The sequence below is a fragment of the Lygodium microphyllum genome, chromosome 6 (assembly GCF_053477565.2).
Source record: "Lygodium microphyllum isolate KBCC chromosome 6, Lygodium_microphyllum_v1.1.10, whole genome shotgun sequence".
Classification (NCBI taxonomy): domain Eukaryota; kingdom Viridiplantae; phylum Streptophyta; class Polypodiopsida; order Schizaeales; family Lygodiaceae; genus Lygodium; species Lygodium microphyllum.
The window spans coordinates 43,296,713-43,368,801 of NC_141140.1; the positions used below are offsets into that span (position 1 = coordinate 43,296,713).

Here is a 72,089-nt window from a genome sequence, read left to right on the forward strand (position 1 = left end):
TGCGGAATATAGTCTCGAAGAACTCTATGCATAGCATTCATCATATGAGCAACTGAGTTTGTAGCACCTTGAGGCAAGGTACACATCCTCACAAGACCAATAGGTGTCCGCATAGTAGTAATATCCCTGCTTTCCAAGGCAAGCTGAAACTGATCATAACCTGAATACAAGTCACCTAGAGAATAGATGGCTCGTCCTGCAAAAGCCTCAGCAAATTCATCCACAACTAGACCTGTTCCCACATTCTTGATTGTCACTTTGTTCACGGGCTGCATATCCTGAATAAATCTCAAAGTACCATTCTTCTTTGGTACAGTAAACCACCTGTTAGAATAAGGTGCAGAAGAGGGTTCCAAAATCCCCATTTTAATCTTCTCATTCAGCAACTCTATCAGTTTTGGCAAGTGTGCTTTAGGTACAGGTATAGGACGTATATTCCATGGTACATGAGGAACAGTGAAGATGACCATAGGTGCAACCAATTCGGGTCTAATGCAGTCAATTTCATGTGGAAAGAAAGCAAATGCCTTACCATGACGTCCGAGCATCTCTCTAAAACATTCTTTTTCCACTGGAAGCAAAAAATCATCATTTCCAATCTTCAATTCTGCAAGAGTTTCAACTGTAAACTTATGTCCAATATTTGCAGGATCCCTCAACATAGGCTGCTTCATAGCTTTTTCAATCTGTTCATCACTATCAGAAAGAAGCGGGCCTGCAACCGGCTTAACCTTCTTATCAACTGTTTTATATTTTGTGTCAACCTTGGCATCATTCAAGCACTCTTTCCTTTGCTGCAATTTCTGCAAATTTTCAGCATCTTTCAACTCTGTTGGCTGAAAAATTTCAGCCTTTAGCTCTATGGACTGCATGGGTGCAGTCTGAAACTCTGTATGCAGAAATTTTTCTGCATTCAACTCTGTTGGCTGAATGAATTCAGCCCTCGGCTCTATGGACTGCATAGATGCATCCTGAAACTCTGTATGCAGAAATTTTTCTGCATTCAACTCTGTTGGCTGAAAAATTTCAGCCTTTAGCTCTATGGACTGCATGGGTGCAGCCTGAAACTCTGTATGCAGAAATTTTTCTGCATTCAACTCTGTTAGCTGAATAAATTCAGCCCTCGGCTCTATGGACTGCATAAATGCATCCTGAAACTCTGTATGCAAAAAAAATTTCTGCATTCAACTCTGTTGGCTGAATGGATTCAGCCCTCTGCAATTCTGTTAGCTGATCAAGATCAGCCATAAATTCAGTTTGCTGAGTTTTCTCAGCCTCTAACTCTGTTTGCAGCATAAAACCAGAAATTTCCTGAAACATATCCAAGGTTTGCACAGGTATGATCTTTGAACCCTTGCATACTTCAGTTTTCAGCATTGCTCTCATCTCAAACAATGTATCTGCATAAGACATCCCTTCATACAATCCATCCACATGCTCTTCTGCTTGCAAAATACCTGCATTCTTCAACTCTTTCTCCTTACGACCAATGTACTGCCTGGCAGCTCTAGGCAAATCTGAAATTTTCTGATAACTTACTGAACTATCTGAAGTAAACCCAACAAAGTTATTGGAGAAAGACTGGCTGCCAGGAGGCGAGATCTCCTCTTTTCTCCGCTCCGTACCACTGGCGTCTCGCAAGACAGCGGTACCTAATGAAAATCCAACTCCTTCGCAGGTAGTGGTGCCTCACGCAAGGAGTCCCTGTTCCTCGGATGATTTACCCCAATAGTCATAAACTGAACAGCTCGCATACCATCTTTACTGCGTATCCGCGCATAAGCTGATCCGTCATCCATCACTTTTGTTTCCATTCTTGCTTCTGTAATGAAAGACTGTCCAAGAATAATCGGATAAGAGCATGAATCCTGAACAAAGCAATGATAATCCTCTTCAACATTACCAATAGAAATTCTGATACTCGGACAAGCAGCATACATATCACCAGAAGTATTATTGGCGGCTCTCATGCGCCAGCCATGCTCTGCATCCATAGGCCACTTGCCACTCTCATAAACACCTCGAGCAATAAGATTAATTTCAGAACCATGATCAACTAAAGCAATCAAGGGAATTTGTTTCTCTCCAATCCTTACCACTGTCTCAGTGGTTGCTCTAGCCCAATGACTTCGTGAAAAATGGCTGCGAGGAATGAGAATAGGGGTTTCATCATCTTCATACTGCATAGGCTGCACTATTTTCTCCAATTGCGGATTAACAAAAGCATTCTCAACCATCACTGCATCATCATGCTCTTCCCCAAGAGCTCCATGCCACAATCCCTGTAAAGCAGGTCCTTCCATCGCATGCCGTTTCCTCCGCAAAAGATCCTGCATCTGATCCTGTATTTCTCTTCTAGCAATCCCAAGAGCCTCTCCAACAGTAAAAGTGACTTCACTATTCAAAATTCTTTCATGAAAAATCTTACTCATATCCATTTGCATATCAAGATCTGACAAGAGCTTGAATCCTGGCTCTTTTCTTGGTTGCCTCTTTTCTTTCTGCTTGTCTTCCATTGGTTGATCGGAACCTGTTTGAGTTGGAGAATTTGACATAGGTGGAGCTGTAACAGGTGGTGAAACAAAGTCACCCCCTCTAGTCTTTTTGGAGGAGCTAGGACCCTCCTCATTTCTTATTCTCTTTTCCTCAACCATGGCATCTAAACCCTGCATTTTAGCCATATAAGCAAAAATAGAATACCTGTCAACAGGAGAATCCCATCCTGTTTCTCCTCGGATGCTAGAGCCCACACAAGTCATAGTAGAAGTTTGAAATTTTCCTCTTCTCGCAATCTCCAAGGCAGAAGACCACAAAGCAGAGTCTCCATCAGATTTCTGCTCAAGCTGGACTCCAAAAGCTGAAGCATCTCCTCTAACACTCACATAAGCTGATCGCGCAGCCATATCATCAACAAGCTTCTTCATACCTCCCTTACCAAAGTTCGTGTCAAGAGGAGCGCCAGTCTCTGTCAGCCATATCTTCCCATCTTGTCCCCAGAACACTACATTCTTCTTACGTGCTTCCTGAAAAGCATCACAATCTCTGCAGTGTTGGTGCTCTGTACTATCACACCAAATACATCGTCGCCCTTTTCTTTGACCAGCTGGAAAAGCAGTCACTGGAGCAGGTGCTACAGCAGGTACTGTCATAAGCTGCTCCTTTAACTTACCAACTTCAGCTTTGACTGCTTCAATCGTCAAATCCGCCAAGCCTTTAATAACATCATCTACAGATAAGGGCACTGGAGCAGCAGGAACTGGTGGATTCACAACAGGAGGAGTAGGCTTAGGCAAAGAAATTGCAGCAGGGGTAGAAGAAGAAGTCTCCAAAGATTTTTCAGGAACTGATCCTGTATTTCGATGCAATCTGACTCTCCTGCGTTGCTTCTTGACAAGAGCATTCACACCATCAATGACATGTCTCCACTCAGTCTTTAAACCTGAATCAGTAGCTTGATCTTCCAAAAGATCATCCAACTTTTCCTGCAAATCAGCATCTGCAGCTTGCAAAAATAACTCCACTTTTTGCATCTCCAAAGCTTGTTGTTCAGTCCCATCCAACTGATCATATCGGCTTTCAAACTCTCGCAGAAGAGCAGTAATAGAAAGTCCCTTATTAGGCATAGAAACCCATGCTAAAAAATTCCTGCGATTCATAAGACCTGTATCCTCTAGGAAATATTCATCTTTTAATGCCTTTTTAAATTCAGCCCAACCTGCATGTGCCTCTTGAATTTCTGCAATTCGACCTTCAAGAGCGCGCACCACGATCCGCAAGAAGTAGCGACTCCAAACATCTTGAGAAACCCCAAAAAACTTCATCTTTTCTTCATACAAATGCAGGTAAGTTGACACTTGCTGGCCATTAAACTGCTTCATCTCCTGTTGGACAGCTTTCAAGGCATCCATAGCATCACTGTCCCGTTTTGCATGAGCTTGTTGCTGCATATACATGGTAAATGACTGAAACAGGTTCTTCATGACATTATCATCTGTCATCTCTTCTTGTGAGTCTCCCATCTTGCTGATGACGTAGCACTTTCACGTCGGGTTCACCAGAAATGTCAAAGAGATCGTGCGAGAGCTGCAGAACACGGGGTTCAAGATATAGCAAGGAAAGAGGCTAACAAGAAGATCTCAAATTTTTGATGTCAAAGATCATATATTGCTTGTCAAATGAGTTACAAGAAATTCATGTTCAGGATAAACCGAAGTATCTCATAAACTGTTTACATTCAGGTTTTTGAAGACAGTTATGTCTTTAGCATATAGGCATGTATTCAGAATTCAGCAAGTCTGTGTGGAGGAAGGATTCAGTTGTCTTTGTAATGTCAAAACTTAGAATCATCAGAACAAACAGCTATGAATATGTCATCTTTCTCATCCTGTTTTATCATTGGCATAAGACCAATTTTTCTTGTTTGAAGGAAACATCCACTGATGAATACACCATTCAATCAACCTTGTTGAGCCCTGTTTTCTTATCTAGCTCATACTCCACTTTGCTTCCCCGTCACTTGACATCCTCAAAGTCAACATAGACTGCTGGAACTGTTATCTAATCATGCATCTTTTTATCATCTGTAGACTGAATGAACACATCTGAATCAGCACCCAGAAAAGGTGATTCAGAGTAGCTTCCAAGAATATCTGTACTGTTTATCAGTTCAGCTGTGATATTTAACAAACTAAAACTATGAGGAAATGTCTCAAGAAGTCCCAGTGATTATTTGCCTCCGGGTGAATCTACATCTGTGTCGATCTGAAATCCCTTCAAGCTACTTCCTCTACTTGTCCGTCTTCACACGATGGTATTGTTTCCACTCAGAGCTGAAGCTAGACAAGGTTGTATATCGAATTTCCGGTGTTGATAGAACCTTAAGGAGGGGTTCAGGTGTAACAATAGCTATGAAGTTGAAGATATTGGTGATGGCTCAGAACTCCATCCTGTGGATATTAGCTCTGCATATGTCACTGGCTCTTCACTGCCTCCAAAAGACATGGGAATTCCCCACCTCCCAGTATGTCGATGGCTCTTCATGGTTAACTGAAGCTTAATTCAGCCATTATGGAGGTTTATCGACGAATCAAATCACATTAGATACCTTGCCAAATATGATAAGCCAGCAGTTCTTAGAGTTGCTATGCTCAGAGACCTCTGTGAGGGTGTAGAACTTGGGGTATCAGCCATGGCAACCAGTGACGACAGAGACTCACACACACAGACTTTCTCTCTCTCCAACATAATCAAGTGATCCGTATGCGAGCTTCTTGTTTGTGATTTCTTTCACCCTTGCGACAATATCTTCTGTGCTGCCTAAGACTGAGCCAGCAGCAGTAGGCTCGTTAATGATCCACATGACATTCAGACCAGAGGTGACTCCAGCGTCCTTTGTAGCTTGCCTCTGTGAGACATTGAAGTAGGCAAGCACTGTAACGACAGCATTGTTGACGGTGCTTCCCAGGTAAGCCCAGGTGTGTGTATAAAGTGCAGCTTTATGGACCCCACTGTGATTACAGCTGAGTCATTGTTGTTCATCTTGATGCTTTCAGCATCACATTTGTTGGCATAAACTGGTACTTTAAACATTGATCTGACACATACCATGACAGGTTATTGTCCAAGAGACATCAATCATTGACCTGAAACATACCATGACAGGTTATTGTCCAAGAGACATCAATCATTGACCTGAAACATGCCATGAGAGGTCAGGATACTATTGTCCTATCCTCAAACAGAACATCAAGCAGTAAGCCGACACATGCTATTGAGAGGTCAGGGTCTTATCTATGCAGTCGTGTTTGATACCGTATGCCTCCCCTGGGATAGTGGTCTGAACTGCTCCTGAGGAATTTAAATTTGATCTGTAAACCCCCAAAATACTGCATCCAGGTTTCAGTTTTTCATACATCAGTGAGATCAATAAGTTCTTGAACGACTCTAGGTTCAGCCAAAGTGATGATATCACCGAGCTCGTCAAGTTGTTTTGAGGCAATCTTGCGGAGTATTCTTCGCATAATTTTTCCACTTCTTGTCTTTAGAAGAGATGGTGCCCAGTGAATCTTGTCAGGTGCTGCAAATCCTCCTATCTGTGTGCGCACTGCATGCTTGAGACTTGAACGGAGTTGCTCACTGTATCGAATGCCCTCTCTTAAAGTCACGAAGGCATAGATGGCCTGTCCTTTGACCTCATGTTCAACCCCCACAACTGCTGCTTCAGAGTAGTCTGGATGAGATACAAGAGCTGATTCAACTTCCGCAGTCCCAATACAATGTCCACTCACATTAATGACATCATCCACTCGGCCATCAAACTCAGTGCTTCGCTTTTGCTGTGAGTGGTGCCTCTGATCATCGCCACCTCTGACAGAACCAGCAGCTCCATTCGTAAATATCCATCCTTTCAACTGCTAGGACTCGGCACCCTGTTTTCACTTCAATCCCATCTCTCTGAAACTTCTTTTCTGCAAAACTACTGATTCGCTTTCACACGAAGCCATTCATCCGTTGCTAAGACTCGCCTATCATTCTGTCCAATTTGCTGCATGAACTCAGCTATCACTCGTCTAGTACCTATTCCTGTTGACCAGACAACCATACCATACGGCACTTCAATTTTCTTGCCGTTGTGGAAGATGAAGTCTACCAAGCGATAGGAGTCTCCCCGATTTAGAGCTCTCTTCTTCCCCTTTAGCATTGCTCCCTCTCCTTTCGCCACACAGCCCGCCATTCTTCCTTTTTCAAAAATATCCCCCTCCTTTTTCCCAGAATAGGCAAAAAGCCCAACAAATTCAGTTATTCCTATTAGCAAGGTGATACACGTACTTCTCATCATTCATGTCATGGTCATTTGGGGATGTAAGATTTGCTTAAGTTCCAAAAATCCTTAGACAAACTACATAATTTCACCATCATCTCCATCTTCAATATCAACTTCGATGTTCCCATGTTTTTGCGGGTCTCCATCACCAAAGCACATCTTGTTTGTTTTGGGGATTTGAAGTTTGTCTAGCGCTTTACTTAGAATTCATCATTGAAATTGACAGCTTAATAATATTGTTTGACATCAGTTTTGCATATTTTTATTGAATCACGCGCAATAAGATAACACAGATGCACAACAAAAATGGAGGTGTTCACGACTCGGATGCGCAGCAACACGACAACGCGCCCTTTTTCGATTTTACGAGTCTCCACGCGCCCCAGTCGTGTCCGCGTAACCCGTACCGTCTTCCTCGCGCCATTCCAATCCCGTCACAGCAAATTTTTTTTACCCCACCCCGCGCATGTGCGCGGGACGGGGATACGCCCCCTTTTAGACCCTGCCCACCACCCCCTGCCCACCCCAACCTGCCCGCCCACCTTTTATTTTAAAAGACAAAAAATAAATAAAAATAAAAATAAAAAAATTAAAAAAAAAAACGGACACCCCCTCCCGCCAACCGTCTCTTCTTTCTCTCTCTCTCTCTCTCTCTCTCTGTGCGTTCTTTCTCTCTCTCTCTTCTTGCCTTCCCCCCACGCCTTCTCCTCCCTGCGCCCCCCCGCAGCGACCTCCTTCTCTCCCTGCAGCCTCCTCCACAGCGCCTTCTCCTCCCTGCGCCCCCCACCGTGACCTTCTCCTCTCTCCTCCTTCTCCTCTCCCCACGCCTGCTCCTCTCTCCACTTCTTCTCCCTCTCCCTCCTTCTCTCCTCCCTCCCGACGACCTCCTCCACTCCCTCTCCTCCTTCTCCTCCCCTCACTCCTCCTCCTCCCCCCCAGTCTGCCGTCTTCACCCTCCTTCTTCTCGCCCGCCGTCGCCTTCCAGCACCCCCGTCGCCGCCAGTACCCCCGTCGCCGCCGTCCTTCCACCCCCCTCCTTCACAGCGCCGCCGCGACCTCCCCTTCTACCAACACCTTCACCTCCTCCTTCCCTCCCCGACCGCGTTCGCCGCCGCTGCCGCCCCGCTGGACCCAGGTCGCCCGCGCCTCGCTGAATCGCCGCTGCCGCCGCGTGGACCACCGCGTTCGCCGCAGCCGCCGACACGCCATCTCCACCTCTTTTCTCCTCCCCCACCACCACCTACACGTCCTCCTCCTCCTCCTTTCCACTAACTTAAGGTTAGTGTTACTAACCTTCTTTAATTTAATTAACTTAGATTACTAACACTAATCCTAATTAGCCTGCACTAACCCTGATTTAGTTAGTTTCACCCTACCCCAATTAACTAACCTAACCCTAGGTTAGTTTAACCCTACCTAGGTTAGTTTAACCCTACCTAGGTTAGTTTAACCCTCCCTAGGTCACACTAACCTTCACTTAGTTAGTTAACCCATCCCCTAGTTAGTCTAACCCCCCCTTAGGTTAGTCCCCACAGACCTAACTTAGCCTACCCCAGACTAACCTAGACTAACCTAATCAACCCAGACTAACCTAATTGCCTTAGTCCACCCTAGACTAACCCAGACTACCCTAAGCAACTTCGACTTACCAGACTAGCCTTAGGTCGACTAACCTGACTTACTCCTACTAACCTGCCTTAATTGACTTATGTCTCATTGACTAATGTGATTAATGTGACTTACTTAATCACTACATTAATTTTTCCATAAAAAAATTTCAGAAAAATTTCTAAAAAAATCCTTTTGCCTTTTGCCGATTTTTGGAAATTTTTCTGCTAGGAATTGCCTTCCCTATAATTTCTGAAAAATCCATATTTCCTAAAATTACCCCTAAATTGCCAAAAAATATAGAAAAATCATTTTAAAAATTGTAAAAAATTCTAAAAACATTCTAAAAAATTTCCCTCACCTCCCTTGCTCATTTTCCATTTATTCAAACATAAATAATCACAACTAAAAAAAATAAAATAAATAAAAATAAAAACACCAACATAAACCAAATTAACACATCTGCTAAGGTGTTCTCATTGTTGTTTCATCAGTGCTTTTTGCTTTTCCTTTACTGGAATTCTTCCGTGCGCATTCCTGCATTACATACACACCCCTTCCAGGTATTTATTTTATGTGCTTTATTTCTTTTTATTTTTCCCCTTAATCACAAATTAATTGTTAAAATAAACCCTTTAATTCACCCACAGTTTCCACGCGCATTCGCGCTAAAACACACATTTTTTTTAATTAAAATCAACCAGTCGTTCACTTAGCACGCGCTACGTGCACTACAGAGGCACTTTAAATTTTAAATTAAAATAAACCAGCCGTCACATAAGCACGGGCTGGCAAAAAAGCGCTCCATATCACCTTAATTTATAATCAATGAATTGCATTTAGAGACCCAGTCGAGAATCGAAGTCCGGGAATCGAATAACTGCACCGTTTAACCTAATAATTGGTAATTAAATTTATAATAAGGAACCGCCGTTTTCTTATTAAGGTTTATCACCTAATAAAAATTCACCCATTTTTAATAATTTATTAAAATCAACCCTTCATTAAATTAATTCCCCCCTCACTGCACTTAATTCCCTTTTTAATGAACCGTTTCGTGGGATGGGTATGCGCAGTCCTTAGTGTTATTTTCCATGGTCCAGTCTTGGTTCTATCATAGATGTCATATTGATATGTGTTGGATATGGTATGGTTTTGGTTTCATGTCTTAGTTACGGTTACGGGTACGGTATACAGTTTTTTTTTCTTTTATGGCCTGATACGGGGTTCAGGGTGTTTGTCTGATGCATCACATGAAGCTTTCGGTCGCATTTGTCTCAAGGTCATGTCAAATTTTTTCTAGGATGTGGTTTGCTTGGGGTTAGTAGGTCGTGTTACGTTTTGATTGGTAATTCTCTTATCCTTGGTTTTTTGTCTATTGCTTTGCAGGCATTCTTCTTGATTGTCTGTGTTTGTGGTGTGTGTGTAACCATCTGAATGGTGCCTTCTCATGCTCCTCCCCCTATCCAGTACGTCCCATTAGTTAGTAGGGATTACTCGTCCCTACTTACTTTTGAGCCCCTCACGAAGGCAGGACTTGCTGCTTTTGTGGCCACTCCTTTTCCATTACTTCCAGAGGATCCGTCCGTATGTGATGAGTTCCTGGCCTCTTACAGCAAGAAGACAGGAGTAGTCCAAGGCATGTCTATGACATTGACGTCTCGAGGCTTAGGGAAGGCTCTGTCCTTACCCTTCAAAGGAGAACCTTTTGTGACCACTCGTCAGCTCTTCTCTAATGAAGAGATTCTCAAGCTGTTGCAGAAGCAGACAAGGGAAGTCCTTGATGTTAAGAAAGTGATAAACTCTTCAGGAGTTTTGTTTTCTATGATTACTGATCCCGTATGGAAGACGACGTGTCAGTTCCTTCAGGACAGGTTCATGCCTGCAAAAACGCCATCCCATTATTTGTCCAAAGAGCTTTTCACAGCTTCCAGGATGGTGCTAAAAGGAGTTTCCATTGATTGGAGCACATACCTCCTTACTAAAATGGATCAGCATTTTGTTAAAGTCACGAGGGGTAATGTTACCAATGTTACCTATGGATCATATTTGTCTGCCTTCTTGACCTATTCGGGTTTACAGAAGACTGTGCCTCCACCTCCTCCATCAGATCCAGTACCTCCTCCTCCACCTTCAGAAGAGTCAGCACCTATTGACATAGAGGATGATGATTCTCCGCCTCCCTTGGTCATACAGCGCAAATGCTTGAAGGGGTAGCGGACAAAGCCCCTGCTGTACTTCCCTCAGTGCCTATCCCTGCTACTTCTGGCAGTGAACTCCCTGGGTATCTCACTTGCAATAATCTGTTCAGAGCACATAGAGAAGGATCCTTGGAGATCTCAGTTCCCTCCCTGAACAGTCTCGTCTCAGGAGATGCCATTCCTTTCCTCTGCAAGGATATTCAAAGTTCCATTGAGTTGTCAGTGACAGCCTGTGTTCAACAGCTGTACGCATCTTTCTATGAGGAGCTCATGCAGTCCAAAGACCAGTTGCATAAGGCAACATCTGAGTTAGCTTCTGCTAAGGATACCCTAGCAGATCTATTTAAGCAAATGGAACAGCAAACCCAACTGGTTGCCACTCAAAGTGATGAGATTTCTTCATTGAAGACCCAGTTATTCGAGGCTCAGTCACAAGTTACTAGCCTTTCAGTAGAGAAGGAGAGGATGTCCAGTGAAGCGAAAGAATTCCAAGTTCTTTTAGATGACAAGCTTTCAGCTTTACAGATGGCTAATGACACAGTGGCCAACCAAGCCTCCCAAATCCAGCAGTTGCAAGATCAGCTTGCAAAGTCCCGCTCTGTTCCTCCCAGCCCTCCTGTTCCATTAATTCCTTCTCTTTCACAGCAGGACTTGGCTGCACTACAGAGACAGGCTACTTTGTGCCCTCTATTCCAAGACAAAGTGGAAAGATTGCAGTCCAGAATGGACTTGTTATGGTCTACCTTTGAACAGTTTCAGGACTATGTCTTACCAGACCATTCTTTCTTTGTCCACTACCACTTGCAGAAGTTGGTCTTCTATATGAAGCTTTCCACGATGGATTTACCTTTTCCAGAGGATGGCTGGAGTGGGGCTTGGTCTGCTGAGTTGTTGACAGAGGTAGTTAGAATGCTCTTTGAGGATTCTGTCACGCCAGACACCATGCTGATGTCATACATGTATCTCCGAGGAGATTTGTTAATTCCAGATGAGGTAGATATGGCATGGTATGTGGGGGATGTGGTCTTACAGGCTGTTCTATATGTCAATCATTTGGAGTTGCGCATAGCTGATATGTTTCAGAGTTATTCCTCCAACGTGGCTGATTGTCAGGATAATTCGTGGCATTCAATGATTGATTCGGTGGTCCTCAATCAAAGACAAAACACAGCTCCTACCTTTAACCAGAGTACTAACCAACTGAGGATGGATCTCTTAACCTATCTTTCCAAACATAATCCATTTGATGCTACCTTCTTTGATGCCTATCATAGACGATCTCTCTTAGGACCTTCTGTTCCTACCCTCCTCTATTACCAACAAATGGCTCACCGCTATGAGATATATTTTTCCCTTTGTCAAACTAATTCCACAATTATTTTACCACTTCTTTTCCAACCTTCCAATTTCCCTCAAATTCCCATTTTCACTTACTGTTCCTTTATTGAGGATAGGGTATTTTCCCCTTCTCCACCCTGTCCTTCACCCCTCATTAATGTACCCTCCACATTTCCTATTTATCAATTAACACCTTTCCTTAGTGATTCCTTACAAATTTCTGCCACTCCTTCTTTAACCTTTTCTTCCTTTTATGATTTTTCCTATCCTTCCCTACATCCACTTTCCCTTATTCCATTACCCTCTCCTAACACTTCCATATCTCAACCACCTCAGTTGGTTAGTGACTGTGACGGTTTTGATACTCAGATTTCCAGAAGAAGGGGATGGAGTTCGGATGATTGCCTTACAGGACCGCAGATTAATTGGCCAGTAATTCCAGGGGAATGGACAGCTTCCAGTCAAGCTTATCAAAACTATGTTCATTTTTCCCAACAATATTCACAGTCTGCAGATCCCTCAGTGAGATTAACTGCTCACTTTGCTTGGTACCTGGCGTATATGCATAGGCACTCTCATACTGATTCAAAGCCTATTCCAAAGTTGTGCATGAATGTCAATGTTAGCATTGATTCCCAACAGCTGGAGATACTGTATTTTCATGCCCTCTGTTTGCCTAGCAGATACCTGGTCCTATTGGAAAGGATGTGCTGTCTCCAATTTTTTCAAAATCCTCCTAAAAACTTTGTAGATGAATCCTTATCTATGGATCGATTCCGACAACATCAATCTTTTAAGAGGGATCATCTTCATTGATACCTTTCCAATGTATGGTGGAAGCTTTTAATGAAAAACTCTTCTTTTTGAAGAAGTCATTCAGATGGTTGTGTTGTGTATTAGTGTTTGTGTTGTGAGTTCATTTATGTCAAACGAACGTGGTGGTTTCCTATTGGATCTTGTGTACGAGCTATGTTTTGGAGATTTGTAGAGATGGGGTCGTGGTTGGAGAATTGAAGCAGATGCTGAAGAAGAAGAAGCAAACTCTTATATCCTTTACAAATTTGTTGTGATTTTTAGTTTGATCAGAGGTGTTAATTTCAAAAGAGTTTTCCTTTCTTTGTATTTTTTATATCAGAAACAGGTTATAAGTTGGGGTCGTGGTGGATGGATTATTTTTGAAAAGATATTGAAGATCAAAGTTGAGCTTTTCCCTGAACTTGTATTCCCTTTTTCCTGGGTCGCGAGGACGCTTCCTTATTAAGTGTGGGGATATGTTGAGTGTTGAAATGACTTGTTTTTTGGATGATTTTTGTTGTTTTTGAGAGCTGAATGGTTGATTTTATGGGATGATTGGTTGATTTGGAAGTGGTTTGAGAGTGTTTTGGATGATATTGATTGTGTTTTGGAAGTTCATGATGTTTGTTGATGGTTCTGTGATGTTCTGATAGGTTCTGAATGGTTCTGTATACCTTCTGTTTTGTTCTGTTTTGGTCTGTTTTGATCTGATTGTCTTCTGTAAGGAGGGATGGAGTATTAATTGATGAAGAATGAGATATTGTGAAAGCTTAGTGAATGTTTTGTGAGAGTTTGGAATGGTTTGAGAGTGAGTTATGAGGTTTTGATAACCTTTTGTAACCTTCTGTAGGTCTTCTGTAGAGCTTCTGCTTCTGTTCTGTCTCTGTTCTGTTCTGTACTGTAGCTGTTCTGGTACTGTTCTGTAGACTGTTCTGTATGCTTCTGTAAGTGTTCTGTGGGATGTATGTGTGACTTTTGGGAAAGTTTTCTAGCCTTGAAAAGAGGTGAATACAAGTGCAAAAGAGCTGAAAGAAGTGGAAGAAGTAGCTGCTGAAGACTCAAGAGAAGACTAGAGTGAAGTGACAGTAGTGAGCTGTGAAGAGACACTGTAGTGGCTCTGGTGACCCTTCATATCAGACATACCTTTTGGGAGGGGTATCCACGACCTAAGAGTGATTATTGAGAGTAATTTTTGAGAGATTGTAGTGAGGATATGGTGTATTATTGATGGAGTGAGAGAGAGAGAGTCAGAGATAGCCAATTCTACTGAAACAGAGTGATTGTATATGAGAGATTGAGAGAGAAGACTATGAAGATATTGAAGATGAATACTATGTGATGTATTTCCATTCAAAGATGGTGTATTCCTTTGATTTCTTTGTTCTATTGATGGATTTTGTGAAGATATTGAAGAATATGGTTGATTCTATTAAAAACCGTGGGAGATCTACATGATGCTGCATGAAGATTTGTTGTGCCTGGTGTTCTTTTCTTCATTGTGATCATATGAAACATGATAAACAAGCTTGTTGATGTTACAAGATAGATTTTCTTGCAAGAGAATTCCCTTTTCCTTGGTGTTCCTCTCGGGGCTCCATTCTTGCCTTTCTCTCTCCTCTCCCTCTTCTTCTGCAGTCCTTCTCTCTCTCTTTTCCCTTAGTTAGGACAGTTAGGTCTCCTTCATTACACCTTCGCTTCTACCCTTCGCTCCAATCTCCTCTTCCTCCTCCAACCTCCTCTCCCTCCACCCCTCCTTCCACCTCCTCCATCTAACCTCGTTCCTCTCCCTCCACCTTCAGAGGATTCAGAGCCCATTGACATAGAGGATCTTGATTCCCCTCCCCCATTGGTCATTTAGTGGAAGCGATTGAAGCATGTGGCAAAGAAAATTCCCCCAGTCATTCCTTCAGTAACAGTTTCTGCTACCTCTGGAAGTGACCTCCCTGCTTACCTCACATGCAACAACTTATTCAGGGCACATCGAGAGGGTTGTTTGGAAATATTAGTTCCTTTGCTAAATAGTTTAGTGTCAGGGGATGCCATTCCTTTCCTTTGTAACGACATCCAGGAGTTCTATTGAACTCTCAGTGTGACAGCTTATGCTCAACAGTTATATACTTCTTTCTATGAAGAATTGATGCAATCCAAAGACTAGTTGCATAAGGCAAACCACAGAGTTAGCCTCTGCTAAAGATACTCTTGCCGATCTGTTTAAGCAGATGGAGCAGCAAACAAATGATTGAGGCCAAGAGAGAATAAATATCTTCTTTTGAAAATTCAGTAGCAGAGGCTCAGTCAGAGGTCACTAGAGTTTCGAAAGAGAAAGAGCAAATGTCTAAAGAAGTTCAAGAGTTTAAGACTCTTTTAGATACGAAATTGTCAGCTTTGGAGACTGCTCACAATACACTGAAATCCCAAGCTTCCCAAATTAAGCAGTTGAAGGACCAGCTGGCGTAATCACGATCCATTCCTCCAAGCCCCAGTGTTCCTCTGATTCCTTCTATATCTCAGCAGGACTTGGCAGTTCTCCATAGACACGCCACATTATGTCTGTTGTTTTAAGATAAAATGGAAATATTACAGTCCACAATGGATTTATTATGGTCTACATTTGAGCACTTTCAGGAGTATATTCCTCCTGACCATTTCTTTTTTGTCCACTATCAGTTGCAGAAGTTGGCCTTCTATATTAAGCTCTCAACAATGGATCTCCCTCTTCTAGAGGATGGTTGGAGTGGGACTTGGTCTTCTAATTTATTGACAGAAGTTGTTCGTATGGTCTTTGAAGATTCTGTGACGATGGATACCATGTTGCTATCTTATATGTATGTACGAGGTGATCTGCTAATTTCAGATGATGTAAATTTGGCTTGGTATGTGGGGGATTTGGTCTTACCAGTTGCCTTATATTTCAACCATTTGGAGTTGAGGATAGGTGACATGTTCCAGTGCTATTCTTCTAAAGTGACTACTTTTCCTGACACTTTATGGCATTCAATGATTGATTTTGTAGTCCTGAATCAATGCCAGAATACAGCTTCTACTTCTCTGCAGAGCACTAACCAACTGAGGGTGGATCTCCTAGCTTATCTTTCCAAGAACCATCCATTTGATTGATCCTTCTTTGATGCCTACCATCGACGATCTGTTTTAGGTCCCTCTATTCCTAGCTTATTGTACTATCAACAAATGGCCCATCGCTATGATGCTTATTTTTCCCTTTATCAATTCACCTCAATAGCTATCTTACCTCTTCTTTTTCAACCTCAAGGTTTTCCTCAAATTCCAATCTTTACCTATTGTTCTTTCATTGAAGATAGAGTCTTTTCCCCTTCTTGGACATGTCCTTCTCCATCTATCCATATACCTTCTACTTTTCCTGCTTATCAATTGACACATTTCTTAATTGATTCACTTAAATTTTTAGCTACTTCTTCTTTAGCTTATGCCTCATTTTATGATTTTGCCTACCCATCTCTTCATCCTCTTTTACTTATTCCACTTCCATCTCCTGCCACTTCTATTTCTCAACCCCCTCAGTTGGTTAGTGGGTACGAAGGATTTGATCAGCAGATTCCGAGAAGAAGAGGAAGGAGATCAACTAATTCTCTCACAGGACCATAGATTAATTGGCCATTAATTCCAGGGGACTGGACAACTGTTAGTCAAGCATACCAAAATTACCTCCATGTTTCTCAACAATATTCACAATCTCTAGATCCTTCAATGAGATTGATAGCCCATTTTGCTTGGTACTTAGCATATATGCATAGGCATTCCCATAACGATCAAAAGGCCATTCCAAATCTTTGTATAAATGTCAATGTGAACATTGATTCGCAACAGTTGGATGTCCTATATTTTCATGCCCTTTGTCTACCTAGCAGATACCTTGTTTTGCTAGAACGGATGTGATGGCTTCTCAATTCTTTCAGAATCCTCCAAAATCTTTTGTAGATGAGTCTTTATCCCTAGATCACTTTCGTAATCATCAAGCCTTCAAGAGGGATCATCTTCATTGATACCCCTGGATGTATCTTCTATGCTTCTTAATGAGACAACTTTTGGAGGTACCATTCAGATGGTTTTGTTTGTGTTTGTGTTGTAATAATTTGTATGTGATGAGTTCGTGCTGGTTGAATAATTTGTTTGAGAGCTCTCTTTTCAACTATTTATGGTGATGGTGGATGGTAAGCCTACGATGAAAAGCTGAAGAACCTCTTATATCCTTTACAAATTTGTTATGACTTTTTATTGTTTATCAAATGTGTTAATGAATAACAAAGTTTTCCTTTAGTAGTATTATTTTCTAAAGATACAGGTGATAAGTTGGGGTCATTGTTTGGATTGATTATTGAAGATACTAAGAAGATCAAATTGAGATCTTTCAAAAACTTATATTCTTCTTTTCCTTAGGTCGTGAGGACGCTTCCTTTCTAAGTGTGGGGATATGTTGAGAGTGGAAAAAGACTGAATTTTTGACTTATTTTTGTTGTTTTTGAGGTCTGAATGGTTGATTTTTATAACAATTATTCCATCTTAGAATGGAGTACACTTTCAAGGGGAGAACCTATCATCTAGACTTATTCGTTTGCCACAATATTATGTAGGTCACGTCACAATCCTTTGTACCTTCCTCTAGATCTTGAACATGCAATGCATATACAAGTGGTAAGATACATCAATTTCAAAGCTTATACAAAAATGATTGAATATCACTCTTCATTTTTCAAAAAGAAGGAGTATTTGTGCATTCATCCTAACTCTTGACCTCTATCTCAGAGTGTCACAAGTTCTTGTAGGGTTCCATCTACAAGAGGAGAATAAGATGCCATGAGATCATGCACATGCATGGTTCATATTCATCTCATTGGGAGTGTATTATAGTATGCATCAATGTCTCTAGATAAGCATGCACAATCTTACAATTATTTTTTCTTCTTAGAAGAGTGCTTGCACTAACATGCTTCTCTATTTCATCAAATCACACAAGAAAATAGGTCCTTCTAAAGGTTCTCCACTATTTTTTGTGAACCCATACATTCAAATTGAGTTTAAGTGTAAATCAATGGTAGTGATGACTTGGGAGAAAATAACTAGATCATGTGGCACATGCTCTTGTAGATTCACTATCTTGGAGGGACACTTAGGATAGATGACCATAGCTAGAATACAAAGAGGATCCACCATTGGTAGCCATTAGGAAAGTGCATCTCTTATGATCCTTGATCATTTGAGGGTAGCATAAAGCAAAGAATAGGGGTACATTTATCCAATAAAAATAATTATGGACCTTGAAATGTTGTGGCAACTCAAACCAATTCGTGATGTAGATAAAAACACTTAGATAAAAAGAAGTGCATGTGCTTAGAAATATCTATTTGGACTATGCATGATGGACCTAGCTATTGAGAGTGTTTATGTATGTTTTCAACTCCATGATTCTCTATGAAGAACCCGACACTAAATGTTAACTCACAAACACTTAGATTCTTCTCAGATGCAATGCCTAGAAAATCTCCCAACATTAGGTTATTGTAGGATATGCCCCATATCTAGGGATGCATTGTAATCAAGGTACTTCAACTCCTTAAAAGAGGTTTTATATGAAAGGAAAAATAGTTAACTATTGAATCACTTTTTCTTTGTGAACGATTACTAGATTAGGTCCCACCATCATGGACTATTATTGATTGCAACAACACATGGGAAGACCAAGTTTCCACATAGGAATGAAGAAACTTTGCATCTTTCATTAGTTGAAGACCTTCCTATAGGAATGAAGAAGCTTTTCATCTTTCATGAATTGAAGTATTGGGATGATTTTTAAAAGTATCTACTTGATCGAATGCACATATTCAATAATATAGTAGAGCGGCTTTGGAAGACTATTAAGTGAACATGACAGAAGAGTCAAAGAAATTATATGAATGAGATTTGTAAAATCTAATCACATGTGGCCACAAAACAAACTAAATGGTAAAATTCATTTGCCAAAGACAACTTGGAGGTTTTGATTGAAAAAGTACGATGAGGAATGAAAAAAAGCATTTTAGTGCTTTGAAAATTATCAACAACACGGCAGAGGAAAAAAATAGTTTGAAGTTCCACAATTCACAAATATCTCAATATTGGATGCTTCAAATTTCCACTATAATTCTTAACACTATAAATAGCAAATAACAAATACAAGATTGTTTTACTACATTGGATATCAAAGAATAATATTTTTTGACAAGATTTGTTGGATATTGGAGCTCTCATATCCATAAAGTATAGGAACATGGTAGATGATATTTTTCCCATGAGAATCCTCACCATTCAATTACACTTATTGGTGCACATACTCAAATTGTTGTGACTGATGAAGGCTCTTCATTGGGAGATTCATGAAGACACTTAAACATCACTATGATATGGCTTGCAGTCTCTTACCTATTGAATGATATTCTAGCCACATTTAATCTAGAATTGAAATAAGTCTAAATGGAGGAGGATGATATTGACTCATGGAGTTACACATGCAAGGCATTAAAAGAAGCATGGACATAGAAATTCCTGGAAAGATGAATAAACTTTCTATCTTTAATTCATATGTGTTGGAGAAGGTCTTAAGAGAGGCAAGGTTCTAATATCTAGAAGATAGCATGTAGGGGTGATATTTAGGAAGGACCAAAGGACACCAGGTTTCCCATGGCATGATGCACTCAAATAACTACCAATATTTCCACTTAAACAAACTACACAATATGAAAGAATGGATGGTGAGGATGTTAATGAATAGGACATGGAGCTTTCATATGCTTGAAACTCTTGATAGAATGATCCTATCCATTGTAATAGATGACATTTACTTCTATGTATTTCTCAACTTGTCAGCAATCTTGTTCATATGTTGTGCAATACTACAAATTTAGTGCCCTATGGGCTCATGAATATCACTTTTAGGTAGGTAAAATAGTCAAAAGAGCATCAAATTTGATCATGGTGTGAAGAAAACTCCTTGTAAAAGCATTTTGCAACTATAAATTATCCCACCTATGAAGTTGGTACGATTGACTATTTTATGTAAAATAAAAATATCATGAAGGTCATATTTTAGAAGATTTTTCCATTTCCTTTAATGTGGAGTGGTCTCATGTTAGTTCTCAAGAAATGTAAGGAATCATACATAGTAAGAAAATTAGGCTTTCTCTAGATTGACTCTATAAATGTATAGAAGAATGCTAGACATAGGAGATTCTACTTCAAGCTTTAGCATCAATCAAGGAGTGCATCAAATGAAGAGTTAATTGAGGTTTCAACAAAGAGTTAACGAATGATCGATTCTTAAAATTCTGGGAAGGACAAGGCCTTGTAGTTTCATCAATTCTCAAAATTTTGGGGAGGAAATGACCCTTTTGGTTGATGCTAATGACATGGCTCTTGCAATGAACAAGGATTTGATGACATTGAACTTTAAAATTTCTTAAATGTTTTGGCACATTGAATATTGTGGAGGATAATATAGTTGATGATGAATTGTGATTGATAAGTTAATGGATAATATAGTGAAAATTATATGAACCATCCTCTGTGTGTGTGTGTGTGTGTGTGTGTGTGTGTGTGTGATAATTTCTTATGGAACTATTGACCATGAGTTGCAGTTGAGTAATATTATATATTGAATGCAATCATACTATTACAATTGATGTAGATGATTTCTACAACATTCTACATGCTTTTCTACCTTGTGTGTATTGCTAAGATTTGAGGTTTTCCTTTCTAAGTACTTCAATTTCAACCATATAGAAATACAAAATCATGTCTACATTTTCAAACACCTTTCTCTCATAACTACTTTCTTCAATTTCTTGTGCTACTCCCATGTCTAATTTTTCATATTATCTCTTTCACTTTCAATTCTTCATCACTTTCCTCATTATGAATGAATAAACTTCATTTTGAAGGAAATAAGAAATCTTTATTTACCTACATTTTTATTGTACTAGCACCTCAATAAGTGTTATTTCCATATGTAGACTACTTGAAGAGGATTGTTGTGAAGAATACACAATGTATTTCATCCCCATCCTTTTCTTCTAGAAAACAACTACTATAACATGCGCTTCATATCCAGAAAGAAATATTGTCATCATGAATATCATACTTTATTAAATAATCCAATAAGAGATATGGGCCTTAGTTAATTTCTTGCGGCTTTATAGCTATCAAAATTTTTATTAGCTCTTTCATCTTTGACTCTTCATCTCTTTTCTAATTAAGAATGATAGAGCATTTGGAAGGAAAAATTGTAATCTCCAAATAACTAGGTGTTTCTCCTGGTGATGAGCTTTTCTGAATTGTCTTACATCTTTATTTAATATCTTAAAACCCCATTTCCATAATATATTTTGTTGTCAATGAGCCTAACAAGCAACCTTTTGGCAACGAGTTTATTTCTTAGGCTCTAAAGATTTATCTCATTTTTAAAAATATTTGTTTCACCTTTAGTTCCTCATATCTTATCTCACAATGAATGACATAAACTCCATCTAGAAGGAGAAATATAATCTTTATATAAATCAAATTTTCTTGTACTAGATCTCAAATAAGATATATTCTGAAATTTGGTCACAACTAATTGAAGGGAAGCCTTTAAAATGATTCCATTTTTATGCTTGAACCGAGTCTAGTTTCAAATCTACAATGATATCATATTGGATACCATTACACAAACAAGGCCATTGTTTGATATAATCATATGTAGAGAATATGACACATTCCAAGAGGCGTACACCATCACTGATATTATGGACAACTCGGGACTTTTTAGAGAGTGGATTTATAATGTCTCTTCAAACATGGAAGGAGGTTAATTGCAAGACTTTTACAACCAACAAATAGTAGTGCTTTTGTAAGCTTTCATTGTTATAAAATACTTATTTGATTCTTCTAAATTTGATTTGCATACATTTATGTGCACCCTATGGAAAATATAAGGGATGCTATTTTTGTTAGGTTTTATACTCTAATTTTCCTATAGATTTCTCAAAGCTTATTCAATGTCAAGCTAACCATCACGATGTGAGCATTTTATACTCACTAGTGAGTTTACAAGCAAGATATGTATGCATTTGCACATGAAATATTAAGATCTGCCACCCAAAACTCGCAATGGCATACCCTGTTTCTTCTTAGCATGTTTCCACAAGTGCCCATCTTTTAAGAAAAACCCATAAGCTTTCCTCTTAATCTTCTTAAACTAGCCAGAGATGTGGTACTTGGAAATGGGATAGAAAAAAGGATAGATGGTGCCTTGGAGGATAAAGTTAATTGTTTTTGTACGCTGCACCACGTATCCATGGAGAAGTGGCTCGCTAGGTACGAGCATGCTAGAAGAGAGTGGAAGGGATCATGTTCAGAATTTTGATGCAGTAGACACTATCAACTAGTTCCATATTGTGAGGACATGGAGGAGATGCCACAGTTTATGTCTATGTAGTGGCTACATGAAGCTTTGATTGCGACCTCTTGACTTCGTCTCAACGGGTAGAGGTCTCTACCAAGGAGTCAAAATTCTCGAGGGGGATGTAGTCCGAAGGTGACCACAGTCTTTATTTGCTGTCATATCTAGATTTTATACACAATAACTAATCTAACCATTTCAGTTTATTATACAAAATCTATAATGTGGCATGGTCCCGTAGGTGAAATTTTTGATTTGAGTGCATCAACAAAATGTCATTCCAACAGATTGTGGTGTCATGGCAAAGCTCAAGCAAGAGAGCTGACGGTGGGCCACGGATTTGAATATTGTAGTAGATGAGATTGAGTATTTTGGCAACTTGCAAAGTGTTATCTCAATGGATTTCTAGAGGTAGATTTTCTGAGAAAAGATGGACAGATCTATTTAGCATGTTTATCTTATTGGACCATTTGAATAGATGCATCACCTTTTTTATTAAATTTTACATGGCACGAAATAGTCAAAAATATATATTTATTCTTATACGCGATATTGAATAGGTAATCTTCTATCCAAATTCCTGACAACCTTTATGGTGGTATGTTTTGCCCTGAACACTTCAAAGTACATGAATACATGATGAAAGAAATATATCTAGTGTTAGCTATATATAGTCTATCTATATATAGCGCCCCAAGTCCCCTCTATATATTCCTATCATGTGTGCTCAGTTGACACACTTCTCTGGTTCCACTTTCGATGTCTCGTGTCTCTCTTATCCTCTCTCTTTCTCCATTCCTCGTCTCCCTCGCACACTATTCAACATGGTATCAGAGCAGGCATAGGTTTTCTCCTCCATCTTCAGAACCTTCCACCCGTCTATTTCGGATCGTCATCCCGTTTTTGAGGCTATCAAATTAGAAGAAGGCAACGATGGACCTTTCCTAAGCTCAACTTTCGACCCCGTGAACCTTCTGGAGGTCGGGGTTCGCGAATGGCGCGATTGCACCTTGAGCCTTCAATGCCTCGAGAGGAGCTACAGCTTCACGCCGGCCATGGCCTTTAGTGCCTCAAGAGGAGCCGCAGCATCGCGCCGGCCATGGCTTCATCTTCTCAGCTCTACTGATTCCCAGTCTCTCGTCTACCTCCGAGGATCAAAGGCAGGACCAAAGGCCAGAGTAGGAGAAGGAATCATCATGCGTAGTACAAGTTTCCCCTTCCAACAATGCAGACTACCTCTTGCAAGACTATTACACCTACCATAGTGATTCGCGCCGTGGCCTCCACCCAACACGACGCTACAAGCACCAGCCATGGATTCTTCCTCATCATCGTTCTCTGCCTCTTCTCGCTGAGCCATGGATTCTTCCTCGTCACTCACTGAGCCATGGATTCTTCCTCGTCATCGCTGCTCGTCGGAGTGATCTTGAGAGCAGGGGCATCGTCCGTGTAAAAACACAGCATGTTGCTCCATCGTCCGTGTAAAAACACAGCATGTTGCTCCCTACTCCTCCTCCTCCCATGGAAGATCCACCGCCGATGCAGACACCCTGTGCCTACGAGGGCCGACGCTTCCGTGAGGTCCTCCTGGCCCTCCAGACATGGCTCACGACCGAAGCAGAAAGCACCGTAGAAGAATCACTGGGACTCAAGAGCGAGGCTAATTCCATCCATCGCCAACCCTCGTGTTCTTGCTGCATTGCGTTGTAGGCGTCTCCTTGCACAGTCCTCTGTCTATGAAGGTTCGTACTATCTCAATCTTGTGAGAATCTTGCATGCTGTTGACATGGCACTTATTTCTATCATGGATTAGTTTGCGTGCCTGTGTCAAAATAATTTGCCAAGAGCGATTGTTAGTGGGGCTAAAATCTGCCGGAAGACTGCTTTGATGGATTAGAGTCTGAAAATGGCTTGCATGTGGCCATCTTTGCATAGTTCTAGCGGTTATATTTGGACAGATCAGATGAGTGTCTTTGGCGTTCATTGTAGAACGGTGCCCTTGCTGATTTGTTACCTGCTTCACTAGATGCACTCAGAGTATGCGATCGTTGGACTGGTCCAAATTGGACATATATGGCCTTTGATAATCAAGCCATCTCTTAGAATGAAATGTCTATGAAAACTCAATTAACTATTTGCGAGGGTCGCGATGGCACTAATTCCTCCAATGGGGATGTACTAATATTTCCAGACTTTGTTTGATACAGGGGACTAACTCATTTTGATGTGGATGCCTTTGTGAAAGAAGTCCTAGTACATAACCGAGAATGGGTACCAGGAAGGCCGGAGAGGCTACGTGGCATGCATATCTTTGTGTGTGCACATCAGAGTCATGATATTATTGTGGCCAGACAAATAATCCAGAGGAACAGACTATGCAAAATCTAGTTGGGCATGCTGATGAAGTGATTTCTTTTAGAATTGAGGATGGGCAAGTTAGGGAGTAGGTTGTGAGGCAAACTGTAATTCAAGGTACTCATTGTGAGAGTTTCTTAATATCTTGACTTTTACTCAGATTCATGATGATCGTCCTCGTTCGTTATTCCAGCTGATGACAAATTATTTCGTTTATATTCTTTGCAACTGATGATCGTCCTCATTCATCTATATTCCAGCTGATGACACATTATTTCATTTATATTCTTTCCATCTGATGACACATTATTTCGTTTATATTCTTTCCAGCTGATGATCATCCTCGTTCGTTATTCCAGCTGATGAGGGTCTATATTCCAGCTGATGACACATTATTTCATTTATATTCTTTCCAGCTGATGAGCGTCTATATTTCAGCTAATGACAAATTTTTTTATTTATATTCTATTCATGGGGCCCCACATGTGTTATGTTGTCTATAGAGCGGCGTTGCGAACCGTCTCTATAGACTTTGTGTTGTTCTAATGTCACTGTAACGCTTTTTCTTTAAGTTTTGATATGACAGATATACTGCTTACATCCCAATTTCAGTTGAAGGAATTTCTTGGAGATTTTATCTTTTGCAATGATGTCGCTTATCCTTATTTTACATGTTGTATATTTAGGAGTGACAAGGCTCATTTGATGCCTCTCAATAGGCTGTTGTAATTCAGGAGTGATATAGCTCCTTTGATGCCTATGAATAGGCTCTTGTAAGTTCAACTTTGTAATTTTATATTTTGAATATTAATATAACGGTAGGCCTATATAGAGTTGTGAGTTTTTCCCTTGAGCCCCCAAGGGTTTTTTCATCCATAGTAAGGGACTTTTATTTGAGTGGGGGTGTTAGCTATGTCCCCTCTATATATTCATATCATGTGTGTGCGAGGGAGACGAGGAACGGAGAAAGAGAGAGGAGAAGAGAGACACGAGACACCGAAAGTGGAACCCCAGAAGTGTGTCAACTGAGGACACATGATAGGAATATATAGAGGGGACTTGGGGTGCTATATATAGATAGACTATATATAGCTAACATCTAGCATGGACAAGGAGAGTATATTGGTAGAGGAGTCGATGTTGTGGAGGGTGAAGAGGGCTTGGAGCATGCATAAGAGACAAGCATGGGTAACATAGACAAAGAGACATGAGACCACAATTTTTCAAGAATGAAGTGAAGCCTTCTTACTATGGTGACCTATCTATGGACCTTCTAATGTATGTTGAGCTATGCCAAGAGCTTGACATGGAGCCATAGGTCGGGTCATATTTGCATCCATTCACTCAATTCATTGATAATTTTCTTTTAAGCATACCTTAATATATGTGTTTTAATTAGAATCCTTTTTTGTAGAGTTATGTTGTTGTGCTTTATCTTAATCCTTATATTGATTATGAATAATATCATTTTTTGTCTATGCAAGTTATCTTTGACAATATCCAAAGAGCAAGATGAGTCAAGGGATGATTGATGAGGAGCTCCAAGAAGTATTCACACATATGTCTTCGGATTAGATGGTCCGCTTTAGAGATATGGCAAACAAGGAATTGTTGTGGACATCATGAGGCCATTCTATAAGGTCTACTTCAACATGCTCTAATGCTTGGATCTCTAGTAGGCACGAGGTTGACGCTCTAGATTTGCCCCGAGGATGGACGGAGTGGTTCTGGGAGGTGTTGTGGAGATGTAGATCCTATTTGCTCACGGTTCCTTCTAGAGAGGATTACTGCTCTTTTCTCTTATATCCGTTCTAGAGAGGGTGGCTCAGGTGGATATTGTGGAGGTACTAATGCAATGACTCTATCCGATCGGTCTACTGGACATTTGTCACCTCCACGATTTATCACACATGTAGAGACATCTACTCTTATGACTCCAAATTTCACTTAGTTGTTTGCAAGTGGTACCCCTATGGATGCTTGAGTGGTGGATTTTTCCTAGGAAACATGCTCAAAATTTGCAAAAAAATCCAAATTTCAAGGGAAATATAGACTTCATCAAAGGCAGCTGTAATCAGTATAATTTTAAGTGGCAAGTCAATGACATGTGCCAAAAGTGCTTTAGAGACCCACCCAGTGCCGGTTGGGGAATTTTCATAATTTCCCATAATGTCACTACAAGGGATCGGGCTCATACCCGCGCTCCTAGCCGCACAAAATGACTTGGGAAAAAAAGTGTCGGGCCCGTGTAATAGCGCGTGTATCATCGCGGCCAGAGACATGCGTGTAAAAGCGTGTGTACAGTGACAGTCAGTCGCGCGAATACACGACCCCATACACACGTTCTGCGCAGTTTTGCTGCAAATTTACACGCGAATCTAATAGACTATCCGCGCAAATATACGTGATTTTGACAGATGACACGCGCTTATACACGCGATTACAGAGGGAAAAAAAAAATCCAGAGAGTGCTTTTGGGTGCCTGGATGCTGTTCCAGCATCCAGCCACCCAAAGGCACTCTCTGGATTTTTTTTTGGTGCATTGCACCATAAAAAAAGAGCGATTTAGATTTCAAGACACGAATCAAGACTCACTCTCTATGAATACACGATTCAATATTACTATCTAAAACTTAATACACGACTCAAGACTCACGATTCAATACATTGTCAATACATGATACATTTGTGTACAAGGGAGTCCATATGTCAAAATAGCCCATGGCTTTAATTAGGAACAAATATATACAAAGTCAAATAGGGAGCTAGGTGCAAAAAAGCCCATGGCTTCAGTTACAAATTTTTTTTGTACAACCACATCCTACAGTATTCTGAAAGCTAATCAGAGGATGATGAGGACCCTGTGCTCTCTCCATGATCAGAGGAGCTCGCATTGGTATATTCCGATGAGTGGTGCTCACCTCCACCAGGAGCAGTGGCACGAACATCAGCAGTGGCGGCTGGATCATCAGGGGCAGGAGCATCAGCAGCTTGTGCCTGTTCAAGAAATATACTGTATGTAAGTATACATATATATGCAATTAAATAAACCGAAATCATTCATTTAGAGTTTTCAAGTACCTGTCGACCGTATGGTCTCATGGCCGCGTCAAACTGCGCATCCGTAATACGTCCCTCGTTTTTGAAGATGGCCCACGTGTCACGTCTGCTATTGCGGCGAGCATACCCAGTCTCGTGGGCTGTGGGCCTCCTCCCCATAACCCGTCGCTGTAACATAATCAAGATAGTTTGTAAGATCAAAACAATCATAGAATCAATGAATTTGGCAAACAATCAAATAAAGAGGCAAGTTACTCACGAACTCTGCCTCCCACGACTCGACGCCGCCAGATCCGAAATGCGACGATCCAATGGTCTCCATCTGGATCCGTCGTGCCTCCACATGCTGCCTGCTCTTCACGCCTCCCTCTGCGCACTTCTTTGCCTCCTTCCACTCGCGTTTGTGGGCAGTGGCAGGTTTCTCACAAGGATAGCCACCCGCAGCTACATTCACCCCATCATCGTACGCGAGTTTCTTAAGGTGAGATCTTTTATTACTTAAGATCTCCCTTATTCGCGTCCTTCCCCATACATCCGAGAATGTCGCTCGTGGGGGATTGGGGTACCGACTATGTACACTATCTAGGACATCCCTAACTAACCGGCTATCCTGATCTTTAAATTTTACAAAACAGTTTCTATACATGTTTGAAACTACCCCCCGCATATACTCCATCACCTCTTTCCCTCTCGCATCCATGACTACCCCGCCCCTATCCGTAACATCGTAGAAAATCTCTCCCTCCACCTCTCTCGCCTCCTCCGACTCCTCACTGTCTCCTCGTACATGCCTCCCTCCATGCCCTCTCTCACCGCGTGCCCTACTACCCCCCCCACCAAAGCACCCGCTGCATCCTCCACTCCCGCTCTCCCTACTGCGGCGTCGGCTCTCATCTGTACTGCGGGAGTAGCCATGACTAGGGGTGGCTGCACGTGACTGTGTACGTGACTATGGCTGTGAGGGAGCACGTGATGGTGGCCGTGAGCCCTCACGTGACGGTACAGAGGAGGGTGTGCGTGAGTGTGTCCGTGCAGGGGTGTGTCTCCTCGGTGAGCGTGTATGCGCAGGGGTACGTCTCGCCGGACTCGCAGGCGTAGACGGCAGTGGAGAGGCTTGTGTACTTGGGGGCGCGGTGTGACCTGGGAGTCTAGGAGGAGGATGGGCATACATATACTCTGTCAGCTCCACTGGATTAGGATGGCACCCAAAATGGTTTATCATCTCCATCATCCAAGTGGCGTATGCCCACGGATCGGAGGAAGAGCCTGGATCCATGAAGAATCTGCAAAGCGTCGAAATTCCGCCTCAATGAACCAAGCAAAACATGCAAATAAAAAATAAACATATCTCCTACAATATATCTCCTCAATATATCTCCTACAATATATAACCTACAACATATATCTACCATTCTAGAAAATAAACATATCTCTTACAATACCAAACATCGAATTAGTAGAAGATCATAAGCCAAAAGAAGAAGTTCATTTCGAATTAGTGACGAAATTCATGAAAAACAAAAACTCTTTCCTCTATCTTGACGGACATTGTCCATCAAGGGAGAAATGACTAAACACATACACAAGGGTTCCTTCTTCTCTCTTTCCTCTATCTTGACGAATGTCGTTTGTCAAGAAATAAATAGTTAAGCACATATACAATGTGTGTGAATTCCTTCTTCTCTGTTTCCTCTATCTTAACGGACCACCGAAACGGTCAGATGTACTTATAAATTCTATCCTCTGTCGCTTTCAAGTACACATAGCACGGGTGGAAAGAAAGAAAGCGACAGATTTGCCAAAACAAACAAACGACAACCAACCTCTTTGAAAAGTCTTTGAAAAGTGAGTTCGTTGATTCTTACTTCTCTCTCCCTTTCTGTGTTGTCTGCACCCTTTGCTTCTTTTGGGTAGTCCAAGAGGGAGAAGGCTGGTTGGAAGAGGCAAGTTCGGGGGTTTGGAAGAGCTGGAGGCAGAGGTACTGTAGCGACAAAGAAAGAAGAAGAAGAAGTGTTTTGAAAGAGGGCTTTTGAAAGAAAGAAAGCGACGCGCGCGGTAGGTAAACGCAAAAAGCACGCGTGTAAAAGCGCGTGTAAAAGCGCAGCAGAATACATTGTACACGGGTCCATACACGCGATTTCACACAGTGCAGACGCCCTCATACACGCGTTTTCACACAGAGTAGACGCCCCTGTACACGCGACACAGAGACTGTGTATACTTTTTTTAAAAACTGATTGTTCTTGTGTATCCATTGTTTTGTGCATAGGATGTGTATGATTTCACTAAAAACTGATCCTACTTCTGTATTGGTTATTTTGGACATAGCATGTCATCATCCTCTTCAAGCAGTTCTGGTGAGGATGAGACAATGCGTCATCGTGATCGCGACGTGTGGCTGGCACAAAGGATCAAGTGTACGTGTAATCGATGTCAATGGTGCATTGTACGAGCGCGTCGAATTACATTGAATCACATCTCGATGTATGGAGAATGGATTCAAACAGGTTTAGAGGTGAGAAGATGTGAATTGAAAGTATTAAAATAACTCATGGTGTGCAAATTAATGGAGCGCGTTGTAATATATATACTGTGATTGAAGCAGGATGCAGTACCACACCCTAACATGGTGCCATACGCACGGCGAGAGCATGCAAAGCGTCGACGAGATGATGCTGGAGCTTCGGGATCTGTTGTCGGAGATGAGTGGGAAAGGGATGACAATAGCCCTGCACCCCACGAAGTTGTGGAAGAGGAAGTGTTTGATGACATGGTGCGGAATCTTTTTAGGGATGATCGCAAAGGTGTGGACGACAATGATATGGAACAAGAGCATCTCTACAACGCTTCATCGACACCGGTTTTTGAAGGGTGCACATTCTCTATTTTACGTGCTTCACTTGAACTGCTCAATATACAAACAGTTTATGGATGGAGCAATGCAAGTCTTGACGCATTATTGAAGTAAGCATTGTAACTTGCAAATTTGAGTTAGTGGTTTATGGTTTACAGTATAGGGTTTAGGGTTATGGACTAATTGATGATATTGGATGCAGGCTATTATCAAACATGCTTCCAAAGGGGAATAGACTACCCACCTCAAGAGACAAAGCGAGGCGCTATGTGACATCTCTTGGAGGATTGGATTATGATTGCATACATGCATGCGTCAATGATTGCATTCTCTTTCGTGGGACGCATAAGGAGGCTCGACAGTGTCCCACTTGTGGTGAAGCAAGGTATAGAACAGATGTGAAGAGTTTTGATGTACCTCGTAAAGTCTTGCGACACTTTCCTATAATTCCTCGCATCAAACACATGTTCAAGTGCAAATCCATAGCAGAGCTCATGTCATGGCATTCCTCGCATCGATCGGATGATGGCATGTGGAGAATTCCTGCAGACGCTCCTGCTTGGAAGCATATTGAAGATGAGTGGCCCAGCTTTAAAACAGAGCCCAGAAACTTGAGACTTGGCCTAGGTATGGATGGAGTGAATCCGTTTGGTTTCAAGAGCACCGCATACAGCGTGTGGCCAGTTGTGTTGGTGAATTACAACCTTCCACCATCAATGGCGATCAAGAAGGGACATCTTATGTTATCCCTTTTGATTCCAGGGAAACATAAAGTCAAGCATATGGATGTTTATCTTGAACCGTTGATTGATGAGTTGGAGGAACTATGGAGAGGTGTTGCGGTAGTGGACATTAGTAGGCCTCCCTCCTCTCGACACTTCGACTTAAAAGCAGTGTTGATGTGGACAATGCATGACTTTCCAGGATACAGCGATTGTTCTGGTAAGAATTCTAACTACCTCCCGACTCTAATACTACTAGCTATATCAATTATAACTATTGACTTTATTATTCTAACTTTTTTTTTATTTTAACAGGTTTGAGGACATCGGGTAAACATGCATGTCCTATATGTGGCCCTTCATTGGTACATGAGTATGCTGATGGTTTGTGTAAGACCATATTCGATAATCATCATCGATTTCTCCCATCAGATCACCCTAAATATGCTCCTAGTAAGAGGAACATTCATCCACAGACACTTCGTGCAAAAGATTGGAAGCGTATTTGGGAGTCTTCAAATGTTCTTCCTCCAGATGGCATGAACAGGTACATCTCCATTGTTTTCAATCTTGTTTTGTGTAGTCTCTAAAGTTGGAATAAAGATGACAGTCTGCAATCCCTTGTGTAGGTACTCCATTTTTTTCCGGCTACCATATTGGACCCATCTCAAGATCAACCATCTTCTTGATCCCATGCACATCTTCAAGAATGTGGGATCTAGTATTTGGGAACATGTTATTGGTAAAAGAGACAATGTTAGCGTACGGGAGGACTTGCAGGTCGCAGGACGTATGCGTCAAGCTTGGCCATGAGAGGAGGGTGGGCACGTTCATCTTCCGCCTGCTCCCTGGATTATATCAAAGAAGGAGGAGAAGCAGGTAAAGCAAGCCATCACCACTTTGCGTACTCCCACTGGATGCATGAGATCGTTGAAGGGAGCGTTTACAACCACTAAGAAAAGAGGGGTTGAGCAACTACATGGGTTGAAGTCCCACGATTGGCACAAGATGCTCCAAGTAAGTGTTTTCCAATTGTTGTAGGTTGAAATTAAATTTTGTAATGCCCTAACCCAAATATACATGTGCTCTTATGTGCGCAGTTCATACTACCTACTAGCATCGACCATTGTGCAGACAGGAGTTTGAAAAGATGTATTTATAAGATGGGCGAGCTTGTGAGGTATGTAAATCCCATGTAAGATCACCCTTCATTATACCTTGCAAAATGAATGTGCATGAGGTATAACGTACTGTGCATTTATTTTTCAGATATGTTAGTTCCAAAGCAATTGATCCAGCCACATTGGATGATGCGCGTGTTATGGCAGTGGAGGTGGTTTGTATGGTAGAGGAGACTTTTCCGTGAACCTTTCTCACAAGTCAACTACATCTCATTGTGCATTTAGTGGATGAAATTGCTTTATGTGGCACTGTGCATGCCCGTTGGATGTTCTTCCTAGAGCGCTTCATGAAGACCTTAAAAGACTTTGTGAGACAAAGTGCAAGGCCCGAAGGAAGCATGGCTGAGGGTTGGTTGATTCAAGAGTCTCTTGTATATATATCAGAATTTCTTGATCAGGTGGATAGCTCTTTGCCGCGACTATGGAGCAATGAAGAGGACTTGAGGATGACGTCTATTGTGCCTCAAGGAAAAGGACAGAGCAAAGTAATTGAGAGAACATTGATTGATGATCTTAATTTCACTTGCATCCTTAATAGTGATGTGATGAGCAGATGGGTTACAAGATACAAGGATGCAAAGACAAAAAGGCAAGCAGACAGAGCTCTCTTTCGGAGGCAACATGGCTCTCGTAAGGCGTACCCTAAGCATCTAGCAACACTTCCGAATGATATTCATGTTGATTGGTTGCATGAGGAAATGGAGAGAGCAGAGAGAGATGAGGGGCTGCATATCACGGCGGAAGAATGGGAGTATGCACGAGGATGCATGTTAAAGGTACATAGAACAAATGTAAATTTGCATTCTTTGTAAGTGATTGGCTTTTCATATTTATTCACATTAATTGCTTACATAGATATTGCTTATATTTTGGTCCAGTGCACTATGTTCAATGCTATATGGTGTGAAGGCAAGCATTTTCGAACACAAAGAATAGATGAAAAGAGGAATACACAAGATTGCGGTGTCATTAGTAGCTTTGAGGGAGCCAATGGAAAAATGGATGATTATTGTGGCACAATCCAAGACATATACAGACTTGACTTTCGCCGCTTCTTTGTGTATGTTTTGGATGTCAAATGGCAAATGAACGTGGTGGAAAAAGGGCCTAACGCAACGATAAAATGCCATGCAAGTGGCTATGTAACTATTGACTCTACAAAGTTTTGGCAAACAAAGAAAGATAGGCTCGTATTGCCACAACAATGTGAGCAGGTATGCATTTTTTTACAAATGTGTTTCATGTACATATATATCTAAGCTCGCGCACCCCTTGACTTTTGATATGCTAATTAATTAATGAATTATGTGTATTTGAGCAGGTTATCTATCTGCCAATGGTGCATGACAGTAAATGGTGGTATGTCATCCCTATTGCACCACGTTCCAAAGTAATGTATAATACATTCACTGATATGGAGCATATGGAGGATGTGGCAAGCCGCAAAGAAGATGATGTCGAACATGCCAATGTAGATGATCATGATAATGAGGATGAGCGTGCCATTTCTCATGATCATGAGGATGACCCTTCCATTGAGGATGATGGTGATGATGATGAGAATGATCAAGGCATCGGTACCATTATCAATGGGCAAAATAGCGATAGTAGAATAAATTTAATCGTAGCCTTACAAATTGATCAAATGGATATTGATGTTGATCGTTTGGCAAGGATGGATCTTATTGAAGATGAGATCGAACCCTAACCAATCCATCACTGTATTGTTCCAAATTCATGACATTTCTATTGTATACTTTGTCTTTCAATAACCATATGAAGATATATTTTTCAATATATTACGTTGTTGTAAGTGCATGTAGTGGGATTTTGTAATGGTTTGTAAACACTGCAATGCACAATGACATTTTTAAAACTTAATGGTTTTCTGTTTTGAAAAGAAATGGATTTCTGTAGTTAGGCTCTGTGTCGCGTGTAACAGAGCGTGTATTATGACAGACTTAACGCGCAAATACACGCGCCCTCACATGCAATTATACACGCGCCTGATACTGCTGTAACTATACACGACCATACACGCGCTCGTAACTTGGCGCATATACACGCGCTGTTACATGCATGTATACACGCGCCCGATATTGCTGTAAGTATAAACGACCATACACGCGCCCGTAACTTTTCGCGTGTAATGGACGCGTGTATGGCGGCATTGTGTTGTACTGTGTTGGATTGGATCCCAGGCAATGTTAGGTGGTGGGAGACCTCAAGACGGTTGAGGAAAATTTTACAGACCCAAAATCCAAGGCCGAACGCGGGAGATAGGCCCGAAAAGAGGACCAAGATTGAGAATTAGAGGGGTGTGACCCTTGGGGGGCCCCTTGGGCACCCCCAAATTTGACGATTGGGAGGGGTTTCATTTTTTGCGCACATGGAGGAAACTGATGCCATGGCGACCTCCACGATGAATTATGGAGATGGAGTGGGCAATAGGAAATCTTCAACCTAAGAACACCCATACCAACTAATCACAATAGCCTGATGCTTGATGTCTACACTCCATATCACCAGTCTCCACCCGTCCAATGGCTGCCCGGATGAAGAGATCCTATTCTAGTCATTCTCTCTCCTCTCTCTCTCTCCTCTATGGGTTGTTCATGCGCATTATCTTGAAGGAAGAATCGGGAAGGAGATTGAAGCAAATGATGATGGATATTAATGGAGAGTTGATGATTGATGTGCAGCATGAAATTGAGAGAAATGGAGGCTCATCCACTGGTTACGCAGTCATTTAATGCATCTTGGGTTTCGTAGAAACACGGTATGACTATTTTTTATGAAGGAAATGAAGCTTTTTTGACATTTTATGATGGATATGATATTCTTATGCGATGAAAATTTGTTTGAGTATTGATTGCATCATGTTTGATTGTTTTTTATCAGAAAATTCTGATTTTATAATGATTTACATGCGATATTTAAATCTCGCAATACTCGAAATGTAGTTTTTAAGGGTAAAATAATGGTTTGTCGTTTCAGGTGGGTGAAATGTGTTCCTATGGGGAAAAATGGAAAATAAAATTGAATTTAAGTATGTTGAAATTTTTGGCATGATAAAATTAGAAAATAATAGTTATTATTGTCAAATAGATGCTAAAAAATAAGGAAAATAGGAAAAAAATAGAAATACACTTCATTATATATATATATATATATATATATATATATATATATATATATATATATATAATGAGTATTTTTAAATTTATGGTACTGGTGGAGCATGAGGTTTAGCCTTAGTTTTCCCTATATATTTGTAAAAGTTCATGATTGATTACTTTTCATACATTAAAACATGACAAGATGAACCCCTACACCTACGCAACGAGAGCACTACTTAAACGTAGGGGCTGGGGTGTTTGAATGATGCAATTTGAGTGTTGTTTTTTGCTGATTTTGCTTATACATAGCAGGATATAGGTTTCATTGTATTTTAATTAAGAGAATAGTAGCATTAGCAGTGTCTCAACGCTACCCTTACATCATCCCAATGAGTTAGTGAATAAGTATTAGAAAGCCTGGTTGTGGACATCACGTTTTGATTGAAAATTATGTCTGATCACATTAGGATCATCCACTTTTTCATGTGCATATCAACCATAGTATTGGAATATGAAGAACTAGATGCATAGCACCTATTTTCCGTTATGATGACCTATGCTTGAGTGTGGAAGACAAGCTAATCTATGGGCTAGTTGATCGTTTTTTTGGAAATTGTTTGGTAAAGACAAATGGTATCTCCTAGAATACGTTCAAGATCAAAGAGTGGAGCTTGTATCGTGTGTATTTTATGTTGGAGCGATACATCTTGCGGTCCCCGAGGTGTAGGAGAGTTGTAGTGGAGCCGCGGCAATTAGCCGAGAGATGCTTCCCTATGTTTGTACTACAAGGCACTATGCCTATATATTATGGGATCTCTGTTTGAGGAGAAGGGATGGTAAACGTTGGACCATGACTTAATACAAATGCCGAATCGACATTAATATTTAGTGTAGAGTGAGTCTTAGACACTCCTAGCCCATGAGGCCTTGTGGTGGGGTTGTCTGTTATGTACATGAGGTCTGGCTAGTGCCATAGCGAGTGTCAGTCTATTTTAGGTCCCATCAGTGGTGCATCTACCGGGAGCCGCCAATAAGTGGTGATTCCAAATCTAGGGTTTCTAGGGATCAAATAATCGGTTTATGTCCTCTGACAAGAACTGTCAAGCCAAAGTACAAAAAGAGGAACGTGCTGAGAGGGCTAGATGGCAGTTGGAGATTCTAAGGTGTTATTCTTCTCAAAGAAGCAGCCCACTATGCATAAGAGGTGGTGGTTCTAATAACCTAAGTGTCATAAGTAGCCCTTTGAGTACAAGCGGAAGTCTTAGTACTTCCCTTCTTCCAGTCAATCAACCCGCTTCAAGTGGGGATGTAGTTTTATCTACACAAACTCTTGTTGTGAATCCACTTGTATGTTATCACCTCTCAGAAAGAAGAAAATAGTAATGAAATTGCTATATACAATGAAGTATCAAATTTCATTGAAATGAAAGAAGCCGTGAAACATTAGATAGAATGAGTCCAATATCCATAATAGAAAGTATTAATGGAAACATTGTACAAAAAGGGGATAGATTTGACCATATGGCCAAAAACAAACTTTCTCATGAACTATGCCCTAAACTAAAGAAGACTTAGTTTCTTCTATTATTTTTAGTTGCCCTTGATTTTACTTTATTTTATTAGCTACTCTTTGAGTAAGAAAAAAATTCATTGTGTGTTCTCATTGGAAAGATATATAGCAGATGTTGAAAACTTGTACTATATCTATTCAACACGAGAACAATGATTAGAATTCATTATAATGTATATAGAAAAAGTTTTAGCTAGCTTGTCGAAAATCTATTGTATGTATTCCATACCATAGTAAATATAAAATTCTTTGTGATCCCCATAAGAGAAAACATATTCAAATGATTGAAGCCTTGGTTGTATGTATTCTACATGATAAAAATGATAAAATCTCATTGTGGTCTCCATAGAAAAATATTTAGTAAGATTGTCAAAACCTCAAGAAAAATACATACAACAAGGATAAAAGTTTATTGTGATCTTTATTGAAAAAGATTTAGCAAGATGGTTAAAACCTCTATTGCAAGTATTTTACACAAGACTTAGGATTAAAATTCTTTGTGATGTTCACAAGAAAAGATTTAGCCATATGATCAAAACATGCATTCTATGTAACCTAGATGATAGCAAGGATCATAATTGTTTGTGATGTCCATAGAAAAAGATTTAGCTTAACAGTAACACGGGGGATTCACTAGTAGTGATAAGGAGACATCACCTGCATGCAAGTAATATATGAAAATACCCCTTATCTACCCCCTATTTATGGGACCTTACCTTATAAAATGTACATTCCTTCCCTTAAATAACCCCCTCCCTTACACTCACGTGGTACCATACGGTAAACCCTAGTGGAACCCCCGAGAACAGTCAAAGCCTTTATTGTATGTCGATAAGGATAAATAATCTATGTGATCTCCAATATAAAATATTTGATCAAATGATCAAAACCTTTATGTCATGTATTCCACATGACAACAAGGATAAAAATATTTTATGAGAAACTTTGACCTCGTGCTTAAATGTTGAAACCACAAGGACCTCTAAAGAATAGGAGATTTCATTCCCTATGACATGAAGCTATAAAGATTGAGGAAATTTCAACATCATTTAGAAGCTATTTGAGAAGGAAATAAATTTTTTATCATGGTTAACTATTTATAAATCTTATACTATTTAATTTAGTAATAACTAATAAATATAATTAAAATATATTAAATCATATTTTGTAAGATTATGTATTGTGTTTAATATGTAATGTGTAATATCATTGAGGATTTTGAAGCCACCTTAGTAATAATTCGAGGGTAGAATCTCTAGCCGGGTAGGATAGAAATTATGTAGGTAAAATATCTAGCTTTGGAAATAGGGGCAATATCCCAATGGTGGGTTCTTAAGGAGGAGCGAGGGGGAAGGAGTGGGTCTAGGAGAAATGACCCCTGTGAGAGTTTGAGAGCAACATCCTCCTTGGTGAAGGTTTGGGAGCAATGCCCCCAGTTGGGGTTTGGAGATAGCGACCCTTGTAGGGATTTGGGGCCAATGCTCCCAATGGGGGGTTCGAGGAATAACTTATGAGTAGGGCCTTTGTAGCTATTTCTTCTCTCGCAAAGTATCTGCCACATGGCTCCTCATGGCATGCTTTCATTACTATCCCAATCTCATATTCTGCAACACATCTCTACAACACTTCATCTTTACCTCTCTCGTACAAAAGCATCACCACCTAGAAAAGTGTAGGGGCTTGATTTCAACAAAAGCTTTTACTTCTCTCTACTAGAGATGCCAGGGGGATATTGTTGTGTGGCTAGGAGGTTGGCAATGCTTACATACCATGGGGTTATTGTTTCAATCAGGAATAAGAAAGCATCAAGGAGGTCCGAATCATCTTACTCATCTTCTTCAATTTAAGGAATGCATGACAAATGATCGGCCAAAACATGAGAGGGACTAGGCTTGGTAACCACTTCAAAATCAAACTATTGGAACAAGAGTAACCATCTCATCATTCAGCCTTTAACATCGACTCTATCCATTAGGAAGGACAATGCCTCATGATCCATATAAAAATTCAAGTGCATGGATAACAGGTAGTGTCAAAATTTCTCCAAATGACATTGCAAGGCACTCTAACTCTGTCACTATGTAGTTTCTTTCCTAATTAGTGACCTTACGATGTGCATAGTAGATAGGCTGATCTAGCTTTGAGGAGCCTTTTTGGCATAAGGTTGCACTTCACCCTTCTACATATGTATCAATATGAACATGGAATTCCTTCATCCAATCAAGAGCTTGCCAAATGGGTGCCACAATTAGACATTGCTTTAAAACACCATATTAGAGAATTTGGGAATATCCCTAGTTTCATTTTCAAATAAGGAGTAAAGATTTGATCAAGTGGCTAAATCTTAATAAAATCCTTGAGAGTGGGACTTAAGGAGATTTCTTATATAGTATCTAGTAAACATTTTAACTATCAAGTAAGGAGATACGATTCAACCATGTGTCCAAATATTAGTCACATTAGAATTTCCAAACTTTATGAAATTTTCCAATTTCTAAATATTTGATTTCAGAGTGTTGAAAAGCATCTTCACAATCATCTGTCCAAATGAACTCTGCATCTTTTCTCATCAGGAGCTTGTGCAAGGGGTAAGTCTTTGTTGCAAAATGAGTGATGAACCTCCTATAGCAGCCCACATAGCTAAGAAATCCCCTGAATTGTTTGAGGTTGGTTGGTGTAGTTAGAGCTGCAACTTCTCAATCTTGGTAAGTTTTGTTGCTATGCCTTCTTATGCAAAGATTATGTGACCAAAAGAAATCTTGAAAGAAATCTTGAAAGAAATCTTGGTACGTTGTCCTGCTGCTGCGCATCCGAGCCGTATACACCTCCATTTCTTTTGTTGTGCATTTGTGTTATTTTTCCGCGTGTGATTCATTGTGTGTGATTGATGCATTACGATAACCCGCATCCAATGTATATATTCCGTTAGTGTGTGTGTGTGATTCTGTTTGGATGCATGATGTGTGTGTGTTAGAAAAATAGGAAAAACTAATGCCAAAGGACATTATCAAGCTGATAATTTCAATGATGATCTCTAAGAAAAGTGAAGGGAATTGTGGAATCAAAGGAAGCTTTGTGGAAGCCGATCATCTAATGAAATAGAGTTGAAGGAAGTCTCTCAAAAGCTGCTTAAGCGATTAAAGGAATCCTTCAACGAGGCTATTGACAACACTAGTGAAGCATCGAAGGAGCATTTTGCCACCCAGTCCTCAAGGCCGAAGTCGAAGTTTGTGCGCAGATCACCCATCGTAAAGCTGACTGTTAATGGGCCAATTGATGACTCCAAAGATACCCTACGTTAGTCCTCAAGGTCAAAATTAAAGTTGGTGCATAGATCTCTTATGGGGTGTAAAGAAACTAGAGTTATTTTTGTCAAAGAGGAGTTTTTGGTCGCTCAGCTAAAAGAGGAGAAGGGAAGACTAATTGAGACGGGTACGTCTGACAATGGAAAAAAGCAGATCGTGAAGGTTTGCAGGAATCAGGTCCAAATAACAGCCCGAATCCATGTCTTTCAGATAAGTACTCAGATGGAAATGGTAAAGCTCTGAATGATGTCTCTCATCTTGACAATGGTTCTCCTTCATGTCCGGTGGAGACTGTTGTTGCAGATGGGAATCGTGCTAGCACTAGCGTATGCACACTAACCATACGAAAGGGCTCAGGGGCTTTGACAGGCATTGATCCTGTTGTAGGCAATCAAGAAGTTGCTGCCTCAAAAGCTCTGACTGGTAAAGCCATCTTCTTGGTGAAACAATTGGCGAGTTCATTTGTGCAGGTGTAATAAATGCTAGACCATGTATCAAGAGAAGGGTGTCAGCTTTTTGTTGGATCCTGAAGACTCACTTGGTAAATATGAAGAAACTGCCAAACATAAACATAAGGAGAAGGCTGGAAGCATGAATTTAGCTGGATGCGTGATAAAGCCAAGGATATGTCTTCCAGTTTGTCCAGTGCTCAAGGTGTTCCTCAGCAGACCCACTCAGACTTTCTGAAACCAAAGCATCCTTAGGTAGAGGTCAATGGAAAACATTTCGAAGATAGAACTCAAACTGAGTATTGATGAAAACCTGATCTCAAGCCCGCGGTCTTTAACTGCTTCAATAACGACCAAGAAAGCTGGAAGTAGATGAGAAAGCTTTGGAGCTTCCTATCATTGTGTCGACAAATGGCTACCCTGTCAAGACCTCCAGGTTTGAACGAGCCGATGTTTCGTTTCATTCTTTAGCCCTTCGTCTTTCAAGGATTAGTGAGAAGCAGGAGGAAGAAGAGGCCTTATCCTCAATCAAGGGGGAAAGCATCTCCACTTCCTCAGATTGTTTTCACTTCAAAAAGGGGAAAAGGTCAGGAGGAGCAGGATCATTATGCCTTGTTAAGGTTGGGCCTCCTTCGTTACCTAGTCACTGAAGATCAAATACGAAAATGTTATCGGGAGACTGCATTAAAGTTCCACCCTGACAAACAGGTGACCCTCATCCTTGCAAAGGAGACAAATTCTGTGAAAGAAGCTTAGGGCTGTCCAGAAGGCTTACGAGGTGCTGATTGATCCTGTCTCAAGAGGCAAATTTTTGACTCCACAGATGAGTTTGTTGATGCAGTTCCTGGAGATTGTACTCCACAAGATTTCTTCAAAGTTTATGGGCCTGTTTTCATGAGGAATGCATGATGGTCAGTTTGGTATAGTTCTTGACTTGGCTACAAGATTGGACATTGCTATTGATGTAGCACATGCAGTTACCTACCTGCATATATATACTGATGGACCTATCATCCATCGTGACATAAAATCCACTAACATCCTGTTAACCAGCAGCTACCGAGCTAAAGTTGCTGATTTCGGATTCTCTCGTCTTGAGCCTTGGGAGCTTGATTCCACCCATGTATCTACATAAGTAAAGGGGACTGCTGGTTACCTGGATCCAGAATATCTCAGAACTTACCAGCTCACACAGAAGAGTGATTTCAACTCCTTTGGGATACTGCTTGTTGAAATGCTTACAGGCAGGCATCCCATTGAGTAGAAACGAGAGCGAAGTGAGAGAATAACTGCAAGATAGGCATTTGGAATATTAGATAATGTCCATTATTCTGTTCAATGTAACTGTCATCATACACCTAAATGCAAAACAGTTTTTGAGATACTTCAGATTTTTCTGAACATGAACTTCATGTAACTCACGTGACAAGGAATATAGTGAACTTTGGCATCAAAAATTCGATTTCTTCTTGTTAGTCTCTTCACTTGTTGCAACTTGAACTCCGTGTTCAGCAGCCCTTACACGAAATCTACGACATTTTTGGTGAACCCGACGTGAAAGTGCTGCGTCACTTTTCATCAAGATGGGAGACTCGCAAGAAGAGATGACAGATGACAATGTCATGAAGAACCTGTTTTAGTCATTTACAACCTATGTGCAGCAGCAAGCTCACGCGAAACGTGATAGTGATGCCGTGGATGCCTTGAAAGCTGTCCAACAGGAGATGAAGCAGTTTAACGGCCAACAAGTGTCAACTTACCTGCATTTGTATGAAGAAAAGATGAAGTTTTCTGGGGTTTCTCAAGATGTTTGGAGCCGCTACTTCTTGCGGATCGTGGTGCGCGCTCTTGAAGTCCGAATTTCAGAAATTCAAGAAACACATGCAAGTTGGGCAGAGTTTAAGAAGGCATTAAAATATGAATATTTCCTGGAGGATACAGGTCTTATGAATCGCAGGAATTTCTTAGCATGGGTTTCTATGCCTAATAAGGGACTTTCAGTTACCGCCCTTCTGCGAGAGTTTGAGAACCGCTATGATCAGTTGGATGGAACTGAGCAGCAAGCTTTGAGATGTAGAAAGTGGAATTATTTTTACAAGCCACTGATGCTGATTTACAGGAAAAGTTGGATGATCTTTTGGAAGATCAAGCTACTGATTCAGGTTTAAAGACTGAGTGGAGACATGTCATTGATGCTGTGAATGCTCTTGTTAAGAAGCAGCACAGGAGAGTACGATTGCATTGTAATACAGGATCTGCTTCTGAAAAATCCTTGGAGACCTCTTCTTCTACCCCTGCTGCAAGTTCTATGCCTAAGCCTACTCCTCCTATTGTAAATCCACCATTTCCTGCTGCTCCAGTGCCCTTATCTGTAGATGATGTTATTAAAGGCTTGGCAGATTTGACGATTGAAGCAGTCAAAGCTTAAGTTGGTAAGTTAAAGGAGCAACTTATGTCAGTACCTGCTGTAGCACCTGCTCTAGCGACTGCTTTTTCAGCTGGTCAAAGAAAAGGGAGATGATGTATTTGGTGCGATAGTACAGAGCACCAACACTGTAGAGATTGTGATGCTTTTCAAGAAGCGCGTAAGAAGAATGTAGTGTTCTGGGGACAAGATGGAAAGATATGGCTGACAGAGACTGGTGCTCCTCTTGACACGAACTTTGGTAAGGGAGGCATGAAGAAGCTCGTTGATGATATGGCTGCGCGATCAACTTATGTGAGTGTTAGAGGAGATGCTTCAGCTTATGGAGTCCAGCTTGAGCAGAAATCAGATGGAGACTCTGCTTTATGGTCCTCTGCCTTGGAAATAGCGAGAAGAGGGAAAGTTCAGGCATCTACTATGACTTGTGTGGGCTCTAGCATTCGAGGAGAAACGGGATGGGATTCTCCTGTTGACAGGTATTCTATTTTTGCTTATATGGCGAAAACACAAGGTTTAGATGCCATGGTTGAGGAAAAGAGAAGAAGAGAAGAGGAGGGTCTCAGCACCTCCAAAAAGACTAGAGGGGGTGACTTTGTTTCACCACCTATTACAGCTCCACCTATGTCAAGTTCTCCAGCTCAATCAGGTCCTAAACAACCTATGGGAGACAAGCAGATGAAAGAGAAGAGGCAACCAAGAAAGGAGCCAGGATTCAAGCTCTTGTTAGACCTTGATATGCAGACGGATATGAGTAAGATTTTTTATGAAAGAATTTTGAATAGTGAAGTCACTTTTACCGTTGGAGAAGCTCTTGGGATTGCTAGAAGAGAAATACAGGATCAGATGCAGGATCTTTTGCGGAGGAAACGACATGCGATGGAAGGACCTGCTTTACAGGGATTGTGGCATGGAGCTCTTGGGAAAGAGCATGATGATGCAGTGATGGTTGAGAATGCTTCTGTTAATCCGCAATTGGAGAAAATAGTTCAGCCTATGCAGTATGAAGATGATGATACCCCTATTCTCATTCCTCGCAGCCATTTTTCACGTAGTCATTGGGCTAGAGCAACCACTGAGACGGTGGTAAGGATTGGAGAGAAACAGATTCCTTTGGTAGCTTTAGTCGATCATGGTTTCGAGATTAATCTTATTTCTCGAGGTGTTTATGAGAGTGGCAAGTGGCCTATGGATGCAAAGCATGGCTGGTGCATGAGAGCCGCCAATAATACTTCTGGTGATATGTATGCTGCTTGTCCGAGCATCAGAATTTCTATTGGTAATGTTGAAGAGGATTATCATTGCTTTGTTCAGGATTCTTGCTCTTATCCGATTATTCTTGGACAGCCTTTCATTACAGAAGCAAGAATGGAAACGAAAGTGATGGATGACAGCTCAGCTTATGATGATACGCAGTAAGGATGGTATGCGAGCTGTTCAGTTTATGACTGTTGGGGTAAATCATCCGAGAAACAGGGACTCCTTGCGTGAGGCACCACTACCTGCGAAGGAGTTGGATTTTCATTAGGTACCGCTGTCTTGCGAGACGCCAGTGGTACGGAGCGGAGAAAAGAGGAGATCTCGCCTCCTGGCAGCCAGTCTTTCTCCACTAATTTTGTGGGTTTTTCTTCAGATAGTTCAGTGAGTTATCAGAAAATTTCAGATTTGCCTAGAGCTGCCAGGCAGTACATTGGTCGTAAGGAGAAAGAGTTGAAGATTGCAGGTATTTTGCAAGCATAAGAGCATGTAGATGGATTGTATGAAGGGATGTCTTATGCAGATACATTGTTTGAGATAGGAACAATGCTGAAAACTGATGTATGTAAGCGTTCAAAGATCATACCTGTGCAAACCTTGGATATGTTTCAGGAAATTTCTGATTTTGTGCTAAAAACAGAGTTAGAGACTGAGAAAACTCAGCAAACTGAATTTATGGCTGATTTTAATCAGCTTACAGAGTTGCAGAGGGCTGAAACCTTTCAGCCAGCAGAGTTAAATGCTGGAAAAATTCAGCATATGGAGTATGAGGCTGCACCCATGCAGTCCATAGAGCCGAGGGCTGAATTCATTCAGCCAACAGAGTTGAATGCTGAAAAATTTCAGCATACAAAGTTTCAGGCTGCACCCATGCAGTCCATAGAGCAAAGGGCTGAAATCTTTCAGCCAACAGAGTTGAGAGTTGCTGAAAATTTGCAAAAATTGCAGCAAAGAAAAGAGTGCCTGACTGATGCCAAGGTTGACACGAAGTATAAAACAGTTGATAAGAAGGTTAAGCCGGTTGCAGGGCCGCTTCCTCCTGATAGTGATGAGCAGATAGAAAAAGCTATGAAGTAGCCTATGTTGAGAGATCCTACAAATATTGGACATAAATTTACAGCTGAAACTCTTGCAGAATTGAAGATTGGAAATGATGATTTCTTGCTTCCAGTGGAAAAAGAATGTTTTAGAGAGATGCTTGGACGTCATGTTAAGGCATTTGCTTTCTTTCCTCATGAAATTGGCTGCATTAGTCCTGAATTGGTTGCACCTATGGTCATCTTCATTGTCCCTCATGTACCATGGAATATACGTCCTATACCTGTGCCTAAAGCACACTTGCCAAAGCTGATAGAGTTGCTGAATGAGAAGATTAAGATGGGGATTTTGGAACCCTCTTCTGCGCCCTATTCTAACAGGTGGTTTACTGTACCAAAGAAGAATGGTACTTTGAGATTTATTCAGGATATGCAGCCCGTGAACAAAGTGACAATCAAGAATGTGGGAACAGGTCCAGTTGTGGATGAATTTGCTGAGGCTTTTGCAGGACGAGCCATCTATTCTCTAGGTGACTTGTATTCAGGTTATGATCAGTTTCAACTTGCCTTGGAAAGCAGGGATATTACTACTATGTGGACACCTATTGGTCTTGTGAGGATGTGTACCTTGCCTCAAGGTGCCACCAACTCAGTTGCTCATATGATAAATGCTATGCATAGAGTTCTACGAGACTATATTCCACAGTATACCATGCCTTTCCTAGATGATGTGCCTATTAAGGGTTGTGTAGAAGAAGAAAAGAATGAAAGTCTTGATTTGCGAGGATGTAGACAGTTTGTGGCTGAACACTTGGTTGCTTGTGAGCAAATATTGACACGATTAGAGGAGGTAAACTTGACTCTTTTAGGGCTGAAATTTGTCTTGAGGAGGAGAAGCTCTCCATCTTCTCCTCTCTTCTCCTCTTCTCTTCTCTTCTCTTGTCTTGCTCGCAACAATGGAGCTTGGAGCGTGGAGCTTGAGGATGGAGCTCGCTTGAAGCTTGCACTTGGATCGTGGAGCTACCGGAGTGCGCGGGAGAGGAGGTAACTCGAACGGCATGGAGGTAAGCTCACTACACCCGTAGATATGGATGGCGCGTCGGCTATGTGAGAGGTAGCCATTAGTGCTCGGCTTGGAACGCTTGAAACAATAAGCGGTCCGAGGGTCTTGGCAGTTGAGCGAAAGCTCCCACAATCCTCTTCTTCTAGGTTCTCCTGGTCTACTTCTTCATTGACGCTTCTTGCATTAGTTGCATTAGTCTTCATGTTCATGTCCCCCTGAAGCAAAGGTATCATCGTTGAGGCAGTGAAAATGACTTCAAACTTTGGCACTATCTCCAAGGTAGAAGTCATGCCTTTAAGTTCTTCAAATGAATACATTGATTGCTCTTTGGTATAGGTAGCTTCATGTCCTCCTGCAAGTGGATCACAAAAATCTTTTATGTATTGTAGATAAGCAACACAAGTCATGTTACTCTTCATGAAGTGTATCCACATAGAGATCTTCTTGTTTGTCATTGAAATCAGCATCAAGTAAGTGAGATCAAACCAATAATGATTTGTTTCTTGAATATGTCAAAGGACACAAGTCAACACTTTAGTATCAAGAGATACTAGAGTTGAAGATGGTGATTCTTGATGTTGATCTTTTGTTTGATAAAGGTCTTTAAATCTTGAAATCTTCCAAGATCTCCTCTCCTCACCGATTTAATGGGAAATCAGTGGATTTGAGAGGTGGTAGCCTGGTCTAAGTGGCACGAATGAGAGAATGAAGTAAACTTGAAGCTTTGGTGCTTGTGGCTATGGAAGTGAGCTATGGATAATTGATCTTCAATTCTTCCAAAGACACTTCCCCTCCTTGATGATTGGAGTGGTGATTCTTGCTTGAAACTTTATAAAATCAATGGATTAGAGTGGCCTTAGCTAGGTGGGAGAGAGAGAATAAAGATGAGGTAAACTAGAAGCTTGAAATTGAAAAGCTATGGCTTCCCATCTTAGGTTTTACTACATGCGACTAGTTTTAAGCTCTGTGTGAGCTGTAGGCTGAATTATTTTCAAAAATTTCTATATGGGAAGAGAAATTCTGACATGGGTTACCAAAGCCCTATGATCCTAGGCAAGATCGTGGCCTACACGCAGTGCACCAGTAGTACAAACAACAACGGGCACAATTCTAAACAACACATTGAATTTTGTCAATGCTATAGGTCGTGTCTGGCTATGGCTGCCAAACACTGACTGTGGGGTTCAAGTGAGGAATTGGAGTCATACACTGACACTAAGCTAGACTAAGATAAAGAGGAGCTGAGAGGAGTGAAAGGAGAGCTTGGCCATGCTCAATTGAGCTGTAATACCATGTGAAAAGATAAGGGATCTAGAGCATGGTAGGACCTATGGTTTTCAAAAAAGTGAGAAATATTTGACTAGGTGGCTAAATCTTGATCCATATTTGAACGTGGGATTTGGGGAGGTAGCTTATATAGCATTTAAGTTTATGAGGTCAAATAATAAAGGTATTGGGGGTTCCCGAAGTGCATGGAAATTCCCAAATTCCCTAATATAGTATTCCCAGCTTAATGGAAAGAGGAGGCTATTATTAGATGGGAAAAAGGAAGCGTTTATGGATAAGTGGGGGGGAGTTAAAGGCAGCCTTATAATAAGGCTAATTTTGGGGCATTCATGAAACCATAGTCTCCATAGAAGAATCATTACTTCCTCCACAAACAATTGTTGCAAGCTCGAATTATGCTTTGAGAACACAGCAAACAATGCTTCTTTTGCCACACAACCATTGATTCCTTCGACGTACACAATTAGAGCATTGACGATATCTTGGTGTTCAGAGGTCACACTTGATATGCTCAACAAAAGAAAAGGAAAGTGTTAAAGTGAATGATAAGAGTGGTCTCTTATGCACAACAAAGAACACTGGAAACCGAGTGTATGGCAGAGTGTGCTATAGTGCTACCATCGATTTTTCTTCACGAAATCACTCTTGGAAAGATCAAGACTTCCAAAAATTATATTTGACCATAGACAAAAATGGTTTACTATGAAAGCAAAACATGAAAGAGGCATACATCTAGCTCCGACCATTAAATCTTCGTGAAGTTGCAAGAAGCAATATCATACTCAACAAAGTGTAAATAACTGTAACTTTAGAGACCAAATAACATGGCCCTTGAGCCTCTAATTTATCTCTACAAGCACACACTATCTATTAAATGGAATCACGCAAGGATGAAGGGCACAAGTGCTAAGGGTGATAGTGGAGAAGCTCCTCCTCAATGCTCTGCTTTTCCCACAATATGGGGTTAACATCTAGCCACTTGGTCAAATCTTTAATCCTTATTTAAAAGTGGAACTTGGGAGATTCCCAATTTCTCTAATATGGTATTAAAATCTATATTCAAGAATTTGGGAATTTCCCATTAATATGGGAATTCCAAATCAAAATGGATTTCATGAATTTTGGGAATTTCATTAATTTGAAACTTGGTGAAATTGAACATATTATTGCTTATGGTTTTTTTCAAGAGATTGAAAAAAACTCAAAAAGGTGGTATTAATAAATATCTTAGTTTTAATATCCTTGAAAATCTTCAAGAAAAATCTTCAGTCGATGGATTCTTGTAGGCTTTCTTTGGCCTTCAATACAACCTTTAGGGGAATTTTAGAATTTTTGGGAGATTTTGTACCTTTCTTCATCCAAGAGAAGATAGTGCTATCTATTGTTTCCCATTGTTCTAGATCTTTTTTTTTGCACATCCAATATTTATCCCAAAAATTAAAATACACCTATGCATCTATAGCATTTTGACGACTACAAATTGGTGCCCAATATTGTATACATACCTTCTTGAAGTTTTTGAGATTTTTATTCGTATCCACCTTACTTTGTGCAACACCAAGTCATATTGGAGATATTGGATCTGAAGGTCTAACAAGCATAAAGTCATCTTTCTTAACATCAAGCATTGGTTCAAATGCATGTTTGGGCCATTTGCTAAGAGGGCCATAATAGTGATCATTCAACTCTTCCAATCCACTAAAGTCATCTTTATTATCTACATCTATATTGATTAAATCACTTTGTATTCTTGGCAAAAAATCTATGAAAAATAAATCTTTTGGGTATTTAGAGTTTGAAGAGAGTAGATCATACGTTTCCAATAATCAACCAGTCGTGTTATAAACTTTGTGAACTCTACTTCAGGTCCTTGTACCTTTGATCATCTTTCTCAATAATTTAAATAATATTTAAATCCACTTACTACTTCTTCATGATCCTTAATATACTCAAACATGGGTAGCAACATTGGAACACCCTTTGGATGAGTAGGCTTTCTTGCAAGGTCTCTCTTCCATAATTCAATGCCACCTTCTCTTGGTAACCACTTTGGGGACTTTGGATGCATCTTGTATTGCATGACATGTATATCTCCTTGCATATAAAACCGAAATTGAAGAGGTTTTGTGAGTGACCAACAAGTGTATCTTTGGAACCACACAACTATCCCCCAACGTATCTCTTAAAGTCAGGCACATGTGTCAATAAGAAAGGAAAGTGCGCTTACAACCTCACGAACAATGCCTCCTTTCTTTGTATTTGCGAATCTACGATACAGCGCGAGAGTGCACAAGTAACCTCAAGAACAATACCTCATCACTTTGTATCAAGGGGTACATGAAACGGTGCAAATTGGCGTATGAAAAATTGAAAGTGAACCTCAACTCTAGCAAGGCTGAATAATTTACCAAAAAAATCATTAATGTCTAGTTACTTGATAATATAGACTGACAACTACTTGCCACATGGAAAAACATGTAGACAACCACATCGATGGCCCATGCAAATCCTAGCCAATAAAACAGTGCCATGTGTCACCTACCCGTAGGTATAAAAGATCAATGCCAACTTACATGGCTCACTTTTGGAATCCACAAGCGCGAATACATAGCAACGTGAGTTCTACGATTGTTGCATCGACCTGTATCGCTCATCTGCAAATACGGTGCGAGTAGGTGTTTTTTGAACCTACACTTCACTGCATTCGCACCGTATCGGTCATATGCAAATACGGTGCGAGTAGGTTGATTTGAAAACATTTGCTTCCCTCTTTTCGCATCGTATCGGTCATCCACAAATATAGTGCGAGTAGCTTAATTCCAAACCGGCACTTCACCTTTTTGCTACTCCTTTTTTTACATGGTCTTGAAGGCTTTTGCATGACCTTCTAAGAAGTAGAGTCCTCCTACACCACCAGTACAACTTGCACCATCATGTTTGTATGATCATGGGGTGTAGTATCAATAGAGTGCACTTCATAAATATTCTTTAAGGACAGACCCAAGAAAAATAACTTGGCTCCTTGCACAAGTAACAAGCATCAAAATATGATCATGGGGTGCAGTATCAATAGAGTGCACTTCAGAACTTATCATGCTTTGACCTTATCGTGCCATATCGGTGATAAGTAATAATGGCGCGATTATCTTCATTTTGAACGCGTGCTTGACACATATCACATCGTATTAATGATGTGAAATTACATCACAAATATCTTCCTTTGAAACTCACGCTTGACGCATATAATGACGTATCGATGATGTGGCATTACGGTGCTAGTACCTTTATTTCAAATCCACACTTTACCAATATCGCAGCATATCGGTGGTCTGCAAATACGGCATGGAAACCTTTATTTGGAACCCACGCTTCACCCATATCGCGCCGTATCGTTCATTTGCGAATACGCTGCAAAAAGCTTCATTTTGATCCTATGCTTCACTAATTTCGTACCATATTGGTCTTTTGCAAATATTATGCGAATAGCTTGATTTTGATCCTGCGCTTCACTTCTTTCGTGCCGTATCAGTCTTTTGCAAATACAGCATGAATAGCTTGATTTTGATCTTGTGCTTCACTCCTTTCATGCCGTATCTATATCACATGGAATTCGCATGATGGCAGTTTGTGAAGTCACTCATCGTAGGGGCACTATGTGAGATGGAAGCAAAGGATGATGTAGAATTCGCATGAGGGCAGTTCGTGAAGTCACTCACCGTAGGGACACTATGTGAGATGGAAGCAAAGGATGATGTAGAACACTCAACTCAAGGTAAAAACATGGAGCAAAAAGAATCACAATTCATCAATTCAGCTTAGATGAGCATGTTCTTGTTTAGGTATGAAGAGTTCAAGGTGTGTGCAAACATATTTTGTTAGCATAGCTTCTCAATTCACACAACATCAATCTTGCATTCAAGATTCTTTCCTGAAGTACACCCATAGTAGCAAACTTGAAGTGTGCCTTTTAGACATAAACAAGATAAATCTCCAAACTAAGAGAAAAACAATGAGCTCATTCAAAATTATGTTTTTGTTTATCTTCACGAACAGCTCAAAAGGCCTTCACTTCACGATTGTTTGAGACAGTCTATTACAATGAGCAAGGAAGAGAGGGCGAGGATGGTGGTGAGTGAAAATGAGTGACCGGGGACATGATGCTTCATGATGTCAAGTGGGATAACACATGCAAATATCATTCTTTTGTATTTCTAACACTTACCCGTAGTGGGAATCGGGTTGATAAATGGAAATCCCAAGTGGTATCATGCATGTTCAATACAAGGATGAGATATTTTAGTTTTGAGACACGCGCTTCATGTAGGAAGAGAAAAAAATGTGTTCTCATTTCTGATTTTGAGTTCCCGATTGGAATTTTACGTGGCAAGGGGCATGTTTGCCATCTAGCAATTAAGGTGAAGCAAGGGGAAACTTGCACTACAAGGAAACAAAGCAATAGCGACGCCGATTAGCGACACAAAATAGTGGCGTCGCTATTAGCGTCGCAAATGTGACGCTAATAGCGACGCAAATAGTGATGCCCCACATAGAAAAGAAAGTGGTCGAAACCTGAGCGCATTTCATTTCGCGCATTCGTGAAACTTTTCGAGAGGGAGAGCGAGAGAGAGAGCGAGCGTTTTGCATAGAGGGTGAGAGGGGGAGAGGAAGAAGGCTTGTCACCGCTGCCATCGTTCACGAAGGAGAGGAGGAGCCGTCGTCGTGAAGAGGAGCCGCCAAACCCTCCTGCAAATCTTTACCATGAGTCCATTCTGTCTCTCTTTTACTTGTTTAGGGTTTAATTTGTGTAAATTGAGAGAGGGAGAGGAACTCAGAGAGAGAGGGAGAGGGAGAGGGACGGGGAGGAAACGGAGAGGGAGAGGGAGGGAGAGAAAGAGAAAGAGAGGGGGAGAGAAAGAGAAAGAGAGGGAGGGGGAGGGGGAGGAAATGAGAGAGGGAGAGGGAGGGAGAGTGCATTCTCTCTCCTTTTTACTTTTTTTAATATAATTTGTGTATATTGAGAGAGGGAGAGGAAATGAGAGAGAAAGAGAGGGAGAGGGAGAGGGATAGGGAGGAAATGGGAGAGGGAGGGGGAGGGGGAGGGAGGGAGAGAGAGAGAAAGAGAGGGAGAGGGAGGAAATGAGAGAGGGAGAGGGAGGGAGAGAGAGATGGAGGGAGAGAGAGAGAAAGAGAAAGAGAGGGAGAGGGAGGGAGACATTAAACATAATAGGAAAATGAGAGAGGGAGAGGGAGAGGGAGAGGAGAGAGAAAAAATGAGAGAATGAGAGGAGAGAGAAAAAGAAAGAAGTTGTTAAACATAATAGGAAAAGAGAGAAAGAGAGGGTGTGGGTGTGGGTGAGGGTGAGGGTGAGGGAGGGAGAGGAGAGATAAAAGGAAATGAGAGAGAGAGAGGAGAGAGAAAAAGAGAGAAAAATCATTAAACCTAATGGGGAAAGAGAGAAAGAGAGGGTTAGGGTGAGGGACACTACAATAAAAAGGCTCCATAGATGCGCTTGTAGATGCAATATTTGAACTGTGTGATAAAAATATCGGGCACATTTATTACCGCGTCTAATGCTGCATCTACAAATTCGCATCTAAAAGCGCACTTATAGTCAGAGCTACACGCCCATATAGATGCACATATAGACGCGCTTATTGATGCGCTATGTAAATATATAATCATATTTATAAAAAAGTGGATATATTCATATTGTGCGTCTATACACGCATGTATCTACGCATCTAAAAAAGTGTTTACTTTGCAAGTTTTTGACGAGAATAGACGCGCATTTATCTTGCAATTTAGACGCACTGATAGATGCGCAAAACAGAGGTATGAAAAAAAAACCAGAGAGCATGTGGCTTTGCAAGTCACATGCTCTCTGGTTTTTTTCCCCCCATCAACATCAAATTGTATGCTTACGGAAAACAGAGAAAGATTATTTCAAAGATTTTTGTACTGAAAACAAAACAATGTATGTAGAACACAAAATTTCATATATATAGATGAAACGTTTTTACATGATGAGTTCTAGTGCTTGTGACCTCAAGCATGGTCATGGTCGCAAGCACTAGCTGAAAGTAATACATATAAAAAATGAAAATTACAAGCCAAGGGGAGGCATGCATACATGGGGCTCCTCTACATCTCCTCAGAAGAGGCATCATCATTGCTACCACCACCGCTGCCATTGCCGCAACTGCTACTGCTAGTCCCCCCTTCGCTACCCTCAACTCCATCAAGGTTCGCCTACACAAAGGATTAAGGTATATAAATACCATTACAAAAAATAAATTAGAGTTACCTATACTTTTCATGTAAAAAATAAAATATACCTCTTCTGGTTGTGGAATCCTCATGGCACGATTATATTGTTCCTCTGTGATGAGTCCCTCCTCGTACAAATGCTGCCAAGTGGACACCCGGTTATGACCTCGATGGTAGCCTACCTCTCTAGGAGTAGACATCCTACCAACGATATGATACTACAAAACAATTTGAACATACAACGTATTAGCACACACTACATAATGAAGTGAAATAAATTATAAAATTTAATTTAAAAAAAGAAATCAAATAATACTTACAAACTCAGCCTCCCATGACTCCCTGCCACCCGATCCATAATGCGACGATCCCATGGTTGCCATCTGGATACGTCGCGCCTCTACATGCTGGCGACTTGTCATTTTCTTTGCTGCTCTCTTCTTGGCCTCTTTTCACTCCCTGCAGTGGCAATTGGGTGGTTGGCCATATCCAGGGCGCCCCTGCTCTTGTCTCTGCAGAGTGACTCCTTGGCGCGCGTCATAAGGTGAGACCTCTTGTTATGAAGCACGTCTCTCACATTTGACCGTCCCCAATCATCTGAGAATCATGAATTCTCGAGATTAGGGTACCTTCTATGTACTGTCCGTAGCACCTCTTGCCACAAACCATTTTTTTGGTCCTTGAAGAGAATCATGCAATCTTTGTATGTGTCATGCACGGCACTCCTCAAGTAGGCTATCACTTCCTTCCCCTCAGATTCATGCAAGATACCACCAACATCAATGACAGAGTAGTACATTTGTGGAGGCTCACCTATCTCATTTCCCGGTGAGAGTGAATGAGAGCCACCTCCTAGGCAACCCCCACAAAAGCCCTTGACCTCCTCGTCCTCCCGCACGACTCTCCCTCCTCCCTCAATGGGCACTATCCTCTACCTCACTCAATGCACATGCTTCTACAGATGCACGTGCTTCGGCCAATCCATGTACTTTAGCTGATCCCTGTGCATTAGCTGATCCGTGTGTATGCATAGTGCGTGGAGTATCTGTTAGTAGAGGTGTGCCAAGGTTTGGTGTTTGTGCGGCAGTGCTAGGTGTCCCAGACATCACACTGAAAACCTCCTCTGCAGTGGGAGGGTGACCAAGATAATTGGTCATCTCCCCCATGAATTGCTCCTTGTTTGGAAAACCTCCAAAAAAGCTACTAATACCTCTAGAAAACTCCGCTAAGGTGTTGTTCATCCATTCCAACTCAAGATCAGTGCTGGAAGATCCACGATTCCACATCTACACAAGAAAAATCATATTACCCTGTGCAGATAAAACATATTGCATGCTACATCTATATCTGCGTCTCTGTGTGCGTCTGTTAGCACGTCTATTTCCGCGTCTATACCTGCGTCTACACTGTCATCTGGACGCGCTGTGACAGATGCGCACAGTCGGACCATTTTATTCAAACTTGGTTAAAAAACGTGCAAAAAAACCTCCATAGATGACAGTCTATGGTATGTAAAGAGAGAGAGAGAGAGACAAACAGACAGAGAAAGTAAACAAGATTGAGAGAGAAAGAAAGAAAGAAAGAAAGTTATATTAACGTCTTCTAAAGACCAAAACTGGCCTATGAGACAAACTGTGATACAACTGATGAGGTCCAGCTATCCAAAATAAAAGTGTTGAATGAAAAGCTAAAAACTGGAAACTGAAAATACGGTGCTGTGAGTGTGATAAGTGTCGTGTATGTGTATGTGCGTATGTAGCTCTGGTACTCCAGATAATGGATACAAAAGGGGAACAAATGTTGGCTGTGATAGGGGAATAACTGTTGGCTGTGATAAAATGGTGCGATGTGTATATGTAACAGATGCAGGGAGATATACTATCCTGGGATGTAGTAGCAGTCGTCGAAGTCGCTAATAGCAGGTGATCCCTCCTGGATGCAGGATGTGGTACATCGACGGTGGAGAAAGAGCAAACTAGAGATCTGAGATCCAATGTGTCGAGTGTCGTCAGATCTCAGTCTGCTGTCGATGTAGATCAAGAATCCTCCGAATCTCCTGTCGGTGTGGCTGTGGGGTCCGAAACCCACGGATCCTCGTGCGGCGTCGGGTACGCTAGTCCTCAGCCTGCTGTAGTGTGAGCCCGGAGGTCTGGCTGGAAGCTGGTATAGTAGCTCTCACTCTGTCTGTCTGAAAGAACTGTGTAATAGTCATCTGGGTGGGCCCCTCTCTGACTGGGACCCGCTATGCGCTCTGCTCTCTGATGTGCCATGCCTCTCCCAGAAAACCGCCAAATGATCTCTGATCCATATCAGTCATACATCCCTGAAGTGAGCTGCTCGATGTGTATCTAGATCTCAACTCTGAGTATGCCGAGCATCTGAGAACAAAATGCTCCTCACTCTCCACCTCTGATCTGCAAAGGGGGCATATCCTCTCCTCCCGTGGGATGCCACTGGCTCTGCCACTCTCAATCATAAGCTAATGTGATGATACCTTGAGCTGTCCAATAAGAACTCTCAATCGATGTGGCATATAGATCTGCATATATCTTGGAATCTCTATGAATCCCTGCTCTAATATGCTCAAGAACTGTGTATAATAATGTGCAATCTTTGATGGCAGTGGCTGTGCAGGGCTGACCCATGTCCTCTGTATATAAATATGCCATATCTCCTGTCTGATGACTTTGTTCCTCTCAGAGAGAGAGAGGGTGTAAGTGGGAGCCTGAGTATCATATAGAAGAGGTGGGAGTCTATCAATGTCCATCCCATGTCTGTCAAACCAAGCTCTAGTCTGTGCATACCATGATGTGGTATCCCCCGCTCGAGCCATCTCCTGAGATGCCATATATGCTTTGTATGCAATGCGATCTCTGTCCATATCCTGAAATCTGTGTAGGAAGCAGACTGTCTGAAATAATGCCTCGACTAGCGTGGGCGGTGTGGCAAGCTCTGCTCGCACAATGTCATGTGGGACTGAGGCCTTGCTGCGAATCAATCTAGATATCATGATCACCGAGGTCTCTCCATCAATGTCCATACATAATTGGCAAGGCCTGGCCCCCATATAGCTGCTCCATACATCAATGCTGGAGTGACTAGAGTATCAAAGAGCCACCCCTTGGTGCGGGGCTCCTGGAAATGTGCTTGATGACACTGTCGCTCCATAAGAGCCAATGCTGAGTATCCTCTAGTGAGGCGGTCAGGAGCTGCCTGTGTCATTGAGAAAGTCCCTGAAGCTGCTGTAAAGGTGACTCCCAAATATACATATGATCCAATGACCTCAATACTCCCTCATGCTGCCATGAAAATACTCTGTCTGCGTATCTGAGCTGATGTATGGAATATAAGAACCTTGGTTTTACCAAGATTCACTGTCATGCCTCTCTGCATGCAAAAATCATCCAATGCTAATAAATACTACTGTAATCCCTGAGCTGAATCTGAGACCAACACAATGTCATCTGCATATAGTAAGATATGAACTATGGTTCCACTGAGATCTATACCTCCACCGGCTCGTTGTTGAATAAACTGTGCTATCTCATCAATGTATAGCCCAAATAGAGTCGGTGAGACTGGGCATCCTTGTTTCACACCAATGGTGCTCACAAGGGGATCTGATATACCTCCCGAACATCTGACTCTGCCAGTAACCCGCTCATATAGTGCATAAATACCCCACATCATGTCATCATCCACCCCTAGATCAAGTAGGCGTCTGAAAAGCCTCTCTCTCGGAACTATGTGAAAGGCTTTGCAGAAATCCACAAAGCAACAATATAATCTCTATTTCTTCACTCGTGTCAGGTCGATCAAACAACGGAGAGTGAAGATGTGGTCTATGGTAGAAAATGCCCGTCTGAACCTTGCCTGTCCGGGTGTGTGCATGCACTCTCTCTCTGCCAGCGTGCTGAGCTCCTCCTCCATCACCGTGCCATAAAGTTTGGCCAAAACTGGCCCAATCATGATGGTCCTATATGCGTTAGGATCCATAGGATCCCCTGACTTGTGGATAGGTACAATGGTGTGCTCTGTCCAGAGTCAAGGAACCCCTCAGACAATGCACGGTTGAAGAGGTGAGCAATGAGTGGAGCCAATGTGTCTCTCCCATATATAATATGCTCTGCCTGAAGATCAAACTGGTCTCGAGCGTGGCCATGCTATAACCGTGAGATAGCATGTTTCACCATACTAGTGGTGAAAAAGGATGAAATACCCGGTTTCGGTGTACATGGTATGGGTATCAACGGCTGTGTGGGTACATGATATAAACTCTGTGCGTATCCATGCCATACTGCAGGGTCATGTATCGGTGTGGGTGAGCGTGGTTCTCTGATCTGCCTCCATGCCTCTGCACAATCTCTGCTCATAAGAAGGTGGTATATATCCCAATATCTCTCCTCCTCCCATTCTCGCTTTTTACGACAGGTCAAGCGGTGCAAATGCGCAGTAACAATTAAACTGATTAGATGCTAGCTTTTGGTTGTTTTTGGATCAACATGACATGACTTTCCTAGTCTTTCAATATCAAAATGTTTGCCTCCATGTTGTAAGTATCAATGCATGCATTTAGGGAATATGACATATATAGATTGTATGTGCATAGTGGTCCAACAAATCAAACCTCTTTTTTATTTGCAGGCATTATATATTGTAGTTAAACTCTAACAGTTTATATTGTGCAAAAAGGTGTCATTGATTTAATCTAATATATTGATCTATATTGCTATTCATACAATTTCATTTATGTTGGGTTGGCCAATCTGCTTGATTAATGCAAGATATGCTTGATATGATGTTTTTGATTGAGAATACTGGTGAAATATATAGAAAATATGGAGATAAGAGATGGTACACTAGCAATTGACCTATGTGGTGACATATATAACAAAGCTTGAGGATAAGAGATAGCACATTGGCAAGTCAATCAGCACATATGTGGTGACTTACTAGACCATCCCACTTGCAATTGCATGCAAGTATCAATAGGTGGATAAAGCACGAATGGTTTTTAGCTAGAGAGAGATAATGCAATGAAGGTGTATATGAAAGAGATAGAGAAATGCATATTATCCATCAATCAATCAAAGATATGTACATGAAGTGACTTGATATAGTAATTAGAGTATCGTCATTTTTAGGATGCTCCAGACTTCTGCAAGTTCCCATAACCTTGAAGTAGATAGCCAACCACACTGTCCATGGAAGGAAAACTTGACCTCATCAAATTAACCAAGTTAATTTACTTATACATTTCATAGATAAGAGATTTGTAGTTGGCTTGTTGGTATTGCAAAGTATCCTTACAGTGATCTATTTTAGTCACCAAGTAGACACACTAGCTAAAGATGATGAAAAGAGGACATGTGCACACTGGCTACATATGGTTCACCTTATCTAAAATTATATGTGAGCTATAAGTGTACCTTGACATGATTGGAATAGCTTGCACATGCACAAGCCAACTGATTTACATCAATCTACTCATGCTATGAATTGGCATGCATGTCTTTCTTTTGCTTTGATTGTATTGATTGTGATGTATATTCCTCGAGAATAATAAGAATCAAGGGACTACCCTAAAAAGTGAGGGTACTCCCTTGAATCATCGATTAAGATTTGATCTATAAGTTTATGCATGGCTAGGTTAAGTGCACAACAAATGAGACATGTGAGTGTATTGATCAGTTCTCTCTCTCTCTCTCTCTCTCTCTATATATATATATATATATATATATATATTACACATGCACAAGTCAACCTTTGATCTATAAGTTTTAGCCATGGCTAGGTTAAGTGCACAATAGATGCAACATGTGCATGTATCAATCACTTCTCTAATAATTATGTCGTATATACATCCAATCATCATGTTCTATCCAATCACATTTGTATAGGTATGATTGGATGTATATAGGGCATGAAATCACATATATATAATTAGATTTGAATGATTGGATGTATATTTGTAATACTCAGAAAGAAGTAAAGTTGGTAATGTATATCATGTCCTATACATGTATGCCCTATACATGTATATCATGTCGTATATACATGTATATCATGCCCTTATGATCCTATACATGTATATCATGTCCTTATGATCCAGGTGTAATTATGTCGTATATACATTTAATCATGCCTTATCCAATCACATTTGTATAGGGCATGATTGGATGTATATAGGGCATGAAATCACACATATATAATTAGCTTTGAATGATTGGATGTATATTTGCAATACTCAAAAAGAAGTAAAGTTGGTAATGTATTCAAACAAATACTAGCTATTAAGAGGTTTGGTCATATTTAGGGACTTTATGAGAAATGAAAAATATGTGCATTTATTTTTGCATCTATAGACGCGTTTATATAGACGTGTTCTGTATACTAGCATAAATAGACGTGCTGATACACGCGCTTATAAACGCGCCCGCTTTTTCACATGTACAGTGCGCGTCTATAGCGCCTTTCTCTTGTGGTGGGAGGGAGAGGAAATGAGAGAGGGAGAGAAAGAGAGAAAATGAAATGAGAGAGAGACGAGAGAGAAAAAAATAAGAGAGGGAAAGGAGAGAGAAAAAGAGAAAAAAATCATTAAACCTAATAGAGAAAGAGAGAAAGAGAGGGTGAGGGTGAGAGAGGGAGAGGAAATGAGAGAGGGAGAGAAAGACAGAAAGGGAAATGAGAGAGGGAGAGGAGAGAGAAAAAGAAATGAGAGAGAGAGAGGAGAGAGAAAAAGAGAGAAAAATCATTAAATCTAATAGGGAAAGAGAGAAAGAGAGGGTCAGGGTGAGGAAGGGAGAGGAAATGAGAGAGGGAAAGAAAGAGAGAAAAGGAAATGAGAGAGGGAGAGGAGAGAGAAAAAGAGAGAAAATCATTAAACCTAATAGAGAAAGAGACAAAGAGAGGGTGAGGGTGAGAGAGGGAGAGGAAATGAGAGAGGGAGAGAAAGAGAGAAAGGGAAATGAGAGATGGAGAGGAGAGAGAAAAAGAGAGAAAAATCATTAAACCTAATAGGGAAAGAGAGAAAGAGAGGGTCACGGTGAGGGAGGGAGAGGAAATGAGAGAGGGAGAGAAAGAGAGAAAAGTAAATAGGACCTTACAATAAGCTCATCTTAGGCTCATAGGGGTTAGGCCGATCCTCAACAAACCTAAGGGATATATGGCTAGAGAGCCCTAGTATACTTGTGCCTCCAAGAATAATATTCTTCTTGCAAAGAGACATCTCGTACATGGGGCTTTTCCTAGCCTCCACCACGCAAATATACAACGAAGGAAATCAACCTATCAGTATGAAAAACATTCATTTTTCATAACATAATCCCAAAAATAACTTTGAATATTCCATAAAAATCAATCTCTTCTTAGAAAGACAAATACAGAAAACTAAAACAGCATCATTCATATGCTTCGCAAAACTAAAACAGCATCACCACAAGATCTCTTAGGAAACTCAACTTCAACTATCAATTTTAATTAATAAATATAATATAAAATCACTTGCAAGGAAGGACACTCTTTTATCATTAACCCTCTTTCTTCCTTAGAATAGTCTTAGGAACAAATTTATGCTCTAACAAGCATATATTTGAGCATAATAACTATTTTAAGGTTTATTCCATGAGTAGTAGTCGTATATATGCAACCATCAAGCTAGAGATCATGTTTTGGTATCTATGGAGATCCCAATCTCATGCCCTCATAGAGATTGTAGTGTGCAAAGAAGATGGGTGAGTTGTAAAGGGTAAATGAGAATTCTATTGATGATGGAGAGAAGATGAGGTGAATCGCCAATCCTATTCTTAGTGAGTGCAATCTACCCATAGTCATGGTCATCATGGTCATGGTCGTGGTCATGGTCGTAGTCATCGTAGTTGTAGTCGTAGTCATAGAACTATATTGTCATAGAAGTATCATGGTCGCAATCTATACTGTCAATGCCAGAGAAGACATGCAACTTTCCAGACCTACCTGCAATCTTGGAGCCTGAGATGGAGGCAATGATCGATGCGTTGATTCCTATGGATGTTGAGACTTCTGATCCGCTTAGAAAGAAAGCATCCATACCATTATATGATGGGTGCCAAGTATCTCGCCTGAAGACACTACTTGCACTCTTAAGTGTGCAAGCAAAATACGGGTGGAGCAATGCGAGTGTGACCGAGTTGTTCACGTACCTTGTACATACGCTTCGTTGATTTTTTTTTCGGCACTATTATTAAAAACATTTGTGCTTTTTCAAGGTGTTTATGATTTTTTTTCAGATTATTGAAATATCATATATTACCACCTGCAAATACCATGCCTGAGTCTCATGATGATGCACGACATGTTTTACGAAAGCTTGGCATGGACTACAACAACATCCATGCATGTATCAACGATTGCATACTGTTTCGGGGAGAATACGAGACTATGGAGACATGTCCAAATGTGGTGTTCACAGGTATCGACAGGACTTACAAGGGCAAACCATCCCTCAAAAAGCTCTCAGACACTTTCCGCTTATCTCCTGCATAAACCACATGTTTCGTACATGCGGAATGGTGAGCTTGACAACATGGCATATGCAGAATAGGTCCACGAATGGAGTTCAACGAATATTAGCGGATTCACGCGCATGGAGCCACATTAACTCTACCTTCCTAGGCTTTGACCAAGAGCCAAGGAATCTTTGGCTTGGTCTTGCAATGGATGTCATGAACCCACTCGGTCTGCGCTCAACTTCTTACAATGTGTGGCCTATAGTCCTTGTCAACTACAATATCCCTCCATGGATTTCTACGAAGAAAGGACATCTCATCCTTAGCTTACTCGTCCGCGACTGCTACAAAGTCAAAAATATGAACGTGTATCTTCATCCATTAGTCGATGAGCTTAAGATTTTGTGGGAGGGGGGTCACCGTGTAAGATATGAGCAAGCGCGATGGTCGGCGGTCTGCTAATATTCGAGCCACTCTCATGTGGATGATGCATGACTTTCCAAGATTGAGAGAGTGCTCAGGTGAACAGGCCTCCGTTCTCGTTGGTAATATCTATATTTTCTCTCGTTCAAGCTTGTATTCACTAGGTTGTGGTGTTGGACTAGGTTTGGTTACATCAGGTTATCATGCATGTCCATTGTGTGGACCACAGTTAGACTCCCGAAGGTCACGCACCATGAAGAAGATTGTATATCAAGGACACGCTGCTTTCTTGCTAGAGGATCATGAACTTAGGGAAGGTTTTCTTGGATGACCTCCAATACATATGAACGCCGCAAGCTAGTACGAGTTGAAAATGGTCCACGCGGAGTCACATCCAAATAGAATGCGGCAGTTCTCAGTTTTCTACGAGTTGCCATATTGGACCCACTTACAGGTCAACCACTTTTTGTTGGATCCCATGCATATTTTCAAGAATGTGGATAGCTTGCTATGGGACCACATCACAGGAAAGAGAGACACTATAGGGGCATGAATGGATTTGAAGGAGGTAGGTAAGATGGAAGCGCTTTGGCCGCAGTCGAGTACTGATAGTCGCGTGCAGCTACCTCGCGCTCCTTTGGTTTTGTCCACTAAAGAAGAGTGCATTGTGAAGCAAGTAGTCAAGTCTATCCGCACTCCGACGGGTATGATGTATTCTCTTAGGTCTGCATTTTCTAAAGATGACCAATTATCAGGGCTAAAATTCCATGACTGACATAAGATATGTCACGTTTATACTACGAATTGATTGTAATTGGCGTGCGCATTTTGCTATTTGGAGTGTAGCCATTATTCATAATGCTTTCTCATTTGTGGTAGTTTGTACTACCGATCGCGATCATAGGATGTCTTACTTTAGAAATACGTAGGGCCATTTACAGCTTGTCAACTTTGGTGCAATGGATCTCATAGAAGGAGATTAAGACGTCCTCTATTGAATCCGTGAGGCGGGGAGCAGTGGAGACGGTCAGTCTCTTTGAGAAATACCTGCCCACCAGCATGTTGACGACACAAATCCACCTTCTTATGCATCTTTAGATGAAGTGGAGATTGCTGGACTTGTCCATATGCAATGGATTTTCTTCTTGGAGAGATTCATTAAAACCCTGAAAGGCTTTATGCGACAACGAGCTCGGCCATAAGGTAGCATGGGTGAAGATTGGTTGGTGTCTGAGTCGCTAGTGCATATTTCAAAATGGCTACCAACGGTGGATCTAGACAACGAAATGCTATGGTCACTAAAGGACAATGATAGACTGACTGGAGATGTGGTGGTTGAAAATGGGATAGAAAAAAGAATAGATGCCTCAATGGAGAAGAAGGTGAATCGCTTTTGTATGTTGCACCATGCCTCTATGGAGACATGGCTCACCAAGTACCACATCGTTAGGCAATATCGAGAGGAAGCGCGATCTAAATTATGACGTAGTACGCATCATCGACCGATTCGATATCCCGAGGGCATGGAGGAGATGCCGCAATTTATGTCAACACGATGGTTGCATGGAGCTTTGATCGGAGTCTCGCGAAGAGATAGAGGTCTCAATGGAGAAGTGGGAATTCTCGAGGGGATGTAGTCCAAAGGTAATGAGGTGTTTAGGATTTGTCATATCTATATTTTATATGCGACATCTATATTGAGTGTTTAAATGTACAATACAAAATATATAGTGCAGTGTGGTCGCGCGGATGGCATTTTCGCGTGGAGCGTATTGACAAAATGCACTCCACAATGGACTGTGGTATCATGGCAAGGTTCAAGCAAGAGAGCCGATGACGAGCAACGGATCCAAAAACGGTTGTAGATGAGATTCAGTATTTTGGGAACTTGCAAAGTATTGTTACGGTGGATTACCGTAGTTTCTCCATGATACTATTCGATGTGCAGTGGTTCAAAGTGATACTTGGAGAAGTTGGAGCAACAGTTCGACGAGGTCCATCTGGATTTCTTGAAATAGATTTAAAAAAAAATGGATGGATTTGCACGACACCTTTGTGTTGCCTGTCCGTTGTGAACAGGTGCATGGACTCATTTGTTTGTTAATTATATTACGACATGGTACATGTCACAATGGTTTAAACTCTCTTATACGTGTTTGTGAACAGGTAATCTTCTATCCAAACCCCCAAAAACCTTGATGGTGGTATGTTATACCTTCAACTCCCCAAAGTGCAAGATTATATGATCAAAGCGATGTTCCGAGCATAGATGAAGAGAATATGCAAATAGAGGGGTAGATATTGCAAGGGGTGGAGGCCACCAAAAGCTTGGAGCCAGCATCGGCTAACAATGATGGAAATACAGAAGTCCAAGAATTCTTTGAGAATGAGATGGACTCATCCTTTTGTGGTGACATGTCTATCAACCTTCAAGTGTATGTGGAGTTGTGTCAGGATATTGACATGGGACCATAGGATACTTCATACTTAGAGCATCCACTTACTCAATTCGTTGACCGATCGCTTATAAGGGTACATAAAATATGCATTTTAAGTGAGATCTTTTTTTAAGGATTTATATTACTGTGCTTTGTATGATTTAAATTGATTATTCTAATATCATTTTTTATATGTGCAGATGACATTTTCAGGATGAGTCGAGGAATGAGCAATGAGGAGTTATATGATATCTTCACGCGCATGTCTCCAGACCAGATCGTGAGATTCAGAGACATGGCAGACTAGGAGCTGTCTCGGTCTTTGTCAGGGCGCTCTACTAGATCTATTTCAGCGCAATCGGATACTTCAGCTTCGAGTAGATGAGCTCGATGCTCCAGACTTGGAGGGAGGGAGTGCTTTAGGGTCAACGGGATGCTACAGAGATACGGAGGCAGACGAGCTCGACGCTCCAGACTTGGGCCAGAGGGGGTGCTTCAGGGTCAAAGGGATGCTGCAAAGATATGGAGGCAGTGAGCCTGCGGTCGACACGAGATACAGGTGCGACTCCTCGCTCTCCTGGCGGTTCTAGGGAGTGTGGCTCAGGCTCAGGTGGATGTTGTGGATGCACGGACGCGGTGTCTTCGTCTCGTCGTTCAGTTGGAGTTGCATCACCTCCAAGATTTGTCACACCTGTGGAGATGTCTACTCCAGTTACTCCAGCTTTTGCTCAGCCGTCAGTAGGTGGCATCCCTATGGGTGCCACTCTGCCAAATATTAACCCGGTCAGTACACCGGATGCACAGGGGTCTCCTGGATATGCCTAGGAGCATAGACGCAGATGTGAGAGGACCCATCTTAGGCATACCTCAAGGGGATATGCATATCTAGTCGATGATAGGTCAGGAGCCATCATCATGAATGATAAGGGGAGGAGGGTGATGGCTCGCATGAGAGAGTTGTGCCAACAAGTTTTTTGGCACAACGTCTTAGATCATTGGAAGAACATATTGGAGGGGAGAAAGGACTACGTAGTAGCATCCTTGCATGAGGAGTTTCTAGTTCCAGCCTCACTAGATAGATTTTCTATAGGCTAGATGATGGATTGCATGCGTGCATATATGTCACACAGACGATCCGATGTATACAAGGCAATCAAGAGTGAGGCTGCAAAGCTTGAGTGGTTAGATGCGGACGATTGGCACCGATTGAGGGAGGAGGCTACAGATTCTCCAGGACCTTGAAGTCAGCAGCGTGAGGCAGCGAGGGCACGACTCGAGGCCGGAGTGGTCCATCATCTTGGGAGTGGCGGCCACATGACATATTTGAAGGACTTTGTAAGTTTTTCTTTTGTTTTGCTTGTTTATTTTTTTGCAATATCCTTTGTATTGGCAATCATGTTTCTAACAGTTAGCATTTTGTTTTCTTTGCAGCACTTCATTACAAATCACGATCCGATCGGCCTTGAGACTTGATATGCACAGAGGTACGGTCTCACTTTATTGATCGACCGATTGTATAGACGTGGCGGCCCTGTAAGCCACTCATCTTTCTTGTCTGTAGTTACCATGTTTAATTAGAATGAATTATTGTATGGTGGACTAATATATTGTTGTTTCTTTTTTTGCAGAGTCCGTTCAATGCTCCTTTGCAGCGAGATGAGCTTGTTGAGAAATAGACAAATGATGTATGCTCCAAGAGGAGCTATCCTGAATCCCATATGCACAGTGAGGAGAGTGGAACAACTCAAAGTCTATAAAGCATTGTACTTGACTATGAAATGAACACAATATCATGATGCTTTGTACTTTCAGTTAAGTGTCTGTCATTGTCAATTCTACACAAGATTGTGTTTATGAGTCCAAGCTAATCTATCTTGGAACCTAATTCACTTGTGTAATAGTTTATCTCTACTTGTCCATGTCATTATGAACTTGGTTTACATCTTTGATCCACCATAGCTTGTGACATGTCCTAGATCCACATCGTCTAGCATGGTATCAGAGCCCAGTTGGGCATGGCACAGATCATACTCTGAGTCTCTAGTCTCCCTTCACCTCTGGTGATCTCTAGCCAGCCCACATTCAGCTCATATCTTCAGTTTCAACTTCAAATCTCAGTTGGACCTTGTGGCAGCCATAGCCAGACTGCACCTACCCACCTTGGAGCTCTTGGATCTCTCTCTACGGGCCATATCTTCAGGTGATTCCTTCTATAGGTATCTTCAATTGCTCAAGACGCTTCATCCTAGCACTTCAATCGACGACATTACTGCTTTCTAGCTTCAGCATTACACAAATCAAAACGCACTGTCCTGTCTGCGCCTGTCCACGGTCGTACTACTGACACCAATCGTACAGTCCGCAATCGACCCTGTGAGCATAGGGCTTTTGAAGCTCACTATGCAAGCCTACTCCCCATACAATATCTTGGGCAATGGTCAACTCATTGAGCTGCACGAACTGAAAGAACAGTCAGCTGTCTGAAACCCTAGAGGAAGCCATATCCAGAAATTTGGAAAGCTTGGCAACCTTGTTCCTTTTCCCATTACCATCATCAACAGTGATTTTAATCACTGAGGAATTCTCTCTGAAGATCATTACTAGTTTGGAAGTGTCCAAGGAAGCTTAGAAGCCATCCATGAAGTTCCTGAGAGAAAGCAGATCAAGTACCGACTAGTATCCATTAACACTCAACTAGTGTCAATTTGACACTGATTCTCTTGTGTCTCTTGACACATTAAAATACAGTCTTTTGCTGGTTAACTGAAGTTTAGCAACATGGCAGAGATTGAGCAAATAGCTAAATTCAACGGTGAAGGATTTCATGCCTGGAAGAAAAAGACCATGTATCACCTGATGCGAAAGGACTTATGGGACCTGTTTGAAGATGATGCAGATAACAAGAAGGAAGATGATGAAGACGGGTTTGTTGAAGAAAACCAGTTCAAATCCAAAGAATGGAAGAAGATGAATAATAAGGCACTAGGCATCATTGCCTGGGGATTAAGTGATGATGTGTTACATCATATATCTGGCATTAGAAATGCTAGAACCGCCTGGGAGGAACTTGATAAAATGTTTGGTACTCAAGCAAAGAATTCAAAGGTAAAACTTCTCATGCAGTTTTATAAACTGGATATCAAAGACAGTGCTTCTATAACCATACACATTAATAAGTTTAAGAGTTTAAAAACTCAGCTTGCATCTCTTAAAAAGAATATTGAGGAAGATGAAGCAATAGCCGTACTGCTTGCAAGTGTGAACAAGGATCCATATGAAAATCGTGTGTCCACTTTGAGTAATGTTCCAAGCCTCACACTTAAAGATATTGAGCACTCACTACTCGATGAAGAAGGCAAAGTAAAAACCAATAATGCAAAAGATAATGTCTCATCATCTAGGGAAAATCTTTTGTACACCAAAGGAGCTGTTGGACCTAAAGGAAGAGGTCGAGGATTCATCAACAACAATAACAAGGATCGGATTACATGTCACTATTGTGGTAAGACTGGCCATGTAGCCAGTGAATGTTTCCACAAGAAGAGAGCCCAACAATTGCAAAGTGATCATCACCAGAACCAATACATGGAAGAAAGAGAAGAAGAAGAATATGCTTCCACTACCATCAACAACTCTGACAGATTGTTTTGAAGAACTTTCATTGTATCTTTCATATGTTTGTCCCATAGTGGATCTTTCTTTTCCTTAGTGAATTTGATTTGTACAACCCTTGCCAAGATGTAAAGTCTCAAGCTTTAACTTGACTAGGCTGCCTATGAGCTAGTCTTCCGGGCCATGTTATCATGAAGGGGGGGGGACAAAAGCCAGCAAGTGTAGGGACTCGTCATTTGAGGGGGGGTGTTGAGAAATAGACAAATGATGTATGCTCCAAGAGGAGCTGTCCTGAATCCCATATGCACAGTGAGGAGAGTGGAACAACTCAAAGCCTATAAAGCATTGTAGTTGACTATGAAATGAACACAATATCATGATGCTTTGTACTTTCAGTTAAGTGTCTGTCATTGTCAATTCTACACAAGATTGTGTTTATGAGTCCAAGCTAATCTATCTTGGAACCTAATTCACTTGTGTAATAGTTTATCTCTACTTGTCCATGTCATTATGAACTTGGTTTACATCTTTGATCCACCATAGCTTGTGTCATGTCCTAGATCCACATCGTCTAACAGAGCTTTCGGAGGGCGAGGATATGTAGCTCGCCCTTGGATCCCTGGAGCTCACATACCCTTATTTTTTGGTTGCCTGATCTGTGTATAAATTTTCTATATATTAGTGATATCTTGTCATGATTGTACCAATCGCTTATTATGCGATCATGTATTTATTTCATGTATTAGTGTTATGATTTCAGTATACTTTGTTTTTGTTTGCACGAGCATTGTACACAGTGCATAAACTATTTTGTATGGCTCAAATAAAGCACACAATGCTATAGTTGCCCTGCCATTAAAAAAATTATTTCCTTGTTACCGTCGCTATTACCATTGCAAATTTACCTGCACGCGTCGTTATTTTTGTCGCAAACACCGACAATGATACCGAGCTGATAGCGCCGTTGATACCGACGCTTTTTGCAACAACGGGGGCAAATTTTGTTATTTACATTTTCGTCGCTTTTAACGTTAGTATAAGGCCTATATCTTGTAGTGTTGAAAAATATTAAGGGAAAAAGAAAAAAAATGAGTAGTTATTTTTGGGAAAAAAGAGAAGAGAAGTGTTTGGACACAATACATCACAACAAGCGTGAGAGAGAGAGAGAGAGAGAGAGAGAGAGAGAGAGAGAGAGAGAGAGAGAGAGAGAGAGAGAGAGAGAGAGAGAGAGAGAGAGAGAGAGAGAGAGAGAGAGAAAGGGAGAAGAAGAATCTTGCAAGCTCAAGAAGGGAGAAAATTGAAGCTAAGAAGAAGAAGAACAAACTGTGAGAAGAAAGAGATCGTGAAGTTGAAGTTATTCAAGTTGAGAAGCAGGATGGAAGAGTTGCTGAAGTCAATGAGCTGATGCGAGTTCTCAGTTCTCGATGATGGTTATAAGAGTCTCCTTTTTGTCTTGTTTTCTTCTACTGCTTTGTGGAGCAGAGAGTATGCATATTAGTTCTGGTGTATGGATATGAGTGAAAGACAACAGAGGGCTATTCTTCTTCACGATGAGAGTGATGTTTTGCTAGTCATTGAGTGAGGCTCCCCATCAACAAAGAAGAATGGAAGTGAAAGGCCTCTACATCTGGAATTGGGGAATATGTATTATGGTGGAATGTTGAATGCACGAGCTCAGGTTATTGGAAAATCTAAAAGGATTTGTAGCCAAGAAGATAATGGATCAGAATTTGTAAAGTTCAAAGCTCCCACGAATCTTCATCAATGCAAGATCGTGCTTTTGGAACAGAGAAGTTGTGTTTGCTATATAAAGCATGCATGAATTTATGATTGCAAACTGTGTAGAGTTGTTTCAGGGTAGTAGATCAAGGAATTTGACTCTGAATTTTTCTAAAGAATTGTAGATTAGAAAGAGAGCTACAACTTTCCTTTTCCAAGCTTGGTGATCCCAAGTCTGGTTAGAAAGTAATGAGTTGTTCTGTGTGTAATGCTCTATGAAGCAGCTTCAGTGCTTTATGAGGCAATTTCCATACTTTATGAGGAAATAGGTGAATTCAACAGCTTCTATAATACCAACTTTGTTTCCCGTGGAAGTCATCATGATTATCCATTGATATATCAATGCAAACTCGGATTTGATGTAGTAATGGAATGTCTATAGTTGTGAAATGCTTGTAGCAATTGAATGGGCATGAAAATTTGCCGTATAAAGCTTTGATTCCCTGAGTATTTGGTTTGTATTTATGTGTGCTTTGAAGGAAGAATGATAGAGAGGGTATACAACTGATTTTGTACTGTTTGAAGCAATCATGCTTTGTGGAGCAGTTTGCTGCGTGGGGTTGCCATCCCTAAAAAATAGAAGTTGTGTGAATCTGAAAGCTCTTGTTGTCGGAGTCTATGCCATGGATGTTTCTGCATCAGATCTTCTCTAAAAGTGGTAAAATTTGAGCTTGAAAGTTTGGACTGTTTAAGTATTGAGTTGAAGTCTCAGTAAGGAGAAAGTGATCATGAATTTTTGATCATGTTTTGGGTGGTGTTGTCTTGTGGGTTTCGTTGAGGGAAGATCCTCAGTCTTTATCATGTGGTGTTGTCTTGGAGGTTGTTAGAGGCCAACTACCAAATTCACCCACCATAGATTGGTGCCCCCGCTGAGGATCTCTCGTGTTGAAGATCTCTTAGTGATCTTATGAGTTGGAAAGTGTAAGGTTTGGAAACCAACATGTACACAAACTCAAGCATGGCGGCTTTTGGATATGAACCCTTCTTTGGAACTGAAAATGAGGATGCTAATCAGTTTATCAAGAGATTGGAGTGGATAGCTTACCAAGATCGAAGAGACACTGATGCAGATAATCTACGAATGATCAACATGTTGCTTGAAGATTTTGCAAGATTATGGTGGAACTCATTGAATGAAGAGATGAGGGTGAATTGGAATGAAGTAAAAAATGAGTTCCTTACAAAGTTT

The 72,089-nt window shown here is 41.1% G+C and overlaps 1 protein-coding gene, 1 non-coding gene and 1 pseudogene across 2 annotated transcripts; all 3 read left to right on the top strand.

Moving 5' to 3' along the window:
• Positions 1-13,122: 13,122 nt before the first annotated feature.
• Positions 13,123-13,190, top strand: LOC148034503 (small nucleolar RNA SNORD36). Its single transcript, XR_015691240.1, has one exon. It is a non-coding gene; the product is annotated as a small nucleolar RNA SNORD36 (small nucleolar RNA).
• A 17,507-nt stretch (positions 13,191-30,697) lies between these two features.
• LOC148034504 (uncharacterized) lies at positions 30,698-32,250 on the top strand. The gene is made up of 3 exons (XM_087680672.1): positions 30,698-31,424; positions 31,520-31,588; positions 32,246-32,250. Exons 1-3 carry the CDS (start codon positions 30,698-30,700, stop codon positions 32,248-32,250), a joined length of 801 nt encoding a protein of 266 aa, XP_087536798.1.
• A 117-nt stretch (positions 32,251-32,367) lies between these two features.
• On the top strand, positions 32,368-33,197 carry LOC148034505 (uncharacterized; annotated as a pseudogene).
• Positions 33,198-72,089: the final 38,892 nt, after the last annotated feature.

Coding starts and splice junctions, on each gene's coding strand:
- LOC148034504 (XM_087680672.1), top strand. CDS start 30,698: ATGCTTCCAAAGGGGAATAGACTACCCACCTCAAGAGACAAAGCGAGG. Junction 31,425..31,519: donor AGGATACAGCGATTGTTCTG/GTAAGAATTCTA, acceptor TTATTTTAACAG/GTTTGAGGACATCGGGTAAA.